This window comes from Schistocerca americana, chromosome X, assembly GCF_021461395.2.
Source record: "Schistocerca americana isolate TAMUIC-IGC-003095 chromosome X, iqSchAmer2.1, whole genome shotgun sequence".
NCBI classification, from domain to species: Eukaryota; Metazoa; Arthropoda; class Insecta; order Orthoptera; family Acrididae; genus Schistocerca; species Schistocerca americana.
Window position 1 is genome coordinate 548,614,452 of NC_060130.1, and position 72,089 is coordinate 548,686,540.

General features: G+C 41.4%; 1 protein-coding gene across 2 annotated transcripts; it reads right to left on the reverse strand.

Annotated features, from left to right (window-relative positions):
- Window positions 1–1,336: 1,336 nt before the first annotated feature.
- Window positions 1,337–59,071, reverse strand: LOC124555186 (homeobox protein 2-like). 2 transcript variants are annotated; one of them, XM_047129023.1, is made up of 6 exons: window positions 58,979–59,071; window positions 43,385–43,450; window positions 35,411–35,583; window positions 33,745–33,877; window positions 21,655–21,841; window positions 1,337–4,234 (listed from the first exon to the last, which is right to left on the reverse strand). In XM_047129023.1, the coding sequence occupies exons 2-6, from the start codon at window positions 43,407–43,409 to the stop codon at window positions 2,332–2,334; spliced, it is 2,421 nt and encodes an 806-aa protein (XP_046984979.1). In that variant the 5' UTR covers window positions 43,410–43,450; window positions 58,979–59,071; the 3' UTR covers window positions 1,337–2,331. The 2 variants fall into 2 exon arrangements, with proteins under 2 accessions (XP_046984979.1, XP_046984980.1); XM_047129024.1 differs by lacking the exon at window positions 58,979–59,071 and adding an exon at window positions 58,930–58,948.
- Between the last annotated feature and the right edge of the window lie 13,018 nt (window positions 59,072–72,089).

The window sequence follows — 72,089 nt, forward strand, 5'->3', positions numbered from 1 at the left end:
TAAAATGATGGCCACGGTCGCAGGTTCGAATCCTGCCTCGGGTATGGATGTGTGTGATGTCCTTAGGTTAGTTAGGTTTAAGTAGTTCTAAGTTCTAGGGGACTGATGACCACAGCTGTTAAGTCCCATAGTGCTCAGAGCCATTTGAACTAAAATGATGTTAAGTCGTAATTTTTTTCCCGCTAAGTGTCTAGTTGTTTTGTGTTGAACTGTCTACCAAGCTCCTTGAAATCACGATACCAACTTCTGTCAAATCATTAGAGTGTCGGCGGTTATTGCCCTCGAGTAGCAGCACTTGATACAGCGTTGTCGATCGTTGTTCTTAGATTGTGACCGCAAGCCACTTCAGTTATTAGCAATCGGTGTCAGCTTTTCTGTCAGAGTTCAGCTATTATTTCCTTAATCTGAAATAAACACAAAACCACCTCATTTCGTCACCAAAATCAATATTGTGTACTGATGCTCGATGTGCACCTGCCACCTGATAGCATACGTGAAGAAATGGACATTTATTCACCTATTGGTATTTGATGCTTTTAATCAGCGCACACAGTGTCTATACGCACGATTTTTTAACATTTTCCATCGAATGTAGATGTCGCACAGAGGTTAAATGACCGTCATACTTGGTAGCTACCGGATACAATGAGGCTGACAATCACGGATCAGATCGTTTAAATATTCTTCATAAATTCTGTAGGCATGTAGCCAACTATTTTTATGAAAACGACCCTCCTTGAAACTAAAAAACAGTTTTCTGGCATTAATTCTCTTATGGCACCACCACCAAATAATATGACCCGCTGCCGATGTCTTCACCCCTCTATTTAACAGAAATCATACAGTTATTGTTAATGTTAGACTTTCTCGTTTTCACACTCGTTACTCTAATCCCATAATAATATTCATAACTTCAAGAATGCAAAATTAAATATGGAACCTCAAGAACAATATTATAACTTGCAATATACAATGGCAATACATAAATACACTCTTACAAAATGCGTACCAGCACTATAGACAGATACGCTACTAACTTTTGTTACCATCACGGCTGCAGAAAATAAACAATTAATCAGTTATAATCCACACATATGCTCACACACGCTGAGTGTTAATATGGGAAAGAAATTAAACGATATTTAATGTATACTCTGATTACTGTTTGCTCCACATTTATTACGCATAGTAGATAACTCCTCAAAACAAAGAATCGAGACAGTCCTTCGTATGCTTTACTGTAATTTCGTGATAAATCTTTAACATATCTTCTCTCAGCTCTACGATAGATATATCAGCGGGTCTGTGAATAGTAACGAAGAAAAAAATAAATGGGTTTGGATATTCAGGATGTAAATCTTTATTTTCAGTTGACGTCTCAGGAAAATTTCAGTTCTAAACACGGGACGAGGAAATGGTTTGATTAAAAAAAATTACATGAATGAACACAGTATGACATAGCGTCATGTATAAGAGCGTAACTGAATTAAGTTTTCTCACACAAAGATATAGCCTACTTTACCGATTTTCTTTTTATAGAAATTATTCCATCTTTTCTCTTGATGCAGATTAGACGTTTTTGTATAATTCTTACAAGGCTATAACATGTAAGATAACATAGTTGTAAAACTAGACATATTGTTCCACTTTCCTGTAAATGAAAATGAGAGTCCAATTAAATTAAATACACAGCTAATATCTCGTTCACATTCTCATTTTTTAGAAATATATGAAGACTCGTGTGCGACCCATCTGCTCAAATATTTTATTTTATCTTGGTGACAAATGAAGTGAGAAATGTTTAAAAATACTACTACATAAAATTCGTATTTACAGGAGATATTGATTACCTGAGCCAGTACTGGGTGCTAGAGACCACTGGTAAACATCTTACGCTGTATCGTTTGAGAGCTAGAGCATGTTTTTCTGCTAGAATTTGTATGTTGTACCCATAACACGTTTATTTGAACACAAAAGGTATTATCACTTATTACTTCAGTTAACTACTGTTGAAAAACAATTACTACTTTGGAATATCAGTTGAACAGCAGCGTTCCTACAAAACAATTCTATGAAACTGATGTGATTAATGCTAAATGTATAACCTTAAAGCTCTATTTTCCACCGTCTTCAGTTCTTGATGAATCACTCCGTTTTCAGCATTCAGTAACAGGTCTTTGGCATTACCATTTATGGTACGTACTTGCCTTAGGACTGTTTATAAAATTCAGTTCACATAACGTGAAGTGTACTGGAATAATATATTCGACGAATATATGTACTGATTACATTTTGTTGCAGATTTTTGTTGATATTTTACAGTTCATTTCATCACTTGGTTGCCCTTCTCGCAACTTTAAGAGATTCTGCATTTTTTCCGAAATGTCGATCGCTTATTGGGTCCAAGCCCTCATATTCGGAAGGCGCTGTTTCATCATAGTAAGCATAATCATACGCAATGTCTCCGGTTTTTGGCACAGTTTTATTGGCTGCAGAGGCTGTGTTATTTACAACAGTAGGCGCCTTGCCGCCCTTGAACGTGGGGCTCTGGTTTCTCGCAGCGTCGGTGTACTGTTTCTGTACTGCTGCCTGGGTGTACTGCGGCCGTTGTGTCGTCACAGTATTCGCCACAGTCGTTTGAGTGTAAAAACTACTTCTGGTGTTACTAGTAACAGAAGTGGAAGCTACTTCATTTGTGTTATAGGAAGACCTTGGACGCGACGTGGTTCTATAATTGTTGCTAGTGTCATAACTACTCGATTCATCGTCAGTTGTGCGAGGTAGCTGTCTCACTGAAAAGGCTGGCACCTGCTGGTTTGTGCTGGGTCTACTTGTCACGTCACTAGAGTAATAGTTACTCCTGGCTGTCTGTTGTACTGACGCATTTACAGCGTTGTAATTTTCCTGTTTTGTAGTGAAATAGGTCGATTCTCTGTTATTATACTGCTCAGAGTTTCCGTTCCCGCTATTGTAGTTGTATTGACTTTGATCATTGCCTGTACTGGAACCAGCAACTGGTTTTCCACTGTTGCCGTTAGGGAAAGAATTGAAACTGCTAGGGCCGTAATTGTTACTGGGTGCTGCCCTCAGAGATTCGCCATTTGTTCTGTCATTTCCAGTAAATGTTCCTGGTACTGCAGCGTTGTAGTTCGTCCTCTGATAGTCATAATTGTTGGGGTTGTAATTGTTGTATTCTTCGCTGCTGCCTGTACTTCTAGTTTCGTATTCATCGTAGTACGTGTATGCAGGCTTTGCCGTTGTTGTCGAAAATGAGTTGGCACTGCCACGTTGGTTGAAGTTATTGTTTCTCTGGTATGTTTCAGCTTCAAGCGGTGCAGAAGTCACCGCAGACGTACTACCGACACTCACCCTAGCTGAGTCGCGGCCCGTATTGAACCTCTGGGGTACAGTGTTTCCACTTGAATCATATTCAGTATTTGGAGAAGAGTTCCTTGTCGAATATGCGTTGGGGGCGTATGTGGTCACGGGAGCGAATGTATCGTAGCGCTGAACATTTCTGTTTCTCTGTTGGTAGAAAGTAGTTTCAGAAAGAGGAGCTGCAGTAGTACCAGCAAAGTCTGAGTTGCCTTTCACGTTCTCGTTGTTGTAGTATGTGTTACTTCGAGACGGGGCTATAGTAGTAGTCGGAAAGCTATTGCCGTTCCTCTGCACAGTTTGGTAGCTGTATTTGTCAAGCGGCGTGGAGGACGTCGGCGAGGCGGCGTTGTAGTTAGGTCTCGTTTCAGCTTGGTAGTTGTAATTGTTAGTTCGCGGTGCCGCCGTGGATGACGCGTAGTTGTAGTTATTCTGTTGTTGGCGTGACTGGTAGTTGTAGTTGTCGGCGACTGTGTTGTAGTTGTCTCTGGACTGCTCCGGATAGTTGCTAGCTGCGCTGGAGGCTGTTGCAGGAGCGGCGGTGCTAGGGCGCTGCTGGAAGGTTGTGCGCCTCGTTTGCGAAACAGCTTCGACGGGCACTGGGGTCTGTGACGTGCGCTGGATGGTATTGTAACGTGGTAGGTAAGTGTTGCCGCTGGTGCTGCGCGAGCTGGTGGCGCCTGCCGTGCTGTAGTACGTCGTCGGTGCCGCCGTAGAAGCCGCCTGTCCGTTGTCTTCGGGTTGCTGCGACGGCCGCTTACGGAACTTGCGCACGGCTACTTTCTTCTTGCTAATCACAGCCTCCTCCTCTTCCTCACGGCCTTTCTTCTGATTAAAGAAGTTTCCGCTGCTGCTACCTCTGAAATACGAATATGCAGCGTAAGTAGGCTGTAATATATAGACATACATACTGACGTATTAGTTTATTCCTTGTCATAATCGCGTCCTTTTCTTTTACTAATTTTTTCAATTATTAGTGAGACTCTTACGCTACGGTATTATCTCGAACAGTAGCTTATAGAGGAACGTGAGCGTAGCTCTGAGACTCTTCCCGTGTATGGAGGTAGCTTTAGCAGGTTATATGTCACGACATATTGTGGTTATAGCAGGTCGGTCGAGTGAGGACCGGCTCGCTACGTGAGAAGGTATCTTATGAGCTGACATATACATCGTAGATAACGCGGAGGACTGACGCCAAGCAGTACTAACTTCAAACAAAAGTATTAATAACAATAAATCATATTTTATATAGGAAACGTCAGAGGGAGGGAGTCTATCAGTCATTGGCCGATTTTTTGGCATTATTCATAAACAGTAGTCTTCGAGCTTTGCTAAATAAGTGACTGGGGGAAAACCACCCGATGATATAGGAAGAAGTACGAAACACTATGGAATTCTAAATTTGTTGTAAGTTCTTATGGGACCAAACTGCTGAGTCATCGGTCCCTAGGGTTACACACTACTTAATCTAACTTACGCTGAGGACAACACACACCCATGCCCGTGGCAAGGCGCCCCCGACTACGCGGCTACCCCGCGCGGCGAAACAGTAAGAGATGGTATAGTAGGTTTCGTAGCGCACCAAATCAATAACTGCTTAAACATGATCCAACAGACATCTTCGAGTAACCCATTACCTTAACATTTTCCATTGTCAAGTTAATTATCTTATTAGTGTGTTAATAAAAGTGAATTTCTGTAAAGTTTATAGAACTTGGTTTCCAAAAGGGGCGCCAGACACTGCTGTAGCCTTCCTCTCTTATTATAAGACATAACGACGTAACGTGATTACATAAATTAGTTCCTTACCTACATAAACGATTTATGCGACAATCTGAGCAGCCGTGTTAGGTTGTTTATAGATAGTGCTGTCGGCTATCGTCTCGTACAATCATCAGAAGACCAAAAGAAATTGCAAAACGATTTAGATAAGATAACTGTATGGTGCGAAAATTAACAATTTACTCTCAACAATGAAAAGTGTGAGGTCATCCACGTAAGTGCTAAAACGAATTCGTTAAACTTCGATTACAAGATAAATCAATCAAACCTAAAGGCCATAAATTCAACTGAACACCTAGCAATTCCAATTACGAAAAACTTAAATTGGAATGAACACACAGAAAATGTATTGGAGAAGTTTCACTGACAGAACACTTACAAGACGCAATAGATTTACATCTACGTCTACAGGGTTGCTCTGCAAATCACACTTAAGTGCCTGGCAGAGGGTTCATCGGACCACCTTCACAATAATTCTGTGTTATTCCACTTTCGAACAGCTCTCAGAAAAACGGAACATCTATATCTTTTCGTGCCAGCTCTGATTTCCCTTATTTTATTATGATGATCGTTTCTCCCCACGTAGGTCGGCGTCAGCGAAATATTTTCGCATTCGGAGGAGAAAGTTGGTGATTGATATTTCGTGAGAAAATTCCGCCGCAACGAAAAACGCCTTTGCTTTAATGGCGTCCATCCCAAATCCCGTGTCATGTCCGTGATACTCTCTCCTCTATTTCGCGATAGTACACAATTTGCTGCTCTTCGTTGAACTTTATCGATGTACTCTATTAATCCTATCTGGTAAGGATCCCAGACCGCGCAGCAGTACTCCTAAAGAGGACGGACAAGCGTAGTGTAGGAAGCCTATCCCACAACAACACATCTACATCTACACCCCGCAATCCACATTACGGTGCGTGGCGGAGGGTACTCCGTACCACTACTAGTCATTTTCTTTCCTGTTCCACTAGCGAACAGAATGAGAGAAAACGACTATTTATATGTCTCCTTATGAGCCCTAATTCCTCGTATCTTATGTTTGTGGTCCTTGCGCGCAATGTTTTCTAGCGGCAGCAGAATCGTTCTGCAGTCAGCTTCATATACAGGTTTTCTAAATTTTCTCATTATTGTTCCTCGAAAAGAACGTCGCCTTCCCTCATGGGATTCTCATTTCAGTTCCCGAAACATCTCCGTAACATTTGCGTGTTTTTCGAAAATACCGGTAATAAATCTAGCAGGCCGCCTCTGAGTTGCTTCGATGTCTTTCTATAATCCGACCTGGTACAGATCCCAAACACTCGAGCAGTACTCAATAGTAGGTCTCAGTAGCATCCTACCTGCGGTCTCCTTTACAGATGAACCACTCTTTCCTAGAATTGTCCCAATAAACCGAAGTCGACCATTCGCCATTCATACCACAATCCTCACATGCTCGATCCATTTCATATCGCTTTGCAACGTTACGGCCAGATACTAATACCACGTGACTGTGTCAAGCAGCACTGTGATCGAACATGATGGGTTTGTTTTTCCTACTCACCTGTATTAACTTTCAGTTTCTACATTCAGAGCCAGCTACCATTCATCACACCAACTAAAAGTTTTCTCTATGTCATCTTGTATCCACTCAGCGACGACACCTTCCCACACACCACAGTATCATCAGCAAACACCGGCAGACTGCTGCTTACCCTGTCCGCCAGATTATTTATGTGCATAGAAAATCCCGGGTTCCCGGGTTCGATTCCCGGCGGGGTCAGGGATTTTCTCTGCCTCGTGATGGCTGGGTGTTGTGTGCTGTCCTTAGATTAGTTAGGTTTAAGTAGTTCTAAGTTCTAGGGGACTTATGACCACAGCAGTTGAGTCCCATAGTGCTCAGAGCCATTTGAACCATTTGCATAGAAAATAACAGTGGTCCTATTACACTTCCATGGGGCACTCCTGACAATAACTTTGTCTCTGATGAACATTCGCCGACAGGACAACATACTGGATTCTGTTACTTAAGAAGTCTTTGAACCGCTCAATTACCTGGGAACCTCTTCCGTATGCTTGTACCTTCGTTAACAATCGGGAGTGTGGAACGGTGTCAGATGCTTTACAGAAAACTCATAATATGCAATCCACTTGTTGCCCTTCATCCATTGTTCGCAGAATCTCATGTGAGAAAAGGGCAAGTGGAGTTTCGCACGAGCGAAGATGTGTGTGTGTGTGTGTGTGTGTGTGTGTGTGTGTGTGTGTGTGTGTGTGTGTGTGGGCTCCAATGTACTAATAGTTGCAGTTAATTTGAAACCATCCTTTGTCCACAGCTAGGTGCTATCTCGGATTAAATAAACACGGCAATGGTAGGCCAATTTAAACTAAGCTCTCAGAGTGAAAACCATCCATAAAGTCTTTTTGTTTGTTATTCTCTTATAAATTTAAGTTTCTATTCTGCTGAGTAACGAGAGGAACAAGATATCCTATCCCTTGCCGGTAAATGTTGATAGCAGATCGCCTATCATCCAAAGTACAGAACACGAACCCCTCCAGCAAGGAAAACCGAGCTGGTTTTGTAAGGAACAGATGATATATTTTGCTGTAGCATGTAGAATAACTTGACAGCACTGCAACTTACCCCTCAGAAGACTATTCGTCCCCCATTATCCACCATCTCCCTACTTATCCTGGCCCCGCGTTACTGCAGGTTCACGATTAGTACTTCCAAAAACCTTACCGTGAGGTTATCTCTGTCATTTATAACTTCACTTATCCACATATATATCCGAAGCCACACATCTGTTTACAGGACAACAGCACTACCTGACTGCGAAGAAATCGTTAAAAGAACCGCAACACGTAGCAATGAAGAGAGAGCTCGATGCCTGCTCAAGAGGTTAATTCAAGGACAGACATCTTACCTCCATCACTGACGTTGTTTTGCTCTGTATATACGAAAAGCAACAAGTACGGAGCGTCGTTTTCTAATGTAATGTAAGAGAGCCCGCATCTCGTGGTCGTGCGGTAGCGTTCTCGCTTCCCACGCCCGGGTTCCCGGGTTCGATTCCCGGCGGGTCAGGGATTTTCTCTGCCTCGTGATGGCTGGGTGTTGTGTGATGTCCTTAGGTTAGTTAGGTTTAAGTAGTTCTAAGTTCTAGGGAACTGATGACCTAAGATGTTAAGTCCCATAGTGCTCAGAGCCATTTGAACCATTTTTTTGTAATGTGAGAGAGATTTGCAAGCCCTTTTAAGTAACATTCATTTTCGATGCGAAAGCGTCCTCAGTAGTTTTTCCGCACCCTTCCCAATAATGCAAGACGCGGAATACACTGGTGTGATAAACTTTGAGAACGAAGCTAACTTTCGCATGATGTGTCACTGCATAGTAACACAGCTCGAGGAAACTTGGTCCATATATACACTACACTATAGTACAGACAGTATCAAAAATAAATACGAGGTGACACGAACAGAAATTACACTTTTATTCAAAAACGATAATCACACTGAAGTCACCACGATTCATGGAGGTCCTCTGGACATTAGAAAAGGCGGAACATGGTTCTTAATAGGATTTGTGATCATCAAGGACGGTAATGTGTGCTCTGCAACTCAACGTGCTCCTCCACCAGCTCGGTTCACAACTGCTGGATGGTGGTTGGTGCATGTGGACGTCTCCCCAACGTATCCCAGGCGCGTTCGATGTGATTTGAGTTGGAGGAACGGGCAGGCCAGTCCATTCGTCGAATATCTTCTCGTTCCAAAAGCTGCTCCAGTTGCGCTATTCGATGCTACCGCGCATTGTCATTCATAAAAATGAATTCGGGGCCGAGTGCACCCCTGAAAAGACGCAGATGTGGGTGGAGAAAAATTTCGCAATAATATTGAACAGCGAGTGTACAGTGCACCAAGATTTGGATGTCAGTACGACAATGGAACATTATGCCTTCCCACATCATAGCACCTGGACCACCAAAACGACCATGTTTGACAGTGCTGGACGTGCCCTTATTTGGCGAGTAGTGGGAACACGTAATGTACTCAGGAACATTGTCGAACATGTGCGTTTTAGTGGTTCAGGAGTCATGGTGTGGGACGTATAACGTTGCATGAGGTTACTGTCCTCCAAATCTTTGAATACGGCACGCTCACCGATGAACGTTATTTTGACACTGTACTCCTTCACTACGTGCGTCATCTTAGAGGTGCATTCTGCCCCGAATTCAGTTTTATGCGTCACAATGCGCGACCGCATTGCACAGTCCCGGTGGCGGAGCTCTTACAACGAGTGGACATTTGGCGTATGGACTCGCCTACCCATTGCCCGTATTAAATCCCAGGTAGCACGTATGAGCTGCTCTGGAGAGACATACTGCAGCAGGTCCGCATGCACCAACGACCGTACAGCAGTTGCTAGTCGCCCTGGTGGAGGTATGAAACGCCCTACCCAATTAGCTGCTTGTGGGAAACGAGTCAAATCATTCCTATCTGCATTCCGACTAAGGGGAACCGGAGATGCCTATGCTGCCCATGTTAAAATCACTAAGTTTGAGGAACATTTACGAATAAACTACCAAATAGAAAAATTTGATTTTTTTTCATATAGAGTGGTTTAGTACTGCAGTTATGACAGAGTGATTTTGGAGTATCTTTTCTAGTTTTCTTCCAATTATTTTGTTTATTAATGACCCAAATTTTTTTACAAATAATTGCTTTATAATTAAATTGAAATGAAACTACTGAACATATTGCCAAATGGCTGTGTTACAATGTAAGTTTGACCACTAGGAGTGCTGTATAAAAATTTCATCTCTCTAGCTTGAGTGGATTTTGAGAAAATGTTTCTTATATTCGAAAAATTCTAATTTACGGGAAATGGCTATCAAAGTTTCTCAATACATTCCTGCACTATAGGATGGATTATCAGGGTCTTTTTCTTCATCCTCCAAAAGCTTCCTCTTCTGCCTTCTTCTCTGGCCTGTTGTTCCATCATACTTCATATGCCTTTCTCTTCTTTCTGCTCCTCTTATCCTTTCTCTGTCAATATTTCTTAGTGCTCGTACAGTGTTCACCCCAGCTGTAAATCCTAATGCTTTCAGAACTTCACACTTCGCACTGTTCCCTTGGTTGTAGGTTGCTATTGCATCATAAATGCCAAAGAGTAGTGTTTTTATGCTTACAAACACCCTTTTAGGAATCACTTCCCAAATCAAATTGTTTACGCTCTCATTAGGATTCTTCGTCTTTCTGTGTAGACATTTGTGTAACAATTCTGACTGTGCTAAGTCATGAAAAATTGGTTTTATTGCATTTATCACAGCTGCTGGCAAACGATATTTCTGATCATAGTCCTTTTTTGCATTATATTTGCACCAGGAATCTATTGGGCACAGGCTGTGTTGAGGGCATTCATTGGAAGAGGCAGTATGAAGGAACAATGCCCACACTGCTTTTCGCATGTCACTAACATTACTAGTATTTTGCCTTATAGCATACCCATAGTATCTCTGTAGACGTTCAATCACCTCATCAGTAAGCCTGCCTCTCCCTCCTATTATCTTTCCATCACTGAGCTTACTTGAACCCAAAGTTTGTTTGAGCCTTCGAAGCCATGCACCCATACGCTTTTGCACATGCCCAATGCATTCCAACTTTTCAACTACAAATTCATTTCCATATGGTTTCAGTTCCTCTATAGTCTTGAAACCTTTGGAGTCACCATCCCCAAGGTAGTATTTGCTAGAAGATGTCACAGGGCCACGGCTGGCCATGTGTTGCTTAGCAGAAGAACGCACTGTTTCAGTAATTGTAGTATCACAACTTGGTATTAGTGTTAATTTTCTTTTCCCTACGTTCTTCCTCTTCTTATATACACGGTTACTAAAACGTGGCATCGTAACCAGAACAACGCTTTACACAAGAAGTATAATACTACCAACAACAGGCGCAACACTGAACTAATTCGAAACGGTAAACAGCAAAGAGACGATGTTCTGCGCTCTTAGCGCTTCATTTGTCACAGAAAACAATGTAGCCAACCCTTGCACACTCGCTGTATGCGTAACATAAGGCGCTGTATGCGTAACAGGCCGAGAAAATCCCAAGCAGTTCGCCAGGAAGTCACGAGAGGGTGTTAGATGCATTCAGCAGCAGCCCATTTCCTCTGCAGGCGTGGGGGAAAATGGTAATAACTCCACTTCTAGGGCGAGTAGAACAATAATTCAAAGTTTACATTAAAGGGGAATGTTCCAATTAATTTTCAGTAGCAAAAAAAAAATCGTAATTTTTTGGATTTGACCACCTCTGGCTCCCCTTAACAAAGAACTAACTAACTGAACGAGATAGATGTGTAATTATTACACACATGCCTTGAACTTGTTGAGGCTAGAAAGATAGCTTGAGTGTAAATGGAAAAGAAGCTTGAAATTTAAATGTTACTGCAACAAAATATTGAAAATGGTCAAAAAGAGTAAGACCTTTCAGAAGCAATGGAAAATGGTTTTAGCGAAGAGAGCACAGACTAAAGAATCCAAGTTGTCTACTAACAAGCGTGCAGAAAAAGCTATAAAGTTAGTGTAGCCCCCGGAAATCTAAGATATCGTTTGTAGCTCGTGAACTAGGGAAGAAGTTTACAAGTAGAGCAATGAAGGCTACAACTGTGTATATGGATATCGAGCAGTTCACTCAGAGCAAACGAAAGATGATCTCTTGGGGTTGGGAAGTAATGGTGCTATTCTGTGTCTTCAGTATCTCCCGTGACGATGAACACCAATTGAAAGAGTATGGTCGTAAACATTTCCAATTATAATTCAAGAGTGCCGCGGCTAAAGAAGAAAGGCCCTGTGGCAATAGTATGGATTTAATATCCCCTAGAACAACTGCTTTATTTGTGAATCATCTGTGTTATTCCCTTTACATCATTACCTAATATGCAATAACTGACAAAATAATCCGTGGATGTACTGCGAACTGCTGATGCCCAACGGACACAATATTTCGGAGGTGTGGTGATGCTGACAGGATTCATAGCCAAATTGTTGTGTCCTTTGGACATAAATAGGTGGCAGTGGACACATGAACAATTTTATCATCAAAGAGGACGGGAAAAAATGTAGAACAATAATAAGATAACTGTTCAACTCAAATAATTCTTGTTTTGTAGTTTTCATGTTCTCTTATCTTTGTAATAAGTGCACATTTATTCATACATTTGTATAAGTGTTGAGACTTCATCAAACAAAAATCCTTCTGTAGTATTTTTCAATACAAATCATCAAGATTTCTTTCTCCTTCTCGGTTTCTTACTTAATTATTGAATGCCTGTCTTACTGTACACAGTGCATATTCGCAGTATCCATAGCTCCACCATTTACGTCACTTATATCCATGGTGACAATTTGTTTGTTTATTAATGAGGAATCAGAGTTTTAAGATGACTGAACCACACAGTGAATATAAAAAATACAGTCATTATATCAGTTATGTGTGTATGCACGCGCGCGCGCGCGTGTGTGTGTGTGTGTGTGTGTGTGTGAAGTGTCTAGAACAGTGATTGGAACATGGTTCGATACTTTCTGAATTTTCCAATGCTACCAGCACAAAAGTACAAATCTTCAATAATTCATTTTAATTGTCTTTAAATTGGAGGAGCTTAGATCTTTTTTTAAATTTTGGTAGCTTGCTTATTTTAAAATCTGAATGTTTCACAAGCGAAATACTACTATTTGTTTAATAATTATACTTAGAACTGATGTAAAAAACGACTATAAGTGAATGAATATGGTGTTTTGTGTGGGATGAATTCGTATTAGACTTTGAAATTAATCTAGGGTGGGTTAATAATGTAGAAGCTAGTATGTGTAGTGGTATGGGAGAAAGTACAGGGTGATTCAAAAGGAATACCACAACTTTAAAAATGTGTATTTAATGAAAGAAACATAATATAACCTTCTGTTATACATCATTACAAAAAGTATTTAAAAAGGTTTTTTTCACTAAAAAACAAGTTCAGAGATGTTCAATATGGCCCCCTCCAGACCCTCGAGCAATATCAACCCGATACTCCAACTCGTTCCACACTCTCTGTAGCATATCAGGCGTAACAGTTTGGATAGCTGCTGTTATTTCTCGTTTCAAATCATCAATGGTGGCTGGGAGAGGTGGCCGAAACACCATATCCTTAACATACCCCCATAAGAAGAAATCGCAGGGGGTAAGATCAGGGATTCTTGGAGGCCAGTGATGAAGTGCTCTGTCACGGGCTGCCTGGCGGTGCACAAACACCCATTCTCTGTAAACTGTTTATACCAACGTTTAATACACCACCTATCAGGAGGTTTAACACCATACTTCGTTCGAAATGCACGCTGAACAACTGTCGTCGATTCACTTCTGCCGTACTCAATAACACAAAAAGCTTTCTGTTGAGTGGTCGCCATCTTAGCATCAACTGACGCTGACGCCTAGTCAACAGCGCCTCAAGCGAACAAATGTACAACTAAATGAAACTTTATAGCTCCCTTAATTCGCTGACAGATAGTGCTTAGCTCTGCCTTTTGTCGTTGCTGAGTTTTAAATTCCTAAAGTGGTATTCTTTTTGAATCACCCTGTACTTAATATGAAGTTATGTAAGATTGGGTGAGGAGAAGATGGACCGTTGTAGACAAGGATTCCAAGCAGAAGCTAATCAGTGGGAACGAAATGAGCCCTGACGTTGATGAAGAATGCATAAGGATTTGATATGTGAGCAGAACCGACACTGTTGTTAGCAACATTGTGCATATAGGAAAAGAATTCATGTTTGCGGGGAAAGAGGACACTGATAAACCGATAAAAGATTTGCGCTTGAGAAAGACATTGACGTTGATGGTGTTCACAATATATACACTATGTGCTCGAAAATAACCGAACGTCTGTATGTAATGCGGAATTGATCACCAGATGTCACGAGAGGCGGATTCACACGTATGAAAGAAGGCGGTGAAAATTATTTTATTAGGAGGCAGTAACAGTAGAATGGATCGTTCAGGACAGCTCAGTGACTTAGAACATAGACTAGTCATTCATTGGCTCTCACCTACATAACAAATCCATTAGGAAATTTCCAACCCTTCCAAAGCTGATTTTGGTGACAGGATTGTGAATTGGAAACGTGAGTGAACAACCACAGCGGAACAAAGATCAGGCTGACCTCAGATACTAACAGACAGGAAACGTCGAGGACTGCGGAGCGGGGTTGTAAAAATCTCATGAAATCAGTGGATAGAATCACTCGTGAGTTCAGTTCCAAGGCGCTGCCAGAAGTTCAGCTACCACAGTGAAGGAGAATAGGGAGTTGAAAAGAATGGTGTACAATGATCAGGCAGGTCCTCATAAGCCCCAAATTTTTGTAGTTAGCGTTAAGCGACGCTTGAGGTGGTATGAAGAACACCACTGCTGGGTCCATGTTCAGTGAGGAGTCTGAATGGACAGTGGACGACTGCAAGCGCGTGATTTGGAGTGAAGAATCACGCTGTATCCTGCAATAATCCTATAGAAGGGTCTGGGTTTGGGGAATACCTGGAAAACGTTACCTGTCATAATCTGTAGTTCTAACACTGAAATGCCGGCCGAAGTGGCCGAGCGGTTAAAGGCGCTACAGTCTGGAACCGCACGACCGCTACGGTCGCAGGTTCGAATCCTGCCTTGGGCATGGATGTGTGTGATGTCCTTAGGTTAGTTAGGTTTAAGTAGTTCTAAGTTCTAGGGGACTTATGACCACAGCAGTTGAGTCCCATAGTGCTCAGAGCCATTTGAACCATTTGAACCAACACTGAAATGTGGTGAAGGTATTGTTACAACATAGGGGTGTTTTTCGTGATAATGGTGTGGTTCCCTTATTGTGCTTAAGGGAACTCTAAATGTAGAAGGATACAAGCACATGTTACAGCATTGTGTTCTGCGAGTAGTAGAGGAACAGTTCGGAGAGAGTCTTTGTTTGTAGCAGCATGATGATGCACGCTGTCACAAAGCAGCAACTGTGAGAATGTGGTTTGTGGACAGTAACGTTCCTGCAGTGGACTGGCCTGTCCATAGTTAGGACTTGAACCCTGTGAGTTATATCGTCTACTTCGCTCCCGGCCCTAATGTTTAACATCACTTTTTTTTCTGGGTCCTGCTCTTAAGGAAGAATGAGCTGCCATTCCTCCACAGACATTCTGAAAGCTCACTGAAAGTATCCACAACAAAGCCGTGAGAAAGGCAAAGGGTGGACACACCCCATATTAAAAGTCAGTTTACAGCTGTGCGTCCTGCGCCTAGACGCCCTGTGACTGTGCTTGCCCCACAACAAGTAGAGGCTCGCGTGTTGGTTGCATGCCTCTTCCTCAACATGTGCATGCGACTGATTCTATTCACACCTGTGTTCACACTGGGCCCGCCTTCTTCCGTATATGGCAAGCTACAGCGACACAGTGAATAGCCGCAAGGCGCACAGATATAAACACACCTCAAGGTCCACTAATAGGTGTGTTGGAGACTTTTGATCAGACAGTGTAAGTTGCCTAGCTCAGTGTGTGCTGCGGCTGAGAACAGCACCAAGTAGTGTCACACTTCGCGAAAAGACAGTGAATCCTTTCTAGCCTAAGAGAAACTTAAACTAAGACCCTCTTACAGTCCGTATTATGCTCGATCCTAGAGAACGAATGTGAAATAATAAGAAAGGAAGATGGACGAAGAATATTGCATGTTATGTAGTTGCAAAATTCCCGTTATTCGCAATGGCATACACTCCGCTGTCTGTCAACATAAACATTAAAAAAAAGTCGGTGAAAGGGAACACCCCATTCTCACTCCTTGATTGATTATTATCTCATTTGTTCTTTTTTTTTATTGTATTTATCCCTATTTTTGTTTCACAGTGTAAGTTTTTGCTTGACTTATGAGGTGTGCTGGATTTCCACTGCCTTTCATTATTGCCCATAATTTACTTCGATCAGCTCGATTGGAAGCTCTTTCAAAATGTACACAAACTATGTGTGTTTCAAGATTAAATTCTCTTTGTTTTTCTTTAAGTCGTTTTATTGTAGAAATATTGCTACTACACGAACTTCCTTTTCTAAGTCCCCTTCCATTTTGGAGAAGTGCCACATCTAGAACTGTTATTCTATTGTTCGATATTTCTGTATGGATCTTTTACGCCGCCTTCAACAGACTAATGTCACCGTTTTTACAACATTCGCATCTATTGCCCTTACTGAACAGAGAGATAACGTGCGCTGTGTAAGTTTAAAAACAGAAAAGAACTAAGAAACTTCACATTACTTATGTAAGGAGTTAAAACAGTGTACCAGACTCGACTTAAGGGGAGCCAGAGGTGGTCAAATCCAAAAAATTACGATCTTTTTTGCTATCGAAAATTAATTGGAACATTCCTCTTTAATGTAAACTTTGAATTATTGTTCTACTCGCCCTAGAAGTGGAGTTATTACCATTTTCCCCCACGCCTGCAGAGGAAATGGGCGGCTGCTGAATGCATCTAACACCCTCTCGTGACTTCCTGGCGAACTGCTTGGGATTTTCTCGGCCTGTTACGCATACAGCGCCTTATGTTACGCATACAGCGAGTGTGCAAGGGTTGGCTACATTGTTTTCTGTGACAAATGAAGCGCTAAGAGCGCAGAACATCGTCTCTTTGCTGTTTACCGTTTCGAATTAGTTCAGTGTTGCGCCTGTTGTTGGTAGTATTATACTTCTTGTGTAAAGCGTTGTTCTGGTTACGATGCCACGTTTTAGTAACCGTGTATACAAGAAGAGGAAGAACGTAGGGAAAAGAAAATTAACACTAATACCAAGTTGCGATACTACAATTACTGAAACAGTGCGTTCTTCTGCTAAGCAACACATGGCTGGCCATGGCCCTGTGACATCTTCTAGCAAATACTACCTTGGGGATGGTGACTCCAAAGGTTTCAAGACTATAGAGGAACTGAAACCATATGGAAATGAATTTGTAGTTGAAAAGTTGGAATGCACTGGGCATGTGCAAAAGCGTATGGGTGCATGGCTTCGAAGGCTCAAACAAACTTTGGGTTCAAGTAAGCTCAGTGATGGAAAGACAATAGAAGGGAGAGGCATGCTTACTGATGAGGTGATTGAACATCTACAGAGATACTATGGGTATGCTATAAGGCAAAATACTAGTAATGTTAGTGACATGCGAAAAGCAGTGTGGGCGTTGTTCCTTCATACTACCTCTTCCAATGAATACCCTCAACACAGCCTGTGCCCAAAAGATTCCTCGTGCAAATATAATGCAAAAAAGGACTATGCTCACAAACATCGTTTGCCAGCAGCTGTGATAAATGCAGTAAAACCAATTTTTCATGACTTAGCACAGCCAGAATTGTTACACAAATGTCTACACAGAAAGACGAAGAATCCTAATGAGAGCATAAACAATTTTATTTGGAAAGTGGTTCCTAAAAGGGTGTTTGTAAGCATAAAATCACTGCACTTTGGCATTTATGATGCAATAGCAACCTACAACCAAGGGAACAGTGTGAAGTGTGAAGTTCTGAAGGCATTAGGATTTACATCTGGGGTGAACACTGTACGAGCACTAAGAAATATTGACAGAGTAAGGATAAGAGGAGCAGAAAGAAGAGGAAGGCATATGAAGTATGATGGAACAACAGGCCAGAAAAAAAGACAGAAGAGGAAGCTTTTGGAGGATGAAGAAGAAGACCCTGATAATCCATCCTGTTGTTGTTGTTGTGGTCTTCAGTCCTGAGACTGGTTTGATGCAGCTCTCCATGCTACTCTATCCTGTGCAAGCTTCTTCATCTCCCTGTACCTACTGCAACCTACATCCTTCTGAATCTGCTTAGTGTATTCAACTCTTGGTCTCCCCCTATGATTTTTACCCTCCACGCTGCCCTCCAATACTAAATTGGTGATCCCTTGATGCCTCAGAACATGTCCTACCAACCGATCCCATCTTCTGGTCAAGTTGTGCCACAAACTTCTCTTCTCCCCAATCCTATTCAATACTTCCTCATTAGTTATGTGATCTACCCATCTAATCTTCAGCGTTCTTCTGTAGCACCACATTTCAAAAGCTTCTATTCTCTTCTTGTCCAAACTATTTACCGTCCATGTTTCACTTCCATACATGGCTACACTCCACACAAATACTTTCAGAAATAACCTCCTGACACTTAAATCTATACTCGATGTTAACAAATTTCTCTTCTTCAGAAACGCTTTCCTTGCCATTGCCAGTCTACATTTTATATCCTCTTTACTGCGTCCATCATCAGTTATTTTGCTCCCCAAATAGCAAAACTCCTTTACTACTTTAAGTGTCTCATTTCCTAATCTAATACCCTCAGCATCACCCGACTTAACTCGACTACATTCCATTATCCTCGTTTTGCTTTTGTTGATGTTCATCTTATATCCTCCCTTCAAGACACCATCCATTCCGTTCAACTGCTCTTCCAAGTCCTTTGCTGTCTCTGACAGAATTACAATGTCATCGGCGAACCTCAAAGATTTTACTTCTTCTCCATGAATTTTAATACCTACTCCAAATTTTTCTTTTGTTTCCTTTACTGCTTGCTCAATATACAGATTGAATAACATCGGGGAGAGGCTACAACCCTGTCTTACTCCCTTCCCAACCACTGCTTCCCTTTCATGTCCCTCAACTCTTATAACTGCCATCTGGTTTCTGTACAAGTTGTAAATAGCCTTTCGCTCCCTGTATTTCACCCCTGCCACCTTTAGAATTTGAAAGAGAGTATTCCAGTCAACATTGTCAAAAGCTTTCTCTAAGTCTACAAATGCTAGAAACGTAGGTTTGCCTTTCCTTAATCTTTCTTCTAAGATAAGTCGTAAGGTCAGTATTGCCTCACGTGTTCCAGTATTTCTACGGAATCCAAACTGATCTTCCCCGAGGTCGGCTTCTACTAGTTTTTCCATTCGCCTGTAAAGAATTCGTGTTAGTACTTTGCAGCTGTGGCTTATTAAACTGATTGTTCGGTAACTTTCACATCTGTCAACACCTGCTTTCTTTGGGATTGGAATTATTATATTCTTCTTCAAGTCTGAGGGTATTTCGCCTGTTTCATACATCTTGCTCACCAGATGGTAGAGTTTTGTCAGGACTGGCTCTCCCAAGGCCGTCAGTAGTTCCAATGGAATGTTGTCTACTCCGGGGGCCTTGTTTCGACTCAGGTCCTTCAGTGCTCTGTCCAACTGTTCACGCAGTATCGTATCTCCCATTTCATCTTCATCTACATCCTCTTCCATTTCCATAATATTGTCCTCAAGTGCATCGCCCTTGTATAGACCCTCTATATACTCCTTCCACCTTTCTGCCTTCCCTTCTTTGCTTAGAACTGGGTTTCCATCTGAGCTCTTGATGTTCATACATGTGGTTCTCTTATCTCCAAAGGTCTCTCTAATTTTCCTGTAGGCAGTATCTATCTTACCCCTAGTGAGATAAGCCTCTACATCCTTACATTTGTCCTCTAGCCATCCCTGCTTAGCCATTTTGCACTTCCTGTCGATCTCATTTTTGAGACGTTTGTATTCCTTTTTGCCTGCTTCATTTACTGCATTTTTATATTTTCTCCTTTCATCAATTAAATTCAATATTTCTTCTGTTACCCAAGGATTTCTACTAGCCTTCGTCTTTTTACCTAATTGATCCTCTGCTACCTTCACTACTTCATCCCTCAGAGCTACCCATTCTTCTTCTACTGTATTTCTTTCCCCCATTCCTGTCAATTGTTCCCTTATGCTCTCCCTGAAACTCTGTACAACCTCTGGTTCTTTCAGTTTATCCAGGTCCCATCTCCTTAAATTCCCACCTTTTTGCAGTTTCTTCAGTTTTAATGTACAGGTCATAACCAATAGATTGTGGTCCGAGTCCACATCTGCCCCTGGAAATGTCTTACAATTTAAAACCTGGTTCCTAAATCTCTGTCTTACCATTATATAATCTATCTGATACCTTTTAGTATCTCCAGGGTTCTTCCATGTATACAACCTTCTATCATGATTCTTAAACCCAGTGTTAGCTATGATTAAGTTGTGCTCTGTGCAAAATTCTACCAGGCGGCTTCCTCTTTCATTTCTTAGCCCCAATCCATATTCACCTACTACGTTTCCTTCTCTCCCTTTTCCTACACTCGAATTCCAGTCACCCATGACTATTAAATTTTCGTCTCCCTTCACTATCTGAATAATTTCTTTTATTTCATCATACATTTCTTCAATTTCTTCGTCATCTGCAGAGCTAGTTGGCATATAAACTTGTACTACTGTAGTAGGTGTGGGCTTTGTATCTATCTTGGCCACAATAATCCTATCCTATAGTGCAGGAATGTATTGAGAAACGTTGATAGCCATTTCCCGTAAATTAGAATTTTTCGAATAAACGGAACATTTTTCAAAATCCACTCAAGCTAGAGAGATGAAATTTTTATACAGCACTCCTAGTGGTCAAACTTACATTGTAACACAGCTATTTGGCAATATGTTCAGTAGTTTCATTTCAGTTTAATTATAAAGCAATTATTTGTAAAAAAATTTGGGTCATTAATAAACAAAATAATTGGAAGGAAACTAGAAAAGATACTCCAAAATCCCTTTGTCATAATTGCAATACTAAACCACTCTATATGTAAAAAAAATCAAATTTTTCTATTTGGTAGTTTATTCATAAATGTTCCTCAAACTTTGTGATTTTAACATGTGCAGCATAGGCACCTCCGGCTCCCCTTAAACCCAGACACCTGATTGTAAAAGGCAGAGCTCTAGAAATTACGTCGTGGTGTTGGGAATCAGACATCTGTGCCCGAATCTCGATCCGAAACATGGGTTCAACTTATCGTATACAGTGTGTCCCAGGAGGGTTGATCAATATTCAGGTATATGACAGTAAAGATCATTTGAAGCAAAAAGTCGAGTGAACATGGACTCTAAAATGCATACGTTAAGAGCTATGAGCACTTGTTCATCTTCGCTACTGTGAAACACATCTCTCTATTGAACAAGTGCTCATTGCTCTCGGTATACATTTTATACCCAATGTGTACTAGATAATTTTTTTTTCATGTTGGTCATACTACCTCCTCCTAAAATATGGAAAGCAAAGACTTTGTAGTAGAAAAAATTTGATTCACAGCGTCGAAGATAAAGAAGTACTCATAGCTCTTAAGGTATGCATTTCAGAACCCATGTTTATTAGCCTTTTTTGCGTCGACAGATAGTTCCTGTTCGTCGTGGGACGTTAAGCCCAAGTTTTCTCTCTTACAAAATTAGGATTAGATCTAGCGTTGTTGTACGTCAAGTAGTCTTTGGGTACCTTTTATTTCTGTTGAATGATACCTATCTAGTTTTACTTAATAGATGAGCCTTATACTTTATTTCGGAACAATTCATGAGTCACTCGGTTTACAAGTTGTATCAGTAAGATGGGAGACTTGTAGTCACTGAAAGAGAAAACACTGGTAAAATGAAGAGTGTTACCTGAGCACATCCTTAGGCTGAAGGCGCCTGTCGCCGGTGTCCCCGGCCTGGAGGTAGTACTCGTCGTCTAGCTGCGGCTGGCGTGAGTTGAAGGGCTGTCGCGGGCGAGAGGGTGCCGCCGTGGACGGGCCCAGGGGCAGCGCCGTCGCCTTGCTGGCCACAATCGCCGGACTACTGGGCACGTAACCTGCCGCCAAACACAGCAAAGCTTGCTCACTCATCCTGAGATACAAACATATTAAAATACACTGCTGTTTGAGGTAATTGGAATGTTCAGAATGGGTCGAATACCTCGTGTGAAATCTGCAGGATGAATATGTGATATAGAGTTCATCGTTTAATTACACTGACAGCCACCGATCGCGTGGTTCCGCCTCAGCAAATGAGCGATCTCCGTTAGAAATAGCTCACAGAAGAACTTGGAAGCAACAGTTATCATGTACACTTCAGAACATATCGTGAAAGTAACAGTCTTCAGTCATTTTACGCATAATAACACACGGGAATATTAGGCTTACTAATTTATAACTAAAAATGAATTAAAGTAGGTCACCTTTCACTGGTCCAAGCAAAGTTTTTATTAAGTTCGCTACAGTTGTAAAGCAAATCCTGGAACTGGACACGTCGTTTCAAATATTCTTACCTAATAATTTAACAATGACGAGTATTTATGAATGATGCCACCAGTCACTATTAATATCGATTATAACAACGCTAGGATATAATAATAATAATAATAATAATACAATAACATTAAAGTATGAAGCGTTTCAAGTGGATCCAACACCTCGTCGAACTCCCCAAGAGTACACTAAACTACGCTACAGTTCCAGTGTTCACCAAGTGTCTAACATTCTTAGCGGAGCAACCTGATGTTGCCTTCCCAAATGTGAAATACAATACGCGCCCAAACAATAACGTAAGAGTTTTATCCATATTTCATACTGCAATATTTTATTGTCATGATGACATTTATATAAGGAATATTTTTTCCCTTGGATTTAATATTTTTAGATACAGGTGCAACATTCCGATTCCCATATTTCACACACTACTGATACATGGCAGAATGGAAACTGCTTTCGTTGATAAGAAACTACATATAAGGGTGCTTTAGTGTTTAGCTGTTCATCACCTTGACCTTTGCCCTCACACTTTGAGAAGTTTTATCGTAATCGCTCAACTCAGTGCCAGAATTCGAGCAGTTCACTGCAGATTTTTTTCGTGCACTCCGCCGTGAGTGTGACGCAAGAGAAACAAGACGAACGCTGTAAGTATTTATATTGACATGTATTCCTTTGCTAATGGCCACCTGCAAAGTAGAATCTATTTGAGTCCAAACAAGGTTGCATTCGTCCCTTCTACATCTCAAAACATTTTATGATTCCCACAAAGCCTCATAAGAGCTTCGACAATTCTACCTTCTACCAGAGCTTAAGACATCTGTGACTGTCACAGCGTAACGAGAGAGTCCAGCAAGGATAGTCGCTCGCTAATGGACAATCACAACTAGCTCATTAGTTTGCTTGCGTCGCTGTAGAATATGCACAGTAGATGCAGTTGCAGCTGTTCCCGTATCAATTTGTATAATCCGACAATCATCGTAAATTGCATGACAGGTGCGACACGACCTGAATACCGTTGGAAGCTGTCTATAACAAATAGCTGAAGTACCCTCGGCGAAAGGAGGACAAATTACTTTACCTGCCACTCAAACATTGCTGAAATCGGATTCATACCCTGAAGCATGTTTTACGATCCTTACCTCAGACTGACAGATCAGATATTTCCTTGTTTCCGAAATTGTAAAAGTTGCAGATTAAGTCATATTCCATTTTCACTTCTGTATCGCTTGACCAAAACTTTGAATTTCAATCAGTGATCTCACACTCATGAAATTACAAGAAAGATATTTTGGTGGTACATTTTGTGTACTGAAAGTCAATACACAATTAGAAACCCGGATAAATGACCACTATACATATGAGTTTGAAATTGCGTCAATGCCACACAGATCCTGCCCCATTTGCCCTATTTAACTTTCACCGATCAGGAAAGAAATCTAAAGATCTAGATAGCGTGCTCTCCAGTCCACTGTTATTACTTTCACTGTCTCATTGGAGACTGGAGAATAAAATGTCATAGTAAATAACATGCATGCGTCGATCCTCCCGGAGTCAATGCGGTGAGATGTTGCAATCGTTAGTTGTCTACGGCATCAGTAAAGATTCTGATCGATGACCAGTATTCGAAAATCTAATATTTAACTGAATGAAATAGCGCAATGGTTAAGGCAATGAAAACTAGTTCCGAAGAAGCGAGGACCAAATCACTCACATTTAGTTCAGCGGTTTCCTAGATAGATCAGAGGGAATCTCTGAACACTTCCTCTAAAAAGGCCTAGAGGGACAATTTTTTTCACTACACACTTCCTGTCTGAGCTTGTGTTCCCCCACTAATGGCTAAGTCGTTGACGTGATGTTAAACATTAATCTTTCTTCATCTTGTAATTTTGCATATATGAAGTTCCCTGTCTTTATTTGAGGTATGCCAAAATCGCTCGAGTTTTAGCTTCTCTGTCACACATAAAATGCACTCCGCTTCACAGCGCCAGAAGCTGTAGCACAACATGATCTGAAAATAAATCATTTCAGTCCCACCCGCCAATATCTTACACACACAATGCAATTTCCCCACAATTTATTAATTTTTGTTTTTTTGTTTGGTCTTCAGTCCGAAGATTCGTATGACACTGCTCTCCATGCTAGTCTATCCTGTGCAAGTCTTTGCATCTCTACATAAATACCGCAACCTACATCCATCTGAACCTGCTTACTGTATCTTGGTTTTACTCTACAACTATCATTGCCAACACTTCATTCCATTACCAAACCGACAGTTCCTTGATGCCTCGCGACATGTCCTGTCAACCAATCCCTTCATTTTTGAATCAAGTTCTGGTACAAATTTGTTTTTCTCCCATCTGCTCATCTGTTACTCAATCTACCTATTTAACTTCAGCATTCTTCTTATATTCTGTTCTTGTCGGAACATATTGTTGTCCACGATTCACTTCCATGTAAAGCAGTACACCATACAAGTATCTTAGGAAGGGCATCAAAATACTTAAACATACATTGCACGTTAACAAATTTCTCTTTTTTAAGAAACGCTTTCTTGCTATTGCCAGTCTAATTTTTATATCCTCCCTATTTCGATCATCGTCAGTTATTTTGTTGCGAAAATAGCAAAATTCATCGATTGCTTTTAGTGCATCTTTCCTAATTCAATTCCATAAGCATTACATGATTTAATTCGACTTCATTCCAATGTATTTGTCTGACTGTTGTTGATATTCGTCTTACAATCTCTTTCCAAGTGTGCCATCTGGTCCATTCAACTGTAGTTTAAAGCTATTTGCCGTGTCTGTCACAATTACAATCTGATCGGCTAATCTAAAGTTTTTATTTCTTCTCCCTGAATTTTAACTCTCATTCCAAATTTCTCCTTGGTTTCCTTCACAGCTGCTTCCTCAATTAATAACATCGGGTAGTGGCTAAAACCCTATCTCTCTCCATACTCAACTACTGCTTCCCTATATATCCTTCGAGTCTTATAACTGCAATCTGATTTCTGCACAAGCTGAAAATAACCTTTTGATCCCTATATTTTATTTGTGCTATTTTCTAAATTTCAAAGAGTGTAGTCCAGTCAACACTGTCAGATGTTTTCTTTAAATTTACGAATACTACAAACGTACGAGGTTGTGCTGGAAAGTGATGCCTCCGAATTTTTCATGTGAAAACTCTTAAAACTTTTTAAATGAAACAAACGTTATGAACATTCTACATCATTATTCTTTTTTCTACACATTTGCAGTCCTTTGCCGCTAGACGGCTCCAAATTGTAGCGTGTAACACGGCGGTTTCCAACGTAACTGCGTCTGTGCGTGAGAGGCAGCGTGCTGTAATCATATGAAGCATCCTCTCCTTCAGCATGACAGTGCTAGACCACATACAAGCGCTCCCACATCTGCTACCATATGATGCCTTGGGTCAATTAAATGCAATATCCCCTGCAATATCCAGGAATTTCTACCAGGCCTTGTCTTTCTGCCTATGTGATCCTCCGTTGCCTTAGTTATTTCATCTCTCAGAATCATCTACGTGTTTTTTACTGCATTCCTGTCACATGTTTCAGTTCAGCATTGCCTAGTTCTCTTTTAAAAACGCTTAACAATCTCTGGTTCCTTCAATTAATCCAGGTCGCTTCTCATTAATTTGCTGCTTTCTGCAGTTTCTTCATTTTTAATCTACATTTCATAACCAATAGATTGTCGTCAAGTCCTCCTCTGCCCCTGGATATGTCTTGCAGTTTGGAAAGCCCTACCTTACAATTAAATAATCAAACTGAAACCTTACACTGTTCCCAGGTACCTTCCAGGTATTTAAGCTTCTTTCAAGATTCTTATACCATGATTTAGCAATGATTAATTTATGCTCTGTGTAAAATTCTACCAGGTGGTTTCTTTTTTCATTTCTTTCCCCCAGCCCATGTTTTCTTACTATGCTTTCTCCTCCTCCTTTTCCTACTACCGAGTTCCAGTCACTCATTACAATTAAATTTTGATCTCTCTTAACTAAACGAACAATTTTCTTTATCTCATCATAATTTCTTTCAATCTCTTCATCATCTTCGGAGCTACCTTGCAAATGAACTTTTACTGCTGTGGTGTATGTAGGTTTTTGTGTGTCTTTCTTTTTGTCTACGATAGTGCGTTCACTATGCTGTTCGTAGCAGCTCGCTCACATTCCTATTTTCTGATTCTTTAGTAGGCCTACTCCTGCATTAGCCCTATTTGGTTTTGTGTTGATAACGCTGCACTGACGTGACTAGCACTTCTGCTCTTCTGCCCACCGCAGTTCGCTAATTCTCAGAATATCTAACTTCAGCTTATCCATTTATCTTTTAATTCTCTAATCTCCCTACACTATTAAGGGCTCTACCATCCATGCTCTCGCCCTTAGTACCCTAATTATGTTTGTCCTTATGACGAGATCCTCCTGGGTAGTCCCGCACGGAGATCGAAATGAGGAACTATTTTACCTCCAGAATATTTTAACAAGATGATTCCATCATCATTAGTCGAGTTGCATTCCATCAGGAAAAAAATAACGTTTATAATTTCCCACTGCTTTCAGCTATTCGCAGTACCCTCACAGACAGGCCATGTATGCTAATGCTAGATGGCCTTACTAGCTGTCCTCGAGACTATTGCCCGAACAACTACTGAAAACGATGCTGCCCCTTTTGTGGGACGAGGAATTAAGTCTGGCATATCTACATATACTCCTCCGCTGTGTTTGCACCTGCGGTATAGCTACCTGTATAGTCACCCCAGCGCGACCAAGGTCCATGATTCATGACGGGCGGTAATATTGGCAAGTCACATATAACTACACTTTTTAACAGGTATAAACATTACGCTATCACTTAGTTCAACTGTTCTGTTTAATATAAAATTAGATCCACTTCTTAACGTGTTTCTGTTCTTCTTATAATATCGAAGTCATTGTTCAAATGTCGAAGTTTGAATTTGACAAACAGTTTGTTTACAGCATTAAGATGGATACATGCAAAGTCTTTCAAATATCTTTGACGTGCTTAATTTATCGATGTATGGTTCTACAGTAACATAGTATACCTGTTTAAAAAAAAAGGGCTCTTCCTGCACTTTGCACTTTGATGTTTAGCTATTTTAGTTACTTTTATCAGCCGTTGATTACCTTCAATCAGATCTCTTTTTTAAAAGTGCCTCTATATTTTCAGCACTTTTTAACGTATTGTGATAATATTTCTGTGATTTTCAGAGGGCTTCACAATGTTCTGACTAATTACTTTTTCGGTGTATTTCGATTTCTAAATTATATGAGCTGTTACATGATTTCTTTTGACTAAATCACGAAAATGCACAGCCTTTCGTGATACCTTTACTCTGAGACATATTAGTAACTGCTACATTCACTATAGCACTTGAGTTGGAATCGATAGCTATCGCTCATTAAACTTCTCTGTACTTCGTATCATGGCAATGGGTTAGCCGGCATCCAACCAGGGGCAGCTCATGGAGCAGATTTAACCACACGCGTGCTCTGTGATGGGAGAGTTTTGCTTGGTTTCCCACGGGGTAACTAGGGTTGTTCACCGACGACGGAGGTCCGGTTCATTATGTTTTGGATGGTGATCCAAAATTGTGAAAAGTGTACCTCTGGCATTCGAGGAATTACTGCCATCGTGGTCGCATGTTCGCGTCCTCAGAGTCGGCACATTTCCCATTTCTACTGCTTCGGTTTGTGGATTCTTGCCAGTAAAATAAATGTCGTGGTACTAGGGCCTCCCGTCAGGTAGACCGTTCGCCAGATGCAAGTCTTTCGATTTGACGCCACTTCGGCGACTTGTGCGCCGATGGGGACGAAATGTTGATGATGATGAGAACAACACAATACCCAGTCCCTGAGCGGAGAAAATCTCCAACCTAGCTGGGAATCGAACCTGGGCCCTTAGGATTGACATTCTTTTGCACAGACCACTTTTTTTTTAATCTCATTTTGTTCGTTTTCGTTCGTTGTAACTGCTCGGGGCGGACGTCGCAAGACACCCGTTTCAGTTCGTCATTGATCCATTAGCTCAGTTTTTTTTATTACAGAGGGCAGCTAACCCTGAGAGGTGGCATGAGCCCCCTCTCATATTTCTATCTTAGTCTGAGTCATTTGATCTTCCTCTCTAATTGCATGCGGTGAAAAGTCGCTATTCCTTCACACACGGACTTCCCACGCAGCGTCTCTGGTCTGGTGAGAGGCGGGCTCTGCTGATCTTGATATGGTTAAGCCGACAGGTGTTAGGGAGTCGAGTGAATGCTTTCCAGACGCCGACATTGTCGTAAGAGCGGAGGAGACACGCCCACAGGGGCCTGGAGGAGCAGCTGGGCTAGAGATTCCGTTACTTCGCAGAAACAGCGGGGTACCAGCGAGGCGTTGGAATGACTTGTGTTCCCAGGCAGTCTTGGCGGGCAAATTCCCGCGTTTTCTGCAAAATCGTAACTGTGATTGCTCAGGGAATAGCTCCGTGACGTAGCAAAATCGGCGCAGAAATTGGCGCCAAGAATCTCCATTGGTTGAATGGTAGTGCTTCGGCAATAGAGTGGAATTTTCCGCCGGTTTTCGAGTTGCTGATTGGAACGTCGTGGGGGCGGGAATGTTCTGTGTTTGGCTTGTACGGGTGCTCTTGAGGAGGATCTGCTCTCGCCTTTCGGTTGGAGTAGGTTACAAGACTGAGCGCTCGCTGCTCTGGACAGCCTGCCTTCCGTTGGCTGTCTAATATACTTTTATTTTAATTTTTGTAACTGTTTGACGAAATTGCTGAAGTTTCGACTTCAACGTAACTTTCCGACTACAGTTGGCAATTGAGCGTTCTGTGTACAAGCGGCCTATGTTGTCTGTCTTGAGCAGTTTTGGCTAAAGTTGACTGTCTCAGAGTTACTGTGTGACTTCGCTTGTTAAAATCAATTACTGTATCATCAGTGATTGTGTGGCGAGCCTTCTTCGTCTCCCTCAGAGGCGCATTTGTATTGCTAGGAAGTCTTTAGTCTGGAACAACCAGACCAGGATAATTTGTTTCGGGCTATATTCGCGACATTATCTCACCATGACGGGACGTCGAAGCAACCAGCCATCGCCTCCGATACGCCAGATCGTGTTCTTGCAGTTAAGAAGACAGCTAGGTACTGAATGTCCGCAGCACCGGCAGATTAGGGATTTTCCTAGGTGATAATCAGAGCGCAGCAGAGCGTGCCTGTTCGTCTTTTTCTAACTTTGTTCTGTCTTGGGTGTTCATTGTCTGAGTTCTCACTACTGTAGCAGCAATTAATGTTGGGTTGGCTGTGTGTTTCTCTTAAGATTTGAGTTGCAAGGAATTGGCTCCACATACCACGTCGTCATAAATGTCACAATCTAGTTTAGGGACAACTTCACCTTCACAGCATTTATTTGAGTATCCAATTGAGCCAATTTGATGTAAATGTTTCATGTGTTTTGTTTATTATTTTGAGTTTAGTCATAATAAATCATATTGTTATTTTGGACAGAACTTTCATTCTGTTTATCGGTAGAGCATTCCTTTCATTTCTCACTACATTAATTAAACTTTCCTTTATTTAACTTATTTATCAAATTAAATTATTGCAGGTGCCAAACTCCTTTCTACTCCACTTGCAGGGTCGATTACAGTCAGTTCGCGTTTCTTTTTAATCCATGTGCAACAGCACAAGTCGGAGTTAGAATGGGGTGGGGGGGTGGCGTCTTAGAGCATCATTTATATATGAAGATTCTAGAAGAATTTAGTGTTAAATACACTGCTAGCCCCGCTGAGTTACCGTGCCGGCTTCCACTCAGCTACCGGGGGCAGCCTTTCTTACCAGTATTTAATATACACTTTCATTACAGAAAGAAAACGTTGAACAACTTTTGTTATGTTTGAGTGCAGTACTGGTTTTGATTTGCGAAAATCCCTGTTCTTTAAGCGAGGGCTTAATATAGAAATTTAATTCGAGTTTTAGTGCACAACACTGTCTAGCTTTTATTAGGTCCTTGCCTTGACATAGTCCTCCTTGTGCATCAGCATTCCGAGTTATCAGACCATGCTCTAAATAATCATAAGCCCACTTGTAAAAACCAATACCTTGCCACACTTCAATACTTTTACTATTTGGTGCATCAACTGTTTGGTATAAAAAGAAGTATTCATTTCAATTTATGTGTTTCCTTTTTAAAGGCGATGTGTTAGAACTGCCATGGAAGATAAATCTTTTGAATTTGTTGTTTCATCTTAAAAACTCATGTGTTAATTAGTCATAATTATTTTTTTAAATTAATCTTAGTGACACAAAATGTAAACACTTATATTGTTCAGAGTTAAAGCCTGAAAGGGTTTTAAAAAAATCATTCGACGTGAGATCTGTAATTCATTTCTGTTGTTGATACCTTGTGGCTACGTGGTTAACCTTTGTGAGTTTTAGAGCACCTAATCTGAGCTGTAATGAAGGGACTGAGCGAATGAAGGCAACGAGCTAAAAGAACAGATGACCGATGCAGCAGACTTGCCTCACGGAGACAGACGCTAAAAAAAAATTGAAGCCGAAGAGAAGAGTTGGGGCACCGCGGTGGGGTGCTGAGTGCTGATGGGTCCACTAAAGTGGATAAAATTTGGTCATGCTTGCCACACGATAACATCATTGTCATAGACCGTCCGGTATAAATACTCTGACTTCGAAACCCCAGTTCCCATTTTGCAGTAAACCAATGCCGAGGTTGGACCTGTGACGTTCCATACACAGCTTGCCTGTATGACTTCGATCAACAATGCAACAGTCGACCCAGACCGAAGAACTTGGCTGCCATAGTCTGCTGCTGCCGCGTCTTCACCTTCGCTGATGAGAAAACTCGGATGCCTCCGACCACCAGGTCTCACGGAGGCCTGCATGATGGTACCTGGTGAACTGCCAGACTGCCATCATCGCATGGAAGCGCAGTAGCTGCTGCCCCGAAACCACCTCGATCTAAGAGCAGACACCTGCATCACTGGCAACTCTTCACGACTACAGCCAACTTGTGCAGAGCTGTTGGGTGCCTTTCCTGCGTGCCGTCTACGATGTCAACAAGAGCGCCCCGGTAACCTGTTACCCGTGCTGCTGGCCACCGGGACCACGCAGGTAACGTCCGCAGTGCGACCTGTCAGTAACCTCCCGTGGCGTAGCTGGCCGCTGCATGTATAGCCCCGTCGCGTAGCTGCGGAGGCCAAGACTGCGAGGCGCCAAGGCATCAGTTGAATTAACTTCAACTGCTCACCGGGATACCGGCAACCTAAAAGATAACAGTTGTGTATCTATGGACAAGAAATGTGTATTCGGTTTACAATGGTTTACTAACGCCTTCGGATGTCTGATAGATTCTCGCCCCCGCACTCTACAACATGTTATCCTAACTACTGTAGAGGACACGGTCCAGCACTCTACAGTGCATATGACTTCATAAGTAATCCATCTGCTAATACCAATATTTGTCTACGAATGCAGGAAATCTCCGAAAGCAGAAAAGCGAGGATTCGGAATCATACTTCCAAATAATAACTCTAAATCTGCATGGCACAGACGTAGTGGAATGATACTACAAATTAAAGCATTCGCTGGGGCATACCGCATGCACCGCAAGACCTGCACGATGCGCACTGTTTAAAATGTCACTGCATATTGATGAAATAGCATTGGCTGAACCCTAGACAGTGTTGTCCTGCTTTGCGGTTTCCAGTAGTCCCGTCCAACATGCTTGTGTACAATGTCATGCAGTTTTCACGAGTTGGTTATGTCAGTTGCAGCTCTCACCCATTTTATAAAATTTTTGTGAAAAGAATGACGACTCGGTGCACAAATATTTGTTTCTTCTTGCACCCCAAAAGTCAACAGGGATTTACCGCTCCTCGAGTAGATTTAACCTAGTTTTCACATGCTGCCTCCCTTGTATGTGGAGGCATAATAAACAGAATGGCAGTTGAGCTTAGGCTTCACCAAAGTTGAGATCTGCGGCCGAGATTAAACTGATTTTCAGCTAGCTGTCTTTACCATAAGGGAAGAAGATAAATACAGAAAAGTACTGTACAGCCCAGTTGCGCTTCTCTGCCAGCTGTCCCTACGACATAATGGATACGTTTCCTAATTCTGCTGGTTCCCTTCTTACTGCACATAGTCCACAGCTGTTAAATCACTCAGAAATGACATTTTAGAAGAGCAGAAGGCTGTTATATAAATAACTTTTATCGTTTTCGATCAGTTTAGATCTTAAATAGTGCTGAGGCAGTGTTGGGTTGACTGGATGATGATTTAGAATCCAGATTAGTAGATGATAATAAAAGTTACTTGCATAACACATTTTCGTGTTTGTAAGACGTTTTATTCTGAGTAGCTCTGTTCCGACTGCAGAGTAACCTGTATCTTCAGTGACAGGTCGAATCAGATTTGTCCGATTTTAAGAAATTTCTAATATATTTATAATTATTCTTAATGTCTCTATCATATGTATTATGTACGAGCAGATAAATGTATTCCAACATAATCATCGAAGAAATGGTTGAAAGTGCTCTTCAGATTCAAAAGCGTGATATTTACAGTTCCTAACACTCATTATCACAAACCTCATACCACCGACTATTCGCCGGGGTCGGCAACTGTGGCCGAGCGGTTCTAGGCGCTTCAGTCCGGAACCTCGCTGCTGCTAGGGTCGCAGGTTCAAATCCCGCCTGGGCAAGGATGAGTGTGATGTCCTTACGTTAGTTAGATTTAGGTAGTTCTAAGTCTAGCGGACTGCTGACCTCAGACGTTAAGTCCTATAGCGCTTAGAGTCATTTGAACTATCTATTCACCGTCAGGTGTACTTTCTTCACACATGTGCCACAACTTTTAAACAATATTTTATCGTTTCCTAATGCGTCACAATAATGACATTTGGATAGGAGCTCATTCAATACCCACACCTATTTTGCTTGAAGAATACTCTTTGTTCTAAGATAGTGCTCACCCTGAAAGTAGACTTCCGAAGGCGCGTGCATTAAACTCCTAAACTAGCGTCATTTACTTAAATAAGAAGTAGTTTCCGTAGTTATGGTAATGGTGTCATCCAATTAAAATAATAGAAAAGCACACGTTTCAGACAGCAGTGTCCAATAAATTGAATTAATGAGTGCATCTTACTGCGCATTGGCTTACTACCGACGGTTAAGTAGCTGACCTGTTTTTATATTTCAACATCAAAACGCGGCTTCCAGCCCATCCTCAAACACCTTCGTGAATTTTTAATTAGATTCTCGACATCAGTATGGCTGTAGTCAGTAATATCTCCGCGTTGGTAATTATCCGGGGTAGTATAGTCCTTAACAATCCTAATCTCTGTCTAGAATGACTTAGAAACCTACCGTGTCCAGTGTTGCACAGATAACGGAGATTGTCTATAACTAATGCTAACGTACCGGTTTCGAAATACATACCAATCCTGTATAAGTCGAAATTGTCTGCATACAGGAGCGCGGCTTCACAATCAACATCATACCAGCTGGCACATATTTGGCTTTCCTGATCAAAGGCAGTGTCATTCGGGCACAAGAACCTGTAATTCTGTACCTGTAAAGCATATCATTAACATTCGTTAAACTGGTTTTGCAACAAAGTTCTGACGTACAAAATATTTAATTATTCAGTGAACTATGTATTTGTGTTATTTATGGATTCTTCCGTTACTTCTTGGTACAATTCCATGTTTGAGATTGAATAACAAGTACATTGTTTTTTCTGATAATTTTTGTTTATTTCTGACTATTTTAGGCTTATTGGGCCATCTTCAGGAAATAACTGACTAGCGCCTGCAAGGGGCACTAGTTGTTAGGTAACTAAACATTATAAGCAAAGATACAATCCACTTGCACAGAATGTTGTGCACCATACTTGTTTTTTTAGCATTGAAAGTACATTTCACACAAGAAAATATTAAACGCAATAAATAATTAAAGTACACAATATTATAGTATTGCAGGTTATATGGTTACAATAGTAAAGTTTGTGAGGTCCTGACATTGGCTGAAAAACTGTCTCTTCATTTATGTTGTGCACCAAACATATTTTTAACATTGCAAATGACACTACATATAATTTTGATTATTGTGTTTAGTATTGTCCATTGCGTAAAGTGTAATTTCAACGTAAAAAAAACAAGTTTCATGCACAACATTTTGTGCAAGTGATTTGCATATTTCCTTATAATGTTTGGTTACCTAAGAACTAATGTACTTTGCAGACGCTAGTCAGTTTTTCCTGGAGATGGCCCAGTAAGCCGAAAACGTCGTAGAAATAAATAAAAATCAGTAGAACAGAAACAGTGTACTTTTTATTCAACCTTAGAGGTGCATTAATGGTTTAACAGTGATTACAGATAAAGCATTTACATAAATGTCATTTAACTATTACACTAATTTCTCACGGAAAATTTGGTTACATCACTAAACATCGCGTATCAGGTAATTTCAAATTTCAAGAGAAAAACTTGTCATCTAACAAGCGTTTGACGAATCCAAAAAAATTTCGCAAGTAGCATTTTGTATGAGGTTTTCCTTGCAACGTCATTTTTTTCAGTTACATTCGCTGATACAGTGAGTCAGACGATTATGCGGGTAGTCATAAAGTTTGAATTATTACGTCAAAAAATAAAATTACGCTATTAATTTTTGTCATTCCTAGTACACATTGAAGTCGCTGCACCACAACATCACAGTACGCTATCGCAGACGCCAAAACAAGATATTACAGCAAGTTGGTAAAGAGATGTATCGTGCAATTACACATTTATTGCACATCGAAGAGAACAACGCTGTGGAAATCCTTGCTGAGTTGGTGGAAGTGTACTACAACAGTGCAACAATGTATGGCACAGTGGGTAGATCGTGTAGACGCTTCCAGTATCACCAAATAAGTCTGAATGACGAAGATCGAAGTTCAGATCATTTCTCTGTGAAGAATTGGGTATCGTAAGAGATGTGGAGACCTTAGTGCTCCACGATTAGGGTATTACAATCGAGGTGCAAAGTCAATCAGGGATAATTTTTTTCGAGGTGATAAATAAAACTTTATGACAACCTCTTGTACCAACTCTTGCCAACTTACCCCGACTCCAGGCACTTTGACACAGACATGGAACATCTGGCAGTCGGTCTCCGGGTCAGCGTAGTATCCGCCCAAGATCTTATCTCGGCAATCAAAGCTAGTCTCGGGCATGTCGTCCAAACTGTAGCTGGGTGGTCGCCGCTGCGAATCGCATATTGCCACCAGGCACGTTGCTGAAACCATAAACAGATACAGTTGTAGTTATATAAACCATTCGCTATGCGGGACTGAAACAAACTACTTAAGAAATAACTGAAAAGAACGAAGATCTACGAAACCGTCTGTTTAGTCCATGTACGCATTTCAGCATCGCTAAAGTGTATTGCATATGCACACTAATAATTAGCAAAGTGGCCAAACGGAATAAAAATGAACATATTAATCTTTGCCACTACTAATGTTACAAGGGAAATAGAGCTTTAACAACAAGGTATACATATTTTTCTATGATACAACACATGCTATCTATGTTTAATTACATATTTGTCTTTGGGAGAGACGGATCTGTTCAGATGAAATGATATCAGTTTAGGATTCAAATTCACTTTGCAACCTGTCACATATGCTATGTTACTGGGGAGATGTTACATTCCTTTCGTGGCCGCATACAGAATTACTTTCTGAGCTACTGACAGCTGTAGTAATGAGTAATGATAATTTTTTCTTATACTTTTAAAGCTATAGGCACTGCTGTTTTTCTCGAACTGTGATGGATTATTAATGACGAATTTCATTCGTGGATTATTATATTGTGAACATGCACTTAAGATATCTAGTTGCACACACATTATTATTTCTCCTGCTAGCTTTGGGCAATCAATATTTTGTTCGTAAGTGATGTGCCACCCAGGAAAAATATACTGTAATATGTTTTAGAATGTAAACATACAAAATATGATAGCATGTTAATTTCTTTGCTCCACAAATTAGCAGTTATTAACAACGTAAACTTTGCAAAACATTGCTGTAATCTATTACCTTTATAATATGTATTTTCAAGATTAAATTATCATTAACGCATATATCCTAAAAATTTTAAGCATTTAACCATATCCACTGGCTACTATTAATGTGTTGCATTAACTGTAGGTATCCATGACTTCCTCACAACAGAATTCTTCATTTTTGTAGATATAAATTAGTTATTCTTGCACTAAGATGTTAACATCACGAAATTTAACAGGCTCATTGATAATGTATTTTAATAACATACTGGTGAATTTTCCTACTCGGCGACAACAACATAGCATGGTCGTGGTTAATAACATTTTCATAGTAAATGTTATTAACCACGACCGTGCTATCTGACCATGATGGATAACTATTGGAAACTGAGACTGTACCACCACAACGCTCTAAGAAATATTATTACAGAATAGTGATGTTTATTATTTAGTTCATGATACAGTGTTTTAAGAATAAGATAATGCGGCTGAAATGAGATGAGACATAAACTGAAAGAGATGTCAAAGCTAAATTCAATGTAATCCATAGCAAATTTGTCAATACTACAAAGTAACTTTTCCAAAAGAATGCCCAGAAATTTCATTTAAAAACTTAAACATGTGTGAGTAAGGATATTAAAATATCTTGTAAAATATCTGTTATTATAGGTTATCTTGTAAAAGGACAGGAAATTTATATGACTTTCAGAAAAAACAGATATCCTGGTAAGATGATAAAAAAGCGCATGTCGCATATACAAATAGGATCTCAATTTTTACTTTATTTGATTTAATCGAACATACATATATTATTTATTAATATTTGATGAAGAACCGTACATAGGGACCTCTGAAGGTAAGTTACACAAGTCGTCCCACGCCAAGACCATTACGCAATAGGAGTGGCGCATTGTCAGAAGAGGGTATATGTTTCGAGTTTCCTGCAGACACAGTTCTGCTGTGGTAGAGACAACAATGCATAACAGTGTGCGATTGAAGTGGTGCGACAAATGGAAAAAGACTCCAAAGTCGAAGTACTTTGCACAGTATGATTCTTGTTGGCAAAATATATAAATTTCACACAGATTTACCGTGAAATTGTGGTGATATGTGGACCAAATGAATGCCACGTCCAGCCCTAGTGAAACAGTGGCAACAATTTGACCAAAGCCACACAGAGGTGCGTGATACTAATCAGAAAGTCCACATCTTGCACTATGTGATTTATATCTTTTCGGCAAGCTGAAAGAATACCAAGAAGGAAAGATATTAGTTGTTCAACAAAGAAAATGTTAACGCAGCTGTTCTCGAATGGCTCCGTGACCAAGAAGCGGCTTTCAATCGTCGAGGAATTGAACAATTGGTAGAACGTTCCGATCGTTGTTTAAAGGGACTTGATGACTATCTTAAAAATGGTGTCATACATCTGCGTCACTATGAAGGGTAGTGGAGCATTCAGTAAAAGTTACTAGGCCTATCGTAATAATGTGTGACTTCCTTTTCGAATTCCCCTCGTACGACGGTAAATCGACATTGCTAACATTGTTCTTCGTGCTGTCGTTTGATGTTAAGTGAGTGCAAGTATTTTCTTTGTCCTAAAGTGTTAGGAATTCGCAGGCCGTAGGGCCGCTGCGCTGCCTGCTTAGGATACACAACTGCCTCGACCGAGTCGTGACGAGGGAGCAGGAGATGCTCGGAGCGAGGCCGCGACCTTCGGTTCCAGCAGCACGTACTCCAATAAAGCCATTTTCAGATGGCTGAGAGAAACAAGAGGCAAAACTGTAGGATGTATCTCCCAACATCGCTCATAGCATATCTCCGTTGCATCTTCATGCTTCCATAGACCTAAAAATATTTAATAGAAGAATAGATTTTCTTCTTCCATTAACGAATCACTTGTGGCAAAACTCTCCTTGGTGAGATACTCTGTAAAGCGAAAGCGGTAATAATAAATTTTTCCACATGATTCTCTCTATTCCTTTACAAAATTCAGCAGTTTTACATGATTTTCTTTAGTCTGTATTGACAGAGAATCACAATTTCAAATTGTGCTAAAATAAGCTGTATCGGTTAATGTCCTTTGAAAACAAATGACCGACTATTTGATCCGACACAGTGCCATTCTTGGACTGATCAGATGCTCCTGTGTGATTGTCCAGTGCCGGCCGGGGTGACCGAACGGTTCTAAGCGCTACAGTCTGGAACCGCGCGACCGCTAAGGTCGCAGGTTCGAATCCTGCCTTGGACATGGATGTGTGTGATGTCCTTAGGTGAGTTAGGTTTAAGTAGTTCTAAGTTCTAGGGGACTGATGACCTCAGACATTAATTCCCATAGTGCTCAGAGCCATTTGAACCATTTGATTGTCCAGTGTTCATCCTGGTATGACTGACACCCTTATTAATACTGCCGCCATGATGATATGTGGGACAATTACATTGACACCAGTTGCACGGCTCTCAGTGCTTTCAGGTACCATGTTTTGGAAGCAAGCATGTGAAATGGCGCAATGGTAAGATAATGGACGCGCATTGGGAAGGATGGGAATTCAAATCACCTTCAGAGCACCCAGGTTTAGGTTCTACGCGGTTTCTCTGAATCTCTCGAGGCAAATACTGGAATAATTCTGTTCAAAATGACATAGTCGAATTCCTTCCCCATACTGAGACTGTACTCCATCTCTAATAGTCTTCTCATCGACGGGACGTTAAACACAAATCTTTCGTCCGTCATTAAATCTAGGTAGGAAAGTTTTGCTTCAGTAGCACATAGGTCTGAAGCACGAAACCGTTTATGAAAGTGTTTCTAGACTGCAGCAAACTGAGCTAACCTTCTTAATGTATGAAGAAAGGAGTGAACATTTATGGCCTCCCATAATGTTATGTCAACTCAGGAGCCCTCTAAACTTTTGTCCGTGGTTGGCCAGCTTTGACCACTGTGGATTCAACTCAATCATTCATGCAGTGAGCACAGAGTCTGCAGAGTCATCCTGCTTGAGTGTGCACACCGATTATGTAAACATCAACGTTTATATCCGTATTCTGCAAGTCATCGTACGGTGTATGACGCTGGGGAGATATGGTACATCATTATTTTCTTGTGCCTTTGTCCTACATCGGCGCAGGGTCGGCATGGTTATGAAAGTGTAACATATTTTTGACTCATTTTGAAACATAGGCTCTTGGAATTTTGTGATCAGGACTCACCGTAATGCACATTGCCTTTCATGCAAACTTCGTCATGAGGATAGTCGAGATACAGAAAACGTCACACCTGATGGAGCAAAATTTCTGGATGGTTTCCAAATGGATTGGTAACATTTCACCAATGAGATGAAATGGTCATGAGAATTGTAACTTTTTTTTTTTTTGCAGATGCATTCAACGCGACTAGTTAGCCCAGTGGGTACACGACTGACTGACACTCTACAGAACTGGATTCAATTCTGAATTTTTCTCTCATTTATCACCTTTTTTACGTTTAGAAATGATTTGTGTGTATAGGCAATTACGAATAGCATCGCGATTAGATTTCGCGTTGAGCCATAGAGTCCCGTTATGGAGGACTGAGTAAGTCAATTCGAAGGTAGGAGGAAGTCAGAGGCATACTACCTTCTAAACGCCCATCACTAGTACAGCATTCTGTTCCTGAGACAAATCTTTGAATTTCGGACAGTTTTCTTTTTTCTAATATGACAACTGCGCCAAAATAATAAAATGTACGTTAGGGAAGAACGGAGAAGGAATTCGGCCATACCCTTTCAAAGGAACCCTGCTTGTACTTGCGTTAAGCTAGTAGCGTCAGCTAGTAGCATAATGGTAAGTATCCGGCATGGTAATTAAGATGTCCCGAGTTTGAGTACATTCACTGCTATATTTCTACTGCGAAAGCAAAGAGAGCTTCACTCCAAGTTTAAACGCAGCCAAAACCTCTCAGTCAAACAGAAGCTAAACGATGTCAAAGTTAACGTAAGGAGGGCTATGCGTGAAGCGTTCAGTGAATTCGAAAGTAAAATTCTATGTACCGACTTGACAGAAAATCCTAGGGAGTTCTGGTCTTACGTTAAATCAGTAAGTGGCTCGAAACAGCATATCCAGACACTCCGGGATGATGATGGCATTGAAACAGAGGATGACACGCGCAAAGCTGAAATACTAAACACCTTTTTCCAAAGCTGTTTCACAGAGGAAGACCGCACTGCAGTTCCTTCTCTAAATCATCGCACAAACGAAAAAATGGCTAACATCGAAATAAGTGTCCAAGGAATAGAAAAGCAACTGGAATCACTCAACAGAGGAAAGTCCACTGGACCTGACGGGATACCAATTCGATTCTACACAGAGTACGCGAAAGAACTTGCCCCCCTTCTAACAGCGTGTACCGCAAGTCTCTAGAGGAACGGAAGGTTCCAAATGATTGGAAAAGAGCACAGGTAGTCCCAGTCTTCAAGAAGGGTCGTCGAGCAGATGCGCAAAACTATAGACCTATATCTCTGACGTCGATCTGTTGTAGAATTTTAGAACATGTTTTTTGCTCGAGTATCATGTCGTTTTTGGAAACCCAGAATCTACTATGTAGGAATCAACATGGATTCCGGAAACAGCGATCGTGTGAGACCCAACTCGCTTTATTTGTTCATGAGACCCAGAAAATATTAGATACAGGCTCCCAGGTAGATGCTATTTTTCTTGACTTACGGAAGGCGTTCGATACAGTTCCGCACTGTTGCCTGATAAAGTAAGAGCCTACGGAATATCAGACCAGCTGTGTGGCTGGATTGAAGAGTTTTTAGCAAACAGAACACAGCATGTTGTTATCAATGGAGACGTCTACAGACGTTAAAGTAACCTCTGGCGTGCCACAGGGGAGTGTTATGGGACCATTGCTTTTCACATTATATATAAATGACCTAGTAGATAGTGTCGGAAGTTCCATGCGGCTTTTCGCGGATGATGCTGTAGTATACAGAGAAGTTGCAGCATTAGAAAATTGTAGCGAAATGCAGGAAGATCTGCAGCGGATAGGCACTTGGTGCAGGGAGTGGCAACTGACGCTTAACATAGACAAATGTAATGTATTGCGAATACATAGAAAGAAGGATCCTTTATTGTATGATTATATGCTAGCGGAACAAACACTGGTAGCAGTTACTTCTGTAAAATATCTGGGAGTACGCGTGCGGAACAGTTTGAAGTGGAATGATAATATAAAATTAATTGTCGGTAAGGCGGGTACCAGGTTAAGATTCATTGGGAGAGTTCTTAGAAAATGTAGTCCATCAACAAAGGAGGTGGCTTACAAAACACTCGTTCGACCTATACTTGAGTATTGCTCATCAGTGTGGGATCCGTACCAGATCGGGTTGACGGAGGAGATAGAGAAGATCCAAAGAAGAGCGGCGCGTTTCGTCACAGGGTTATTTGGTAACCGTGATAGCGTTACGGAGATGTTTAACAAACTCAAGTGGCAGGCTCTGCAAGAGAGGCGCTCTGCATTGCGGTGTAGCTTGCTCGCCAGGTTTCGAGAGGGTGCGTTTCTGGATGAGGTATCGAATATATTGCTTCCCCCTACTTATACCTCCCGAGGAGATCACGAATGTAAAATTAGAGAGATTAGAGCGCGCACGGAGGCTTTCAGACAGTCGTTCTTCCCGCGAACCATACGCGACTGGAACAGGAAAGGGAGGTAATGACAGTGGCACGTAAAGTGCCCTCCGCCACACACCGTTGGGTGGCTTGTGGAGTATAAATGTAGATGTAGATGTAGATGTAGATTTATGTAAATCACGAAAAACTTTAATCTGTGTGGCCAAATGGAGATCTGAACCGTGTCCTCCCGAATGCGAGTATAGCGTGCTGACCACTGCGCCACCAAGCACGGTTCCTCCAGAGGTGAAGTTACTTAAGTCCTGATAGTTCACTTTACGACACGTATTTCCTCTTGTTGAAGATACTGACTGGAGTATTAGCCTTATAGGAAACGCTCCCCGAGGAACTTTCACTGCAGCACACTTATGCTAACAGCGTTGCGTAACGAAGGATGTTAAGAATGACCTACTTAGGGAGTTGAGCCACTTTACACCACCAGCCCGTCAGAACGCCCGTGCCATGCTGCATTCGCAGCGTTCTCGAGGTTTCTTTCCCATGGCGGACAACGATGGAAAGCACGCTAGTTTCTGTCATTTGAAAGTAGCGCCTGTTTTAAGCGGTGTATTAGATATACAGTATAGTCCATATCATGCACAAGAGGCAGAAAATAATCCTACTACACAAGTGAAATGGGCAGTCTGTAGTGTACCATTAGAGGAAACAGTTGGCTTGTCAAAATCGAATTTTTCATTTATACACACCACGTCCCTCTTGAAATGGTACCATACCTTAAAAACTTGAAACAGACAATCTTCATTTCTCAAATTACATAGGCTGTTGATAATGTCTAAGAGTTTTTCAATAAATACTGTTAACTAATCTTCAAAAGACAGCTTTACACCACCAGGTTTGCATATCACAGTAACTGTGAGAAATATAAGACTCGAATTGTACAGTAACTCCCAGCGGTTTCGTGTGAAAGTACAACACGTGCGTAAGCACGGACGGGTTTTTCGTGCGACTCTTTGCAGCTAAGACATTAATTAAGTAGAGAGTAACTCCTGAGCGGCCATGCAGGTAAACCTGAGAACGGCACATGATGAAAGCGGACTTGTTTCTCATTCATTCTTGCTTCCAATTAAAGGTCGGCAACCTCCTGCGTGGAGCTGGGGAAACAGCCGAGGCCAGCGTGGCGAAATATCAGTGGTACTTGTTGCTCATATTCTCAACATGATATAGGGGAACTGGCTATAATACAGGCCTTTATTACCAATGTTTAGTTCCTTGCGTGATAACTTTCTAAGAACACATTTTTTTTAAAATATTCTTGGAATTCCAGACAGAATTAAAGTGCTTAGATTGTCATTCGGTGTGGGCATAAAAATAAGCTAGCGTTATACTATGGTAAAAGAAATACTATCAATAATATTGTAAACAACCTTACCTAAGATGAAGAGCAAAGTCTTCATAGTGGACAGTTACTGGATGCTTTGTCCTTCTTTCATATACTCTGTAACAATCAAAACAAAACAATAATTACGTAAATTTTATTATTGTGTATTTTAATATATAATATTTGTAAAGTGAGATGCTTATTTTAAATTTAAAGTACAATATATCAATAAAAACAAATATGGTGTGATAAAGAATATTTTTTCCATCACTATTAAACAATGGACAGCAATCACTCGCAAAATCCGTTGTTTACTGGAGCAAATCTAAATTTCGACTACTGCATAGTCATCATTGGTTCTAAAAAATAAAAAGACAGTGGAATCAACACCAGATACGAAATATCAGATGCCCAGGTACAGAAGACTGTAAGTAAGTACATAGCAATAGCATACCAGTACTTTTTTTTTTTTTTTAGTCGTATGACTAGGGCCCCCCATCGGGCAGACCGTTCGCCGGATGCCGGTCTTTCAATTTGCCGCCACTTCGGCGACCTGCAGTCGATGAGGATGATAAGATGATGATGAGGACAGCACAACATCCAGCCCCTGAGCGGAGAAAATTCCCCTACCCAGCCGGGAATCGAACCCAGGCCCAGGGGATTGACAATCCGTCACGCTAACCATTCAGCTACCGGGGGCGGACAGCATACAACTTGATAGCAGGTGACATAAGTCCCACGCCCGGGTTCCCGGGTTCGATTCCCGGCGGGGTTAGGGATTTTCTCTGCCTCGTGATGACTGGGTGTTGTGTGATGTCCTTAGGTTAGTTAGGTTTAAGTATTTCTAAGTTCTAGGGGACTGATGACCATAGATGTTAAGTCCCATAGTGCTCAGAGCCATTTGAACCATTTTTATTTTGATATAAGTCCCAATGTATAAAGAAATGAAATGATCGTGTGGCTTTGATGGCCGAAAGTCCCCATCCGGGTAAGTTCGGCCGCTGAGTTGAAAGTCTTATTTCGGGTGACGCCATAATTGGGCAGCTTGCGCGTTGGTGATGATGAATGATGATGAGGACAACATAACACCCAGTCCACGAGTGCAGAAATTCTGAAACCCGGCCGGGAATCGAACGCGTGCCTGCTGCATCGTAAGAAAACATGTTACCACTCAGTTAAGTAGGAGGACTTCTCTGAGCATCAATACTAATCAATGACATGGGCATGCATGTGACACACAGAGAGATGAGGCCTTTGTTTATATCATCGCTAGCGGCATGAACATACATCACAGAGAACGTATGGTGTCCTCTATTGGAGTATACATCGAACAAAAATATTTTTGTTTGAATATTATTTAAAAAAACGTTTTTTGTAATAAAACCGTAACTGAGAAGTGGACCTTATAAAAGCGTATTTCTAGGGTTTACAAATTCATAGAAAGTGAATGACCCATAAAACAGCAACCATTTTATATGTGGGCAGAGACATAAGGTCCTGCAACGTCTTCTATGACTTTGTAAACCCTATACATATACGTTTATAATTTCCACTTATCCGCTTGCCCAGTGCCGTAGTGTTTATACAAAGACATATTGGGACCTATGTCACATGTTATCAGCTGGTATGTTATTTTATGTACTTACTTACGGACTCTTGTACATGTGGTATTCGACATATTTTGTATCAGTTGTTGATTCCACCTGTATTTGTATTTTTTAACACCTATGATGTCTATGCAATAGTCCAGATCTAGATCTGCTCCAATAAACGAAGAATTCTGCAACCGATTGGTATCCTTTTCTTAATACCGAAAATCTCAGCGGTAGCTGCGTGCACAGGGATCTAATGGATTCCAGTTTAGTTATATTTTTCCTTTCCGCCATGCTACTGTTTCAGAAATAAATCTCATTTATTTAGTCAGCAAAAGCATCGGGAGATTGTGAAGTGTAAATCTAATGTCTACTAAAGATACTTTTATGTACAACGAAAATCAGAGCTCATGATAAAGGCACTTATTAATTACATGAAACGAGTGAAGAACTGTCGACTACATTTTGAGACTATTGTTGTTACGAATACACGTGATGTGGATATCGATTGGTAAAAGACCTGCACTCACTGGAGAAATAGAACAAGGTGAACGATGCCAGCTGACGTACTCTGCCATGTTGCTGCGGACCAACATGCTCACCACTTTCCACAGGAGACGATATTCAGGAGTAGAGGAGTACTGCGAAGGAAAGAAAGGACATGCTTTCCCTTCAGCCTCTTTGCTATTTATTCTCTCTTCCACTGTGAGGAAAGAGTCTATAATTCCAAACGCTTGGGGTTCAATAGTTGGCGCTCTTTTAAACTTTGAAATGAGACTTTTTATAATTCCCAATGACTGAGATTTAATATTTATTTGAAAGCGTACTGTAGTATTTACATTTAATCGGCACCAAAGTCGCGAGCTCAAACTTAACTGACGTAGAAAATGTGTCTAAATGCCCGTCGCAGAAAATTCACAAGCTCACACTTGCCAGTGGGTTAACAGCCTATGATTCTGGTGATTTAGCACTCCGCTGACGACACTCAGGAGCAAACACGAGAGTGTTGTTCCTGGCCTGAACGCGAGAAAATGGCAGCAAACTTTTGAGGAAAACTAATAAAGTAGACGGACCTACTCATAAAATACTACTCGAAGGCCTGCCATATGCAAATGTATGGTTGGGCTGATTTGGGGAAAGAGACCAAACAGCGAGGTCATCGGTCTCATCGGATTAGGGAAGGATGAGGAAGGAAGTCGGCCGTGCCCTGACAAAGGAACCATCCCGGCATTTACCTCAAGCGATTTAGGGAAATCACGGAAAACCTAAATCAGAATGGCCGGACGCGGGATTGAACCGTCGTCCTCCCGAATGCGAGTCCAGCGCGGAAAGTAAGCACCTGAAAATGCGCTAAAAGTCTAGGCAGAGTGGATATAAAGTCTTAGGGCGATTTCATATGACTGACAGGAGTTGGCAACACAAAAAACTTCAAAATATGTCTGGGGAGAAAAGAAGAGAAGGTAAGAGACAGTAAGAAAACATGATGAAGCTCATGACTGGTGGGATAAGTGTAAAGATTCCAGCAAATTCCTGTGCAACGAGTCTTGATTCTCCTAACTGCACGTTAAGTTATATTTCAATATCTATTAAAATATTAGCCTCCTTATTAATGTGATGTAAATCTCTCTGTTAACGTTGAATTGTGGGAATATGTTCGCGTTCATTCTTCACGTCGTTGTATTACACTCTAAAAATAGGCGTGCAGGTCTATGACAGTAATATCGAGCACGCTTTTTAGAGGGCACTGTAGAAACATCTAGCGTATTCAAGGGACACATCTAATGTAATTTTATTGTACTTTTTTAAAAATTAATTATGAAATGCACATACAATCATCAGACAAAAGTGGAATTTAATTCATGTAATTTGTTCTTTTTTATAATCTTAATGTAGAATCTTTATTACCATCCTTCGACATCAGCAATATTAGACTGTAGAAAATAGGCTCAGGAGTTGTTAGTGAAATACTGGCTCATTTACAGCTTTCAGCATTTCGATACACACAAAAAAATTAAATGATCGATAAAGTCAAATATAGGGTACTTAAAACAATAAATGAAAATAAGTAAACATATGAACGGGCCCAGAATTTTCAATGTCTTCTCAACAGATCCTCTGAGTCACCTTGAGATCACACGAAATAATACAAAAGCATATATCACGCTTTTTTCGTCGATGAAGGTTTATCAATATGTTATTACTGTGATACGTGGCCCTTTATATTTCCTACATCAAGCAATAGTTCTGGGTGGCAATGCTAGTAACTCAGATACAAAACAATAAGTATATCTCTAAACACGACATTCACTCCTTCAACAAACAGAAAAAAGAAATTCTGGAACAATGTAGAATCGAATCTCCGTCACGTGCTCTATCTAGCCGTCAGTACATGGAGTCACATAGATGGGATCAACGCTTGTTCCTCTCTAAACCGAACCGACTAAAAGACAATAACGGTGTAGAAAAGAAATATTAGCTGAAAAACATTTTGCGAGCGTTATTACACATATTCCACTTGTGTAAACTTCGAACGAATAGTAGTGTAACTATATTGTCGCTGTTACCATTGTTAAAGTGTGTTCGGTTGGAAAAAAATTCTGATGAAATTATATTGGTATTTTAACTTGTTTAATACATATTTCACGATTCACAACTTCAATGAATATTCGATTACCTTGCATAGTGACGCATGGCCACTTAATACTTCGTAAATTGATAAAATTTAATCTCCAAACAGGGGTAAATTTGTTAATATATGAACAACTGTACTAAATTTGAGGAGAATCGGAGTAAATACAAAAAAGTTTATATTAATTCTACTTACACACAAGTGGGCGCGTCTCCCCCCCCCCACCCCCACCCCCCACCCTCCTACGTCCTCACACAGCACAGCGGAAGACGGGAGAGAAAGAGAGACAGAAATGGAGAAGGTGTATAAAATCTATAAATATCAATAAAGAAATCGTTTTGACCAGTGAAGGAAACATTCACGAACAGATGCGAGTATTTTCACACTTATGGGCTTCAAGAAGAGGTGAAACTGATCGTTAAAGTAGAAGGAGAACGAGGAACTTACACGAACGCGGATAAAATATTTGATCAAAAGCAGCCGAACAAGCATATGCAATGTAGTAATCGCGACTGAAGGCTACGAGAGGGAGACCCGCCAGTAGACATGGGGGCGGTGAGTGTTATGTTGCCAGTGGAGAAACAGTAACGGTAGACTGCGTTGTTCAGAGAGCCCAAGGACTTGAGCGTGGACTAATCATTAGATGCCACCCGAGTAACAAATCCACGAGGGACATTTCGGGCCTCGTTGATCTGCCCAGGTCAGCTGATGGTGAGGTGATTGTGAAGTGGAAACGCGAAGGAACATCCATAGCAACACCGAGATTAGGCAGACCTCATGTACTGACGCAGCATTTCCGAGGGTGGTTGTAAAAAGTCGCAAAAAGTCAGCGCAGGAAATCACTCGTGAGTGCCAAAGTGCTACAAGCAGTCCAGCTAGCACATCTAAGGTGGTGTAAAGAGCGACACCACGGAACACTGAATGACTGAAAACGAACGATTCGGAGTTATGAATAGCACTTCACCCTGTAGCAATCCAATGGAAGGCTTTAGGTTTGGAGAATGCTTAGAAAACGTTACCTGCCGTCACCCTAACGCCCACACGGAAGTAGTACGGAAGAGGTGTTGTTACGTTATGGGAAGGTTTTTCATGGTTAAGGTGTTGTCCATTGTTGCGTTAAAGAAAACGGTAAATGCGGAAAGATACAAAAACACATTTTACAGCAATGTGCATTGCGTATAGCAGAGAGACAGTTTGGAGACGATCATTGTTTGTATTAGTGCACCCTGTAATAAAGCAGAATCTGTGAGGAAGTAGTTTGCACACAATAAAGAGACTCGCCTGTCCAGAGTCCTGGCCTGAACCCAATGGGATGAGTCAGAACGTCAACTTAGCTCCAGACCGCAGCGTCCAACATCACTACCTTCTCTGGCTTCGGCTCTTGAGGAATAGTCCTGAAAGTGTCCCCAGCAAAGTTCAAGTCGCCATGAAGGTGAAGTGGGGACACATCACATATTAATGTCCACTAATAGCTGTCCAGATATTTTGATTTAATAGTGTATGTTATATTCAGTGACTACTATGTGCATATGAATATTTTATTCGGCTTGCGACTCCAAAGACCTACGTACATAGTATCACTGTTCCAAGAATCAAAAATGCAAAAGATACGTCACAGATTAGACAGGGGTCGCCGGCGGCGGTGGCCGAGCAGTTCTAGGCACTTCAGTCCGGTACCGAGCATTGCTATGGTCGCAGGTTCGAATCCTGCCTCGGGCATGGATGTGTGTGATGTCCTTAGGTTAGTTAGGTTTAAGTAGTTCTAAATTCTAGGGGACCGATGACCTCAGCTGTTAAGTCCCGTAGTGCTCAGAGCCATTTGAACCATTTTTGAGACGGAGGTCTTCCTTGACTTATAACGATTACATGGTATTCGAGAAAGGCAATCTATCCATAGGAAACCAATAACAAACTTGAACGTAGTCATTTTACGAGCTTCAAATAATGTTTATCGACGATCTTGTCCCGAAGAAATGTCGGAAATACTCTTTTACTGGTCTACATACACATTATCAATACGTCCAGTACATTTTATCAACTAATACGTAGTGATGCAAGAAGACAGACAGAAAATTTGAGCCGCGCGGGATTAGCCGAGCGGTCTAGGGCACTGCAGTCATGGACTGTGCGGCTGATCCCGGCGGAGGTTCGAGACCTCCCTCGCGCATGTGTGTGTGTGTTTGTCCTTAGGATAATTTAGGTTAAGTAGTGTGTAAGCTTAGGGACTGATCGTAAGATTCCACACACATTTGAACATTTTTATTGAACAGAAAATTTGAAGGCAAAGGCTAGTGAATTTCAGTAGCAAAACAGTAATCCGGTACGCTACATTAAAAGTCATTTGGAGCGATTCTAGGCTAGTACTGAAACCTTAAATAATACTAGATGGGATGACATTTGAGTCCTCATTGGTCTAATTCTAACTCCGCCATTTCACAGAAGCATCCATTTTTTGATGTTCGATTAGTGGTTCCTAACTGTAAGTGATTATGGAGATATGTGAGTTGATGTTCTTTGCTGGTGAATATATGTCTCATTTCCTTTGTGTGTGTCGGTCTGTATGTCTCTTCGTGAACCAATCTCAAGCACACCATTTCTCGAAGAAGACTTTCAGACGGAGCCGTTTTATCTTTTGTACTTGTTGTTGGAGTCTACTTGAGGGACAAAATGATTTGATACACTTTATTTAATGTCAAAAAGTTTCCATTTTACAACTATAATGCAAGGGAATTTTCATTTTCACAGACACCCCTTTAGAGGCATGTCTACCAGTTCTGAAAGACGTAGTTATTTTGTTGGGTGACGATTTGTGTTTTCTGTATCCGATTTCAGTCTTATAGTACTCTAGTACCCCACCGAAAGAGGTGGTAAAATCGGGAATGGTGCGGTTCAAATCCCCGTACAGCCATTCAGACGTAGGATTCCATAAATCACTTAAAGCAAATGCCGGGACGGTTAGTTTCAAAAAGGACTCGGCCAATTTCCTTTAACCAATGATACCTTGCACTCCGTCTATAACGACCTCGTCGTTGGTGGAACGTTATATCCTAATCCTCCTCCCGCTTCCAAATCTTCTATGATCACTCTAGATCTCTTCGCTCGTTTCGTGTTAATGAAGATGTAATCAGACGAAAGAGGCTCAAGCGTGGTAATAAGACACTAAGCAGATTCATTTGCTTGCAGCCTAAACGTATTCATAGTTATATCAACAATTTGCTTTTTTTTTTACCGAAAACCGGATTCACGATTGCTACCGGAGTATTCTGAACGCAGTCTCCTCGACAAAGAATCCAAAGTTCTTCTGTTACATCTGTAAAGACACTATGTGTATGAGACCATACGGGGTGAAACATTGTGGAAGACAATAAGTTTATGTTCGGAATAAGCTTGGCCGAAGTCCTTACTCGACCATCTCAGTCACGTTTCCTGTGGGGTTATCCGTCTGAATGACGCAAACGTCGCTATGCTTCCAAAAAACTGACCGAAATCTATATCTGGCTCTTTTCCTCCGTCTCTAACAATCTTGTCAATGGGATGCTGAAATTCAATGCTAATTTCCAGTGTATGGGTAACGACTGCATTCGCGAGAATTGTTGCATCCAGTAACGTCTGCTCTCAGCTGCTGGCAGGTTGATCGTATCAGTTCCGGTTTTTGTTAGCTACATCCATCTCCCTAATGGAAATGGCGATGTAGTGATAATGTGAGTGACTGATTGAAAATAGAAAATGTCTCTTTCGAATCCTGGGAGATGGTGACTGTATTACTAAGGCTGTAAACAGTCCTTGACCTATATGCGCTACGACTCTCTTGACCTAATTTTTCGTGATTGTATGTTAAATTCTTAGGGGCAATCTAAGTACCGTTGCAGTTGGACCGTGCAGCTTGTGGATATTCTAAATAGTGATCTTACAATACACCATATAAATTTAGGAAAATCAGATACGTTGACGATATATAGTATTTTGTAGTGAATAATTCCAAGCAAGCTGCAAATGGTCTAATCAGTAATCTTTCTCCTTTACTACAAGCTTGTTTCGGCTTTAGCAGCATCCTCAAGTTAACCTGCAGATGTTACTTTCGATGAGTATATTTACGTTTATAAGAGTTGTACAGAAAGATCAGTTTGCATACATATTTACATCTCGTTGGAATAGGTACCCATGTTGCACCAGTGAATAAACTGTCGACCGTCTATTTGTTGCTAGATCGGTATAATCGCGTAAGTTTTGTTTGCATAGAATATTTTCGCAGAACATTTTTGGCAGTTAGAATGACAATTTATTCTCAGTGATGCTTTATGTTTACAATGCAGTCTTTGCTAGTCAGTGATGTCAGTCGCGTTTCATTGCTATTATAATTTTGTTATCGTTTTTATCTATGACTATCTTTGGTTGCAGAAAAACGCAACTAACATCAGTGACTAGCAAAGACTGCACTGTAAACATAAAGCATCAACGAGAATAAACTGTCATTCTAACTGCCAAAGTATTTTGCGAAAATATTCTATAGAAACAAAACTTACGCTATTATAGCGATCTGGCAACAAATAGACAGTCGACAGTTTACACACTGATGCAATATGGGCACCTTTTCCAACTAGATGTAAGTATGTATGCAAACTGACCTTTCTGTGCAACTTTTACAAAAGTAAGTATACTCCCCAAATGTAACATCTACAGATTTACTTGGTAATGGCGATATAGCCCAAACAAGCTTGTAGTAAAGAAGGAGAATTACTAATTAAACCATTTGCAGCTTGCCTGGAATTATTCACTACAAAACGTCATATTATGATGTGCTGCGGGCTCACCGGTAAAGAAGATATACAGTATGTAATGCAGGCCAGCAGATACAAAGTCTGTTAGACACAGTTATCAGAACGGCAGTATTATATTTCATTGGACTAACACAAAGTATAAAGTTTCAGAAATATTTCAGAAACTTCGTTTTTACATGGTAGACAATAACGTGCTCATATAAAGTACATAAGTACATATTCAGAAGATGTCAGTGGGCTAATTTTTGAGCACATTCATATTACACGTAAAATTTTTTGTTTCTTTCGATTACAGAACTGCAGGTCGCTGTTAGTGTTTGTAAACAGTGGTGCACCGCACTGGACATATTTTCTTAAAAAACTGAATGTAATACAAACACTGATTTAAATTCTTTCAGTAACTGACATTCTCTAGTATCCCAGGAATATCTTCGGATCCTATTTTTTATTTAGAAATTGCGTTTTTTAATTATTGGATAATGATAATGAAATCACGAAATTAGAGTAGTGTAAAAGGGTGAAGCATGTCCGACAAGTCCAGCAGCTTAGTCGTGCAAATTTCTCATAAGGTCTACTACGTGAGTGACTGGCTGTGTCGTGTGACAGACCGTGATGAAGAAAATAAACTACCGTATTAAATATTATGTGTCCTTCCCATGTTACAGTGAGTGTCGTACACAGGCTACCCCCAGGAAGCATCCTGCTAATATCGTGTCAAACCCCTTCTAGCCTTGATAATAACCTCGTCTGGGTAGGATGAGTGTCCACACATTTCTTCAACTGTAACACCTCCACCTGACTAGATCCCGTAAAGTTACTAAACTAAGAGGACATTGCTTGCGACGTATCTCTCGCTCTTGCAAGTAGTCTCAGACTTTTTCCATGGGATTAAGATGGAGTGATTTAGCGGGTTCGTTGAGTTTTTCCATAGAGTGTCTGAGTGTTCGCCGAACCAGGAACGTATATATGCAGCCTTGTGAACACGGTTGTTATCGTCTCTGAAGGCGGGAGTGTCCGCAGCATACTCATCACAAAGATGTAGAAGAAAGGACAACATATGGACACCGAGAACTTTTAAGTATACATTCTGGTTCAGTTCAGGATAACCTGAATGAGTGGGCCCAAGTCAGGGAACGAAAAATAGCTAGCGATCTAGCAGAGTCAACTCCGGCCTGCATGATACCCTGCACACACTGTAGACTAAACGCCTCATCGGGTCATCGGTGCACTCGACGCCTTGCATCATTTAAAATGGGCAAAATCGCAACTCGTCTGACTACACTGTAGGCCCCAGTGAGCTACATTCCAGTTTTTGTGTTTTTTTTTCGCGATTGAAGATATGCAGCTTCTTGTGCCGTTGTGATCAATGTCCACTCGGTACCTGGCTTTGATGGATCTGCATTCATTAACAGTAGCAATTTCTATCGGGTTTGAAACCTGCTGTCATTGACAAGGCGTGACATTCGTCTCTGATCCATCACGTCCGGCCGCTATGGCCGAGCGGTTCTAAGCGCTTCAGTCCGGAACCGCGCGATTGCTACAGTCGCAGGTGCGTATCCTGCCTCTGGCATGGATGAGTGTGATGTCCTTAGGTTAGTTAGTTTTAAGTAATTCTAAGTTCTATGGGACTGATGACCTCAGATGTTAAGTCCCATAGCGCTCAGAGCCATTTGAACCAATTTGAGCCACCACGGTTAAGATATTTTCACGGCCAGGTTTATTAAGCCGTGTCTGATGGCAGTAAGGGGTATACTATTTGTTGTAGATATGATGGACAGTCCACGTTGGTGCGCCAATAAATCGAGTAGCTTTATTCATGGCGTGGTCGTAGGCACGACCAAACACAATAGATCGTTTTTGACATTCTCCTCGTTGGCTGATTTTGCTGATCTGATTCCATACAGCCGACTGGCATACACTCACCACTTCACAGCCATGATTTAACGTCGGTGATGGAGAGTCACCTGACAGCCTGGTACCAGTTCTACACTATCTACAGCGCTCCAAAGCGAACACTGGGCGCTTTTGACGTACCGTGATTTTATATTAAAGCTGAAAAAATTATGAAAAATTATTTCGTCAGTATACGCCGTTATGCCATGAGTCTATTGGATCAGAAAAGAAACACAGTAACTTGCAAGTACACTCACGGACAAGTCCTCAATAAGCTCTGCCCAGAATATGAGAAGCTTTCAGTAAGCAATACAACTCTTTTCTGAAAGCAGATTGATTTCATTCCGAATTCCAGTATACCACATTATTCCCCACTGTTTTCGCTACAAACCCCTATTTTTCAACATATCTCCGTTCGGTACGACGGCCATACACTACCTTACTGGGAAGACCTGTATGCCCGTTTGGTACCACTCTACTGGTAGACATCGGAGCCAACGTCTTGCTGCATCAATAACCTCCCCATTACCCAAGTACAGCTTCCGACGGAGCTGTTGGGTCAAACAGATGAAAGTCGGATGGGCGAGATCCCGGGCTGTAGTGTGGATGAAGAAGAACAGGCCAATTAAGTTTTGTGAGCTCCTCGCGGGTACGCACACTTGTATCAGGCCTTGTCTTGTCATGGAGACGGAGAAATTCGTTTGCATTTTTGTGGCGACGAACGCGCTGAAGTCGTTTCTTCTACTTCCTTATGGGCACACACCACTGTGCTGTGTACCCCAACTGGTGGACGAGTCTGTCAACGCTACCAGCAGATACGTCCAGTTAAGGTGTTGGATTGTGATCTGTCTGTCACCTCGAATGAGAGTGTCCGCACGCTCCAACATTGCAGGAGTCACAGCTGTGTGCGACCGGCCGACACGCAGGACATCGGACAAGTTTGCACGATCTTGTTGCAACCATGACAGACGCCTCGCTTTCGTTCACTGACAGGTCTCCGTAGACATTCTGCAAGCGCCTATGAATATCTACGGTGCTCCGGTTTTTCGCCAAAAGAAACTCAGTGACAGCTCTCCGCTCGGAACACACCTCCGTTACAGACACCATTTTGAAGGCTACGTATAGCACCGCCACCAACCGGAACTTCCATGAAACTATAGGGGCTGAAGAGGGAATATTATACGATGTCGCACAAAAAATTCCACATTTTTCCAATCGAAATTGGCCGAGAAAAAATGTGTCACATTGCTTATCGAACGCCCCTTGTACGTAAACTGGTTCCATGATTGATCCGAATATGTAGAGAAACATTTTGGGACTTTTGTGTCCACCTTGACAGTAAACACTGGTTGCTGTACCTAGAGTACCAATACACTAAAAAAAGTGTTTATATCAAAGTGAGCTTACAAATACCACATTGTTTCTCCCACAGTGCCTCCATCATTGTGCAAAGATGAGAAACGTCGATAACCCATCTAGTCTGTGTTGTAGCTATAGAACATAAAAACACACTGTGTCCTCTCAAATTTATTTCCTCTCTCCTCTTAACGGCAACAGTTAGCTTGATACAGTCCTTCACAATCAACGGAAATCTTATACTCGATCAGGAATGGAAGCAGTATTTTTAATTTAAGGCAACAACACACTAACTTCCGAGGCACTCGAGTTCACCTCCCACACCGTCTGACGTTCTACAGTGTTTGAAACACGGAATTCGCATGCGGAAAACGGTGGTTCAACGCCCTTTTGGGTCCGCTCTTTAGCTTATCTTTCATTTGACTAAATAACTGCAGTAATCTGGATGATTTCATATTAAACGTCACTTTCGAACCTTTCCTCTTCATTTGTCCCGTGGGTAAATGCTACCAGATATAGACAGTGCGTAAAATTAAACTGCTTATTCGCCTGCCTTATCCGTGAGTGAGTTCTACCCAGGGAATCATTCAATAGATGGATGGATGGTGATCAGCTATAGAGATCCAGCTCTGATCAGGGCTCTCGCTGGCGTGTTTATTTTGAACCAAAGGTATTCTCACAGGGTGTAAATCTGAAGTTCTACAGAAACCTTTTCTGTGTATATGGAATCTGTACAGGGCCTAACAACACTGACTGCAATCAGAGTAATACCTGAAGTCGGATATAAGGGAAACACGGCCTGTGATCAGTGGTTGTACTATTTACCCATCTTATTTAATCTTCATTTTGGTTATATGAGTTTCTGTGGGGATAACCGACGTGATTCATTGTTATAGATTACCTTCAACTCCTTCTCCAATCATTTTGTAAACTAAGTCAGTTTTCTGTGACAATGACTTCGTTTTCAGTGAAAATTCAAGAAATGGGGCAAAGGGTCAATATTTGGATGAGCCAAGTGATATAAAATCTGCCATTAGACCAAGTTTTATCACCACGTGAAAAACAAGTTGCTCCGATCGGTTAAAGCATCTTTGGTTAGTCTCGGATCCTTACCAATTTGCATTGACGGAAGAGATAGAAAATTCTCATACAATAAATGAATCATCTAATCAGCCCGAGACACCATATCGGACGATATAAAATAGACAATACACATGTCTAACAGCTTAGTATAAAAATTATTAGAGCAAATGTTTCAAAATCGACACAAAAAGCTATTGCGTTCTCTCAAATACATCTCGGTTAATGAGAAGAATTCTAAAATTCGTAGTAATTGGCGGAAAGCCAACGAGTAAAACAGAAGTGATTTCTGGCGTTCCCCAAGCTAGTGTTATAGGTCCTTTGCTGTTCTTTATCTATATAAACGATTTGGGAGACAATCTGAGCAGCCGCCTTAGGTTATTTACAGATGACGTTGTCGTTTATCGACTAATAAAGTCATCAGAACTTCAAAACAAATTTCAAAACGATTTAGAAAAAAGACATCATGATGGTGTTAAAATCGGTTGTTGACCCTAAATAACGAAAAGTGTGAGGTCATCCACGTGGGTGCTAAAAGGAATTCGTTAAACTTCGGTTACACGAAAACTCAGTCAAATCTAAAGGCCGTAAATTTAACTAAATACCTAGGGATTACAATTACGAACAACTTAAATTGGAAGGAACATATAGAAAATGTTGTGGGGAAGACTAACCAAAGACTGCGTTTTATTGGCAGGACACTTAGCACGCCTACACTATGCTTGTCCGTCCCCTTTTAGAATACTGGTGTGCGGAGTGGGATACTTACCAGATAGGACTGACGGAGTACATCGAAAAAGTTCAAAGAAGGACAGCACGTTTTGTATTATCGCGAAATATGGGAGAGAGTGTCACTGAAACGATACAGGATTTGGGCTGGACATCATTAAAAGAAAAGCGTTTCTCGTTGCGACGGAATCTTCTAACGAAATTCCAATCACCAACTTTCTCCTCCAAATGCGAAAATATTTTGTTGATACCTACCTACATAGGGAGAAACGATCACCTCGATAAAATAAGAGAAATCAGAGCTCGTACGGAAAGATATAGGTGTTCGTTCTTTTCGCGCGCTATACGAGATTGGAATAATAGAGAATTGTGAAGGTGGTTCGATTACCCCTCTTCCAGACACTTCAATGTGATTTGCAGAGTATACATGTAGATGTAGATGTATGGATTTCGGCTCGTATGGAGATGTACCAACAGCAGCTCTCCAAGCGCATGTTCAACAAAATGGTGTAGGATGGGTTACTAGCAGCCCACACAGGGTAAGCCGGACCTCCAACGACCAAATTCAGGAGACACTTCAGGGAAATTTCTGAGTATTTTGGCATAATAGACCCGTGGTTTCCAACGGCTTGTAACAGAATAGTAACGTATTTTTGAGTCATTAGATTTGTTACCTCAGTTATCTTCGTTTCTGCGAATGCACTTTCACACTGCAAATCGGCCAACTCCTCATTAGTAAACATATCCAAACCGCTTTGCATCATATGTAACACACAATTGATGCTACCGGAAAAACTAACCTGAGTCGGAGCCGCACAGTAACTGTCCACCTCATTCTTCGCCCTCAGCAATGAGGGCGAAGAATAAGGTGGACAGTTGCTGTTGTAGCAGCGCTTACCGTAAGTAAATGAAACATGTTTGTCTACAAACAAGACAAAGAAGGGATACCAACAACATTTCCACATGTTTGAAAATATTTTCATTGTAGTAGATATAAAAAGATTAAAGCTGATAAGAATCAATCGAAATTCAGTTACTGTGTAAAGATCAACTGGAGACTGCAGGCTCTTATACCGAAATATTCAGAAAATACCCAGAACAACTTTTTAAATTTTGTCGGCAAAGTTCGCATTCACCCAGAATATTCTTCACCATAATCGTACCGTGGCTTGCTGAATACAAATGGAGACGTAAATGAGACAGAATCAATACAGGAAATTCGTCAGTGAAGCTACGTGTATGTACCCCTAGAGACTTAACTAAATTTGTTGGCGAACTTATAAATTTTTGATACTTTGTAGACAACTACGTAATAAAACCTCACTCTAATAGTATTTGTCGAGCACATTCTAGTATGGAAGGATTACAGTTTTACATTAAAAGTTCATTTCATAATACTAACACAGTCTTCTAGAACCCATGTAGAATATATAATCTAGAAAAAAATCCTATCAACTTGTGAAGATAACACGCTCTAGCAGTAAACTGAGAAGGAGGTAGTGTAGCTTAGTAGCCACTTTAAAAAATAAGCAAGCTCACACTTAGCGGAGAGCGCAGGAAAGAGCAGGAGAGCAGCGGAGGTACTCACGGGCGGTGCGATGCGGCGGGCGAGCGTGTCCAGCTGGTTGTGAGCGGCGGCGGAGCCCCGAGCGCTCATCTTGAGACGCGTCCCCTCCAGAGATGAGCCGGGGGCCGCCCCTCGCGCCTCTGCGTGCGTTGCGCAAGGTCGCTGCTACCGGGAAAGCCGAGACGCCAGACGCGCCAGCCTTGGTCGCTCTTTCCAGGCTCCATTTGCCGCTTCCCCTCTTCTCAGTCCTTTCACGTTCCTACAAGGACACGTGCGTTGTCCGTAATCGAATTTTCTTCCTTGCACTTCTTTTCTAGGTTCGCAGAAAGGCTCACAATCGTTACTCACAGAATAGCACCATTACTCCGCTACTGGACACTGCGAGGAATGTGCAGCGGATCTGTTCTCACCAGATGACTTCATCTGCGGGTTTGGCGCTGAGAATCAGATATTCGTCATCCTCTATAGGTATAAATATGCGGCACGATTCGGTTCAGGTCCGTAGATCCAGTTTCAAGTGTACGATCTCGCTACATTGTTTTCGAAAATTTTATTTGTGACGCATGATATGAAACCAACTGAATGCTACATTCATCCATAAAACTTTAGTATCCTTACTGTATCTCCAGACTTCGTATCATATAATGAATATTTTTCCAAAAATTGTACCCTACACTGACAAGGTCCTCCTCAGACTAGTGTTGTTCCTATAGAACCCCACTGTGGAGTTTGGTCCAAGTGTACGGAATCAGCTCCCAGATATGTGAGTGGTTCGAAAACTTCTTAAGTAAGAGAACCCAGTAAGGTATCATGGACGGCAAAAATTTATTAGGAACGAGGGTGTCATCTTGGGGATCCAAAAGAAATGTGATAGAACCACTCTTGATCTCTATATACACAAGCGATCTGACGGAGAGAGTGAGCAGCAACTGCGTTTGTTTGCTGATGACTCTGTACTGCACGGGAAAGTTTCGTCATTGGGTAACTGTAGGAGGGTACAGAATGACTTAGACAAAATTTCCATTTGGTCTGATGAATCGCAGTTAGCTGTAAATGTAGACAAAATGTAAGTTAATGCAGATGAGTAGCAAAATAAACCTTGTTAACACTTGCCTAATACCGTGTGGCCCCCCGTGAACACGCAGAAGTGTCACAACACGACGTGGGATGGACTCAACTAACGGCCAAAGTAGTGCTGGAAGGAAGTGACGCCATGAATCCTGCAGTGCTGCCCATAAACCAGTAAGAGTACGACGGGGTGGAGATCTCTTCTGAACAGCACGTTACAAGGCATCCCAGATATGCTCAGTAATGTTCATGTGTGGGGAGTTGGTGGCAAGCGGAAGTGTTTAAACTCAGAAGAGTGTTCCTGGAGCCACTCTGTAGCAATTCTGGTCGTGTGGGATGTCGCATTGTCCTGCTGGAGTGGCCCAAAAAAATGTGTGTGAAATCTTATTGGACTTAACTGCTAAGGTCATCAGTCCCTAAGCCTACACACTACTTAACGTAAATTGTCCTAAGGACAAACACACACATCCATGCCCGAGGGAGGACTCGAACCTCCGCCGGGACCAGCCGCACAGTCCATGACTGCAGCGCCTTAATGGAGTGGCCCAAGTCCGTCGGAATGCACAATGGACATGTTTGGATGCAGGTGATCAGACAGGATGCTTACTTTTGTGTCACCTGTCAAAGTCGTATCTAGACGTATCAGCGGTCCCATATCACTCCAACTGCACACGCCCCCCACCATTACACAGCTTCCACCAGCTTGAAGAGTCCTCTGCTGACATGGATTCATGAGTTTGTCTCCATTCCCGGACACGTCCATCCGCTCGATACAATTTGAAACGAGACTCGTCAGACCAGGCAACATGTTTCCAGTGATCAACAGTCCAATGTCGGCGTTGACGGGCCCAGGCGTAAAGTTTTGTGTCGTGCAGTCATCAAGGGTCGACGCGTGTGCCTTCGGCTCCAGAAGCCCATATCGGTGATGTTTCGTTCAATGGTTCGCACGCTGACACTTGTTGATGGCCCCGCATTGAAATCTGCAGCAATTTGCAGAAGGGTTGTACTTCTGTCACGTTGAACGATTCTCTTCAGTCGTCGTTGGTCCGTTCTTGAAGAACCTTTTCCGGGCGCAGCGATGTCGTAGATTTGATGTTTAACCGGATTCCTGGTATTCACGGTTTCATCGCGAAATGGTCGTACTGGAAAATCCCCAATTCATCACTATCTCGGAGATGCTGTGTCCCACCGTTCGTGCGCCGACTATAACAACACGTTCAAACTCACTTAAATCTTGATAACCTGCCATTATAGCAGCAGTAACCGATCTAACAAATGCGCCAGGTCGGTTGTTGTCTTATATAGGCGTTGTCGGCCGCAACGCCTTATTCTGCCTGTTTACGCATCTTTGTGTTTGAATATGCATGCCTGTACCAGTTTCTTTGGCACTTCAGCGTATTGCAGCGCTGCTTTACACGGTCACGTCAATTAAATACGACAGCGAGCTGAAAAGTAATGCCTCCGAATTCTTTATGTAAAAAATTTTAAATATTTCTAAATAAAACAAACACCATTAACACTCTACAGCTTTATTCTTCTGTCTTCATATATATTTCTCAGCATAGTCACCCTGGAGACGAACCCATTTCTCCCAACAAGAGACAAGTTTATTGATGCATCCACTGTTTTATTTTGTCGAAGGAGCTACAATATCACTCTGCTTGCACCGCATCATCGCTATCAAAATGAAGTCCTCGAAGCCGTCTGTAAGTTTTGGAGACAGATGTAAATCAAATTGGGCCATGCCGAGATTGAATGGAGGATGGTCGAAGACAGTGAACCCAAGGCGTTGGATTGTTGCTGATAGAACAGCGCTCGTGTATGGTCTGGCATTGTCGTGCTGAAGGAGACGGTGGTCCATGTATGGACGAGGTCCTCAAATTCTAAACTCGATTACAGCGCGCTGTTTCTCACGTACCGACATAGCTACGTTACACACTGCTATGTTACACGCTACAGTTCGGAGCCCTCTAGTGCAGAGAGTTGGAAGTAGACATGAAGAGTAAAAGTGTAGAGCTTCATGAAGTTTGTTTTATTCAAAATACTTCAAGTCTTTCACATAAAAAATTCGAAGGCACGCTATTCAGCAATCCCTCGTGTCTAGGAGTAACGTTGAAAAGCGTTACGAAACGGAATGAGCACAAGCAGTCTGCAGTAAGGAAGGCGAATGATCGAGTTTGGTTTCTTGGGAGAATTTCAGAAAAGTTCAACTCATGTGTAAAGGAGATCGTGTATAGAACACAAGTGCGACTCAGTTTTGAATAGGGAAAGTAGGGTTATTCCACTCATTTCAACTGTAAGCCACACATAACATGAAACTTTTTAAAAATCTGTCAGTGTGATACAATTATGGTAATTTCATTGTGAACACATTCCAGTATGTAAAAGGCGAAATTCATTTAACGGAACAAAGCATTAAACAAACATGTGAAAAATGCAGAAATCACCGTACATAAAATTGGGTGGGCTATTCCACCCAGTCAATAGGCTATTCCCCACAGTGTATTTTAGCGTCAAAATCACAAGCATTTACCACAAGTAAACATTTTTCGTCCTTTTTTACCCTCATTCACTTCGTGAAAACAGGTAGCACATTGCTGGACTTTATCCTGAGGAGCTGCCTATAACACGTGTTACTGCTTGTTTCTTATCTTCCTCGGACTATGAAGCACTTAGTATTTTCTTTTTTATGTATTGACCATCTGAAAAGGAACCAAGGAAACGTTTTCTCTAGAATTTCACAGTAAAACATGCATTAAACTAATAATTTGACTGGGTGAAATAGCCCCATGTGCAAACGATTAGAAAGACGTGGCAAATCACATCTTTGGGGAAAAGTCAGCAATATTTATTGATACACACACTGCATAACCTGTGTTCTTATAGAACAACAAATAACAGTTTAAAACTTCATGTTATTATGCATGGTACAGCAAAAATTTTAAGGTTATAGTCTTTAACTGTAGTAATAATCCGTCATAATTCGCTTATCTCTAGATTCTTGCTACACCCACATGCGGAGACACAGAGGTATTGGTACACACTGAAGTCAAAACGATCGTGACTCTGTGACAAACTAGTGAACTGTTGCGAAACTTCTTATTTCAGGGGGTTAGCCCCGTGAGCGGTATAGCACCGCTGTGCCCTGCTGTTTGAGTGTTTGGAATCCCCACCAGGACGGGTTAACGAAAGATATCAAAGCAATTCAGAGTCGTTCTCCTAGAGTTGTTACGGTAGATTTGATCAACACGCGAGTATTATGGAAATGCTTCATGAACTCAGATGGGAATCTCAGGAGCAAAGACGACTTTGTTTTCGCAAAGCGCTATTGAGAAAATTTACATAACCAGAATTTGCGGCTGACAGCAGGACGATTCTGTTGCTTCCAACGTACATTTCGAGTAAGGACCGACAGTCATTCTTCCCTCGCTCCATTTACGAATTGAACAGGAAAGGGAATGACTGACAGTGGTTCACGGTACCCTCCGCCGTGGAACGTATGGTGGCTTTCGGAGTATGTATGTTGATGTAGATGAGGATGTAACTGCGGAAGAGGAACCTTTTCACTTGGAGTAGACTTGACCTATTAGCGTGGACTGAACCGGGTCAGATCCTGGAGATGGAGGAAATGAGCAATATTATTTGGTCGGCATTGGGAAGAGAGATGATGGTGCAGTTTTTCTGATCGCCAGATTGCGTATCAGCATCCTGGCTTAAATCAGAAACTTCTCCAATGTGGATCCTCAAGGGAGAACATGTAACACTGCTAACGGTGGTCCGTCCGCCGAATCGTGATGTTAGGCTCCTCCGAGAGGTGTAAATACTGATCCATAACAACACATACACACACAATACTACTCAGCTCACGCACTCGTTATAACCATAGACGTGAAACTGCTGATACACATTGACATTACGAAAACGATCAAAGGTAAGCAACTGCAAACCTTCTCTACTTTTACCCCGTCCAAAACAGCGCTTTGAGACTTCCTCAGCGTTCTCAACGTTCAAGTGACTGTACATTGTACTGGTTTTGATTTCACTTCACATGGCAGTCACTGATAATTAGTGACACTGAAGAGCAGATGTTTTGCAAGAATAAGCAAAGGGTTATCGTAGGGTGGCCAGTAGTTTCAACGGTGAATCTGGAGGAATGTGGTGGCTTCGTTTGGCTGATACATAGAGTCAGCAGCGGTTTTACTTAGGACGCGAGACTAGACAGTTTACCAACTGAGTGGGACACTTGATACATCTACACTTTCTTATCACTGAGAGGACGTTGCAGGTCTGTTATACAGGGTGAGTCTACCGACTGATAATACCAATAAGACAAGACAGATGTGCAACCAGTGAAACTACAGTACTCCTTTAGGACCTCACTATATTTCTAGGCTTTATGCTTACAAACTAAGACCTAATATTTACTTGATGAAAGGAAGAATGGTAGGGAGTAACGACGGGAAGAGAGAAGGAGGGATTATTTTGGACGTATCTTTGACATAAAGGTCAAAAAACCCCGAAAACTAGCTCATTTGGAGAAGAAAGGGAAAATGATCCAGCTGTAGTCTAAGAAAACATCCAGCTGTTCACCAGAAGATATTTAAAGAAATTTAGGGAAAACCCGACAAGATGGTCATTTGAATCCCATTCCTCTGGTGTTCTAGTGCAGTGTTTTAAATAACAACACTGTGGTCTGTGCTTAATGTTAAAATGTGTGCGAAATCTTATGGGACTTAACTGCTAACGTCATCAGTCCCTAAGCTTACACACTACTTAACCTAAATTATCCTAAGGACAAACATGCCCGAGGGAGGACTTGAACCTCCGCCGGGACCAGCCGCACAGTCCATGACTGCAGCGCGTTAGACCGCTCGGCTAATCCCGCGCAGCTCTGTGATTAATGTTTATACACTGTCTGTTACTAATTTTCATAGATTTGATATTTAACATGTGACCACGTGATGTATAAGACGGCATATTAAACAGATCCACAGCTCATAGCAACGTTTCTGATCAAGGATTAGGTCACGAACCAACAGAGCGGGTCTCATAGAGATTAAATCACGTGGGGTTCCGGAAAGCTAATATTTTGTTATATAAACTGTTGCAGTTATGAGTTGCTTAAAATTTGCTGTATTAAAAGTACTTCAACATTATTAAACACATGTAAATTATTGCCAGTGGGAATAATCGTGATAGAGCACAGCAAAAGCTTCACAGATAAAACGATCACTGGGTTCCGCGAAAGATAAGTGCCAAACAGACTCATCACTGACTGCCTAATAAAACAGTGGTAAGTCTCACTCACATATCCCTGATAACCATGCTTTGCCTATTTTCACATATGGGCTATACCATCTAACACCTTCATTTCCACCCTTGGATGCGGTGAGCTTATCACTGGGAAGTACCCGCCTAGTACTACGAGAACATCAGCTGGATGACTGATGACAGGAAGAGTCCAGTCTTGGTCATTTTGTTTACTCCATGGATAGGTATGTGCACGTAGAGCGTCAATTGCTCGCGGTTTAAGACCCATCATGCAGTCAGTACGTTCATGATTTCCAGGCAGTAACTTAGAACACTAGTGCCGGTGGAGGAATGATTTCCGTTGTCGCCTTAAAAACTGAATGAGCCTGAAATGCAGAATTTTGTTTCAAACAAGAATGGTATATTTCAGTACAACAATAAAATTACTCTTCTAGTCCGTCCGGTACAGGTTTCTTTCGAATAAGACAATTTGAGCTTTCATCTTGTCTACTGGCTTTACAACTCACCAGGTGTTGTTAACGCTCGTAGGCTGTAATGGAATAACATGTTCAGTTATACTCGTATCAATAAAGACAGCTATATTTACATTAAAGGTAAATTGAAAGGGATCATTGCACATTGATGGATGTTCAACAAGACCACTACTAACATTTCTTCACAGCGCTGCCACGTCGGATCATAGAAGTGCAATAGGCGAAAGCAAAATTTTCCATTATCAGATGGCAGTCATAATCCACTAACGCCACAGTGTATAACAGTAAGTAGTATACAGCTTTGTTCTCTGTAGAATCTCCATTATAGATTTTTTTTTCTTGATGTTGTCGATGTATCGACCACACTGATTGAGTGATCTGTTTTTCATTCAGTTTTTCGTATTCAAAAGTTGCTCACTGGTAGAACAAATTAAGGCTACCCAGTCTGCTGTTAGCGATAATTTCTTCTTTTAACTTACTTGTTGGGCGGCAGCTGTTTCTAGAGGACAGTGCTGCTTATTATTTGTGGCTGCTAACGAAACCTCAGCTTTCCAAAATTAGTATTCGAGTAATTTCTATGAAATACCTGTCTAAGTGAGTCATGTCGTAAGTGGTCCTGATGTGACAACGGGAGCAACCAACCACCTTCACGAAAGCTCTTGTTCCTGATACTCCAAAATGCTTCAATGAGTTATTACACTATATTTACTAAACCTGTGTGTTTCTAGCCCATAGGCTACAGTTGAGTAGTAACTGCTTGCAGTATCAACACTGTTCGGACTGAGTAACTGAAGATCTTTTATGAGATTAATAACTATGACTCGAACTAGCTTGAACAGGAAAATCACACTGGCTGAAACGTATGTATAGCAAAAGAGACGGCAATTATAGATGCTCTGATTTCCTGCATTGTTTTAGTTCGATATAAATTAAGACCTAATCTTTGCTTTAACTCACTACGAGTGCCGAAACACGTAGGAATGGGCAAACTGCACTTAGGAATAGTGGCTAGCGGAGGTGATTTTGTGATTTTCCTTCTCCTGCCTATGTACATACATCGCTGGATTGTGTAGATGACTATATTAAGTGCTCATAAATCTTATAGCTGTGTTCGTTTTCTTATGAGTGTATGAGTGGCTAGGAAAGTGAAAGGAAAGGAGACACTGAAAGTCGGTGCGTGAAACACAATGCTCCTGTCGAGACTGCCGTCAAGGTCGCCACACAGAACTTGTCACTATTCAAGTGTATGTACCGCAACGACAATACGAGGAATCTGAGCTGTAATATACGTCAACGGTATACACACTGGTAATAGGGATGTGTAAAATAGATCATTTCATCTTCTTCCTTGCCAAATTTCGGTGATTTCATTCATTCTGCACCCAGAATTCGACAAGATGAGCCGCACTGTATCGCAGCAAACCACATAAATCACCTATACTTGTTTGGATTAGATAAAATAGTCTGTTAAAATGCGAATATGAGCGTCCCTGAAACTTTGCACTGTTTAATTCAACCAAAGGCAGATAGGCCTACATTAAATTTGAAAGAAAGATATTGACAGGAGTCTGAGAACATACACGGAGTAACTTAGTTGCCCATTCAGCTGTACAAACTATTTACATGTATTATGATGGACAGTAATATTTTCTAGCGTTCAGATCATCGTCATTACGCCACAAAACGGAGAATGTTTTTAAAAATAAAAAACTTAGAGAGAATAAGACTAAAGTTGTTTCGGTCTACTTGATCAACGTTTACGGGCTCTGCTCAGTGAATGACATCAAACTGGCGAAGTGTGTGGCCGAAGAAAAGCGGTGGTACACATTCCTAAAATCGGAATTTATTCCTTAAAGTAATTAAAGTAGCGATACGTTGGTGGGCTTTCGCGACTGGAGTGAGATTTTATAAAATTATTCTGGGTTGTGGACAGGACAGCACAGTAAAATTTTGAACGAACGTTTCAACCATTATTGCAAGTGGCCAACATTAAAGTATGCAATGCTACTGGAACAACGGAAATTAACTCTTGTACACTGTTCATTTTTGCTTCTATAATTTGTTATTATGAGTGTTAGTAAAATTTGTCATACGCGTATTGGGTAGGCTTCCGCATGTTGTTTGCTACTTTTAGTATGCAGAGAAGACGACGAGAGCCTGTAACAGGAGGGGTAGGAGAACAAACATCAGTAAACTGTATGGGAAAGCAGTGCACGATAGCACTGGGCCCCGAGAACCGCTACAGATCAGTAAAGGAAAACTACTGAACAATCTCATTTTGCTAAGGAGATGTCAGGACCTGAATGTGGTCCCAAAATTTCGGAGATGTCAGGACCTGAATGTTATCTCAAAATTTCTTCAATTTTCATCGGACATCAGTTCTAACAGAGTGAAGCATATTTGTCTGCAGGCGATCAGGGCACTACTATCATGTGGAGAAATCCAGTTCATAAACCGAAAGCTTCATTTCAACAACAAAAGCCTGATTGTTTGCGTATCTATCTGACCAAAATCTTTGATAAGACAGAGTCGGAACAAGTTGTTATGCTGATCTATCAATAAGCCACCAGAACGAGTACGAGTATCTCCAGGAAGTAAAAGAAGGCATACGATGACCTTCATCAGAAAATAGAAGGAAACAAACCCAAGCCAGAGTTCTCGTAGACGGGGGTTAACATCTTCGGTAACGGCACTGAAGACATTTCGGTCAAGGGATTCAACTTCGATTTGGCAACTAGATGCATTCAGAAAGAAAACATCGTTTAAACCGTGCAAGCTGACACGGAGTAAGCGAAGCAATGAATTGTTAACGTTCTGTCTCGCAATGAGCCGCCGAAACCAGATATATACAATGAAGAGCAATGAGCCATTTCAGAGCTGAGAAACAACAGGTACATGGTTTTCATCAAAGCTAGTTAAAACAACACCTCTGGGGCTACGGATGCGTTCATCTACGATAGCAGTATGTATAATGTACATATGGGATATCAGGCAAAGGGGTTAAAAGATATTCAAGTGGAAAGACTAATTTTATGAACAGACGGACATCGTAGAAAATGGATCACCTCTTTCAATATTACTCCCGGATCTCTTCATGGAAGCGTTTATGAAATAGTTACTTGATTCTGCACCGCTGAAACCAAAACGTTGGCTGAGCTAAGTTGGCGATATATTCATCATTTGGTTTCATGACGAAATAGACATCCGCGAATGGTATTGGTATCTGTACCTCAGTTAACAGCAGCGAAACATATAATTTACGGTGGAAATGGAAGAGGACGCTGTGTAACCTTTTCCCGACATGCAGCTGTACAGGTCACAAGACAATAGACTCGGACACGAAATCAACTCGAAGACCACCAACAGTGATAAATACTATGCTCTCTGTGTGCCACTACCACTCTCAGCAGAAGAATCGATTTTACATACTCTGAGCAAGAAGAGCGGAATGTTAAGCTGACAACGTAAATCAGGAACTGCACAAGCTCCATACAATCTTCAGAGCTAATGGCTACAACGAGAAAAAAGTCAATAATTCATGTCCACAAAGAACAAGAGCGACAGATACGAGTAGATGAAACAGCTACACATTGTTCTTCTACCGTAAGTCCGGAGGGTCACCTATATAGGGAAATTTCTTCTCAGAGTGGGCATTAAACCAATCTCTAGGTGGAAAAACAAAATTTGAGAATTGCTTGCAGAAATTTGACGGGACACGGATGAAAGGGCACAAGTATCATACACATAAATCCGTGGCCGAAGAACACAAAAATAAATGCGTTAAACATATTCAGCTCGAAGAGGTCACACTCAAGCTAGCCAGACCCTTACTTTCAAGAGGAGGCCTTAAGATTTGATTGACTAAGTCAAGAGGACCACCAGCATGAACCGTGATAAAGGTTAAAGGGTTCCACCGTCTTATTACCAGCAGTAATCTGACGGATCGTTCTTGCGGAGCTACCCAAAACACGGTCGTATGCACACAACGCACTGAGCCTTGCAAACAGCAACTGGACATCGCGGGAGCAGCTCTATGTCACAAAAGCAGCTCTCCCTTGTTTCGCTAATGTGGAACAATAAAATTCAATATTAAATTATTATCAATAAAGAATATCAACTCCCTTTCTCTCAACCACCTATGATGAATTTTACTAACGCCGCTTGTGAGGAGTTGTGTGAGCAGGAGTGTAGACAATATACAGGGAGGCCAGAAGCAGTCTGCAAAGTTTGTAAGGGTGTTGCAGCGTAGGCTGTGCTGAGAAATAATTGTTAAGAAAAGCTGCGATATTTTCCGCCGTTTTCACGTTAATTAGCACGGACTGCTCAGCCTCTAGCTCAGCTTCAACCCCTACTACCGCCCCATGTCCAATTTTTGTATCGCTTTAGTTCGGTATTAGGAAATCAAACGACGAACACGTTTGGCGACACTGCCTCTGGCGGGCCGCTTGAACTTGCGCGCGCATTGGCCTGGCTAGTAACTTCAATGTTAATCACTCGGAAAGGGTGCAGAGTATCGATTTTCATTCTTAACAACCATTTCTCGCCACATCCTACACTGCAACTCCCTTATTAGTTTTCAGACGATTTCTGGCCATCCTGTATAACATTTAAATAAAATATCCTAACGAAGATCACTCGCAATTGTGGCCGAAACATTTTTGTAACATTTTACGCTGTGACATGGTCCACAATCAGAATAATTTTAAAATACGAAGTCATGGTCTTCTATAGAAAGTTTTACTTCACGTTTACTCAAAGTGTTTATAATAATTATGCACTGCTCAACTATCCACCGAAAAACTTGCGTTTGCTGAGGATCTGTGTCTGAGGACACAACACGAAATTGTTTCAGTATAATATTTTAGAAGAAGAGCCGGTGTTCTCTAGCTAGTTATACCAAAACAATGTACGAATTGCACACACCACATCAGAATCTTATTTTGTGCGTTCCACTGTAAACACATGAGGACATTACGGACAGTTAAGGAATATTTGTGTTTGTTATAGTATTCTCTTACCCCTAAATATCTAGACGAAATTCTGGACTATACACTGATCTGCCAAACTTCCATCACACTCGTATGTTCAAACGCCATAACAGGACACAACAGTTTATTAAATAAAATTAATCTCCCAGGTTTGTTCAAACCTATTTATCTCAAGGAATAATAACCTATACAACCTGTCCGCGTAGCCGAAGTCGCTATCGCACGCCTGGTTGGTGGCACTCGGCTCGGAGATGAAGCCCATTCGAATCCTGATGGTGAATGAAATTTTCCCTGCCAGCATTTGGATGGCATGGGAGGACACGTTACGACGTAAAGTTCTTGATCACCAGTATTTGCGCGAATGTCCTGGATTAAATTCCAAATATCTCCGCACTGGCTCAGGAAGTGAGGGCATGTGGCACTATTGATGGTGATCTGTCCGTCGGATGGAACGTTAAGCTCACATATTCGCAAGGACAGGGGTCAATGTCCGCTGGGGAAGAAAACTCGTCCCAACAGCCGACAATGCCATAAGACATTCTACATGAAGTGTGTCACAGATGAGTATGTTAGCCGAGAATAGTTCTTGCCAGTGAATGGACAATACACTTTTACGGTACAAAATGCAATAAGAAGAAATCAACCGTGAAGATGAAACCTATGCCCACTGACACGATTTGAAATGCTTACCTCATATACTTCAAATTTAGGTGCTGTTGCAGCGATCATGCCTATTGTAAGTTACTCTCATCTTCTGTTCGAATGTCAGTTGAAACGAGGAATACGAAATACCAGTGGCTATGTTATTAAGAAGTGCCATGCAATGATCCTTCGGACATGCACGCATGTGCCCTCGGCTCTCGATACATACGTTCTTCCTGCACGCAAATATACGTAACGTACGCGTGCGGGCTATGACACATGGACGACGACTATGGAAGCTTGGATCTGGCCGTAATTTGTGCTTGGATGGCCGAAGCAGTTAAGGCGGGAAATGCGGTTTCGAGACCCGGTCCGGCACAAACTTTCACTGTCGTCATTCCAATACAAAGCCGAAGGTGGTTCATATTCGCAACTCCGAATACATTTCCAGTATAAAATGAGGAAGTATTTTGCAGAAACTACTCAGATTCTCATAATCATCTACGGTCCCAGTAAGCTAAAAAGATTCTGTGCAGAGGAAATTTACCTTTCTTCTTTACTGACATTTGGTCTTTCTTTACAGGCCTTCATTCTCAGACATGTTGTCACGTTAAGTATTCTGAAGTATTTACTCACTCATTTTGATTCGATTAGTAATCAATATGCGTATTTCATATTATTATCTTTACT

Excerpts from the sequence above, each read along its gene's own strand:
- LOC124555186 (XM_047129023.1), bottom strand. The coding sequence starts at position 43,409 with ATGAAGACTTTGCTCTTCATCTTAG. Across the intron at positions 35,584-43,384 it reads GACTTTGCTCTTCATCTTAG|CAACGTGCCTGGTGGCAATA; the intron begins GTAAGGTTGTTT and ends TTATGGTTTCAG. Across the intron at positions 21,842-33,744 it reads TTTCGACTTATACAGGATTG|GTTACGTGCCCAGTAGTCCG; the intron begins GTATGTATTTCG and ends GTTTGGCGGCAG.